The 53,894-nt window shown below is 35.1% G+C and overlaps 3 protein-coding genes across 6 annotated transcripts; 1 reads left to right on the top strand and 2 right to left on the bottom strand.

Annotated features, from left to right (window-relative positions):
• The first annotated feature begins 723 nt into the window (after positions 1 to 723).
• On the top strand, positions 724 to 7,823 carry LOC18448692 (Tetratricopeptide repeat (TPR)-like superfamily protein). The gene is made up of 2 exons (XM_006858753.4): positions 724 to 2,724; positions 7,407 to 7,823. Exon 1 carries the CDS (start codon positions 840 to 842, stop codon positions 2,718 to 2,720), a length of 1,881 nt encoding a protein of 626 aa, XP_006858815.1. The 5' UTR covers positions 724 to 839; the 3' UTR covers positions 2,721 to 2,724; positions 7,407 to 7,823.
• A 2,481-nt stretch (positions 7,824 to 10,304) lies between these two features.
• On the bottom strand, positions 10,305 to 26,735 carry LOC18448690 (stress response protein). Of its 3 annotated transcripts, none has more exons than XM_020676260.2 (5): positions 26,370 to 26,735; positions 23,883 to 23,959; positions 17,914 to 18,055; positions 17,762 to 17,808; positions 10,305 to 10,756 (listed from the first exon to the last, which is right to left on the bottom strand). In XM_020676260.2, exons 3-5 carry the CDS (start codon positions 18,008 to 18,010, stop codon positions 10,526 to 10,528), a joined length of 375 nt encoding a protein of 124 aa, XP_020531919.1. In that variant the 5' UTR covers positions 18,011 to 18,055; positions 23,883 to 23,959; positions 26,370 to 26,735; the 3' UTR covers positions 10,305 to 10,525. The 3 variants fall into 3 exon arrangements, with proteins under 3 accessions (XP_020531919.1, XP_011628720.1, XP_011628721.1); XM_011630418.3 differs by having other exon boundaries at positions 23,883 to 23,984; XM_011630419.3 differs by having other exon boundaries at positions 10,305 to 10,784; positions 23,883 to 23,984.
• Positions 26,736 to 37,769: 11,034 nt separating this feature from the next.
• On the bottom strand, positions 37,770 to 49,351 carry LOC18448689 (S-linalool synthase). Of its 2 annotated transcripts, XM_020676243.2 has the most exons (11): positions 48,931 to 49,351; positions 46,316 to 46,508; positions 46,065 to 46,238; positions 45,213 to 45,328; positions 44,012 to 44,238; positions 42,427 to 42,545; positions 41,120 to 41,218; positions 40,676 to 40,891; positions 39,153 to 39,282; positions 38,823 to 39,068; positions 37,770 to 38,682 (listed from the first exon to the last, which is right to left on the bottom strand). In XM_020676243.2, exons 1-11 carry the CDS (start codon positions 49,235 to 49,237, stop codon positions 38,326 to 38,328), a joined length of 2,184 nt encoding a protein of 727 aa, XP_020531902.1. In that variant the 5' UTR covers positions 49,238 to 49,351; the 3' UTR covers positions 37,770 to 38,325. The 2 variants fall into 2 exon arrangements, with proteins under 2 accessions (XP_020531902.1, XP_011628779.2); XM_011630477.3 differs by lacking the exon at positions 41,120 to 41,218.
• Between the last annotated feature and the right edge of the window lie 4,543 nt (positions 49,352 to 53,894).

Here is a 53,894-nt window from a genome sequence, read left to right on the forward strand (position 1 = left end):
ATTTTAAAACTAAAAATAATAATTCTAGTAAAAAAATATTTAAACCATTAGTTTTATTGTTTTTACATGGAACACCTGCTTGCATCCATCTTTAATAAGGATGCATTACACTTTTTGGACAGCATATGTGGAAATGCGGTCCAGTCCGCATGAAACAAATTTTTTTAAAAAATATATTTATTGTGGAGCCCGCATTTCTACAATATGCGGCCTGGCCGCATGCTATCGTCGTCCAATTTCTAACGCTTGAGCCTGGGCTCTAAACAATCAAATTAGAGCCTTCCTTCAAATAGTATCGAAAAATGTGGTTCCAATATTGGAAATCTTTGTGATAACCTTAAATATAGTTTTATATTTATTTATAAGATTTAAAGCTTTAAAAACAGTGTAGATCGACTAGACTTGTCTATGGAAACTTGAAAATCTTGAAAATTGACGGTCCAAAAATACATTATAAAATACACTATTTTCAAAATTTGTAATCTTTTTTTTTTCTCTTGTCCATGCATCTTGATATCGAGATGATAAATTTGAAGATATTTGAGCATCAAAATAACCTAGTGAAATTTTTGAAATAGGCTCAAATTTGTTTGTTTAGACTTTAGAGCTTCGGCTCTATATAAACTTTTCTTTAGTTATTTACTTATTTTGATAAGGCTGCCGCCTTATCAAATCAATTTCCCTCTCTAAAATCGTCAAAGCCGCGCACGTCTCTCTCTCTCTAAAATAAAATCGTCGAACCAGTGCAGGTGTCTCGCTCACTCTCTCTCTCTCTCTAAAATAAAATCGTCGAACCAGTGCAGGTGTCTCGCTCACTCTCTCTCTAAAATCATCGAGGTATGTGGAGATACAGCCTTCTCAGAGCTTCTTCCATTAGAAGCCAATGGCTCAACAGGGCAAACCCCAAAACCCTAGCATCTACCTCTGCATTATCGTCATGCCTTGAGGTATATACAAATCATAGAAAAAATCATGGAAATCCTAGTTTCATGTCAAGAGAATCTCATAGTGTTGCTGAAACCAGTAGTTATGATGGCGGAAACCCTAGTTTTTCTTCAAATGTATCAGATGGCAGTAGCTTTAATGGTGAAACCAGTAAAAATGGCAATGACGGCCATGGAAGCCCTAGATTTTTCTCGGAAGGATTCCATGGCATCAGCATTGAAAATAGTGATGATGAAAGTCCAAAAGTTGGTGGATTTTTTCCAGAAGAATCATGTGGTGATGAAAATCCCGGTAGGACTGATTCTTTCTCAGAAGAATCCCATGTTGATGATGCCTTGGCGGCTGATGATGAAAATCCTAACCCTGATTTTGAATCAAAAGTTGAAACCCGAGATAGTATAGATATCAATACGGAGGAGCTTCAGAGTGTGCTTTCAGTTCTTCAGAGTAGCTTAGAAGGGTCTTTGGAGTCAAAACTAGATGAGATGAATCTCACACTTAGTGACAAATTTGTTGCTATAGTAATAGGTGATCCTCATGTTTTGGGTGAGAATTTGATTGGGTTTTTCAAATGGGCTAACAAGCAGTCTGATTTCTCACCAAGTATCAGGGTTATGAATTCACTGGTTCAAAATATCAGTCAAAAGCGAAGGGAAAGAGATGCACATTCGTTATGGAATTTTATCAAGGAAATTGCAGAAAAGGACCAGAAACTGGTAAACACTGAAATTCTCAATGAACTCATCTGCTTCTTTAGAGCTCTGGGCAAAGCTAAGGCTGGCTTGGAAGTGTTCAAAAAGTTTCGGGATTTTGGATGCGGTTATAATGCAGATTCGTATTTTTCTACTATAGAATTGCTTTGTTGTAGACGCATGTTTGATGATGCTTGGTCTATTTGTGAAGAAATGCTTAATTCAGGCTACTTACCAAGTAGTGCAAAGCTTGGAAAGTTAATGGCTTGTTTTTGTAAAGGGGAGAGGGCTAAAGATGCCCACTTGATTTATTTGATGTCAAAGGAAAAGAAAGAGTTCCCTCCTATTTCTTCTGTGCACTTTCTGATAAGTTCTCTTAGCAAAGTCAATGAAACAGTGAATTTAGCTTCTGAAATATTAGAAGACTACCCCATAGAAGTGCGTAAAAAGGCCATTAAACCCTTTTCTTCAGTAGTTCGAGGGTTGTGTAGGATTGGCGACATGGAAAATGCAAAGATTTTGTTATTCAATATGATAGATGGGGGGCCACCGCCTGGAAATGCAGTGTTTAATTTCATTATAAACGGGTATTCAAAATCAGGAAAGCCAGATGAAGCCATAGAGCTACTGAATCTTATAGAAAACAGGGGGCTTAGGCCTGATGTTTACAGTTACAGTGTGATTATGAGCAGTCTAGTTAGGAGTGGGAGGTTGGACGATGCCTGTAATTTGCTCAATGAAGCTAAGAAAAGACACTCTGTTTTGACTCCTGTTACTTACCATATACTTATACGGGCATATTGTAATGATGGGGATTTTGAGAAGGCTATTTCTTTTCTCGATGAGATGAAAGAAAATGGGGTGCACCCAAATGTCGATGAGTATAATAAGTTGATTCAGTCCCTGTGTCTTAACGCTTTAGATTGGCGAACTGCACAGAAATTGTTAGAAGAGATGACTAAAGCAGGGTTGTATCCTAATGCGATCACACGTAGTTTGATCTCAGCAGTCAAAGAATTAGAAGAAGAGGAATTAGCATCAGGAGGTCACATTGAAGGGCAGGAGATTGCAGAAAGTGGCTGATGAGGTATTCTTTGGTTGATATTTGTAGTTTTTATTTTGAATTAAATGAGAAAAGTAATTGTCTTGATAGTTGCTTTAATAAAAGGAAAAAGTTTATATAAGGATGCTACCTTATAATGTACAACTACGGATGCCCCTCAAAAATCCATCGGAAAAGGTAGTTTTAATGTTGAAAAACCCTTTGTTTGATCATCTCGACATCAAGATGTATGACTATGAAAAATACAAAGATTTTAAGTCTCAGAAATAGTGCATTTTACAACATTTATCTACACCGTCCATTTTCAAGATTTTCATATGTTTATAGATCTACATGATTTTAACCATTTTTGAAATTTAAAATTTTACAATTAGATATAAAAATAGATTTTGAGATAATCCTAACAACATTTTGCATCACAATTATATACCATGATAAATTTGAAGGTGCACCTTACCTCTACAACTACGGATGCATCCGTATGCCAACTGCACCCTTGATAAAATGCATTTTTTTCCATTTGCTTTTATTATCCAGATCATACACTATCATTTCCCATATATTTGTACATGAAATTATTTCTCTTTGTGTCATATCCATAAATATATGGTATGTGTGTACATATGTATGTATGCATGAATGTTTTATATGTACGTACATATATTTAAGTGTGGATTTTTTGTATTTTTAAGTATTTGTATGTGTAATTGAGTCCTTCTGTATGCTCACAGAAACATATAAGGGACACCTATGCTGTTTTGCACGTACCCCTTTTTCCTGAATTTGTTGACCATAATGATGTGAAATTTCAAAATGTTCCTATATGTACGAAAATGGGCTAAAAATTCCTGCTGTATATTTGTATTCTTTCATCACATTCCTCTTTGCATGGCTGATTGCGTTCTAGAGGTGGGGTTATCTCGAGAGAAAGAGTTAGGAAGGGGACATAGGGCAGGATCAGAATAACAGGTGAAGTAGTAGGTTGCCGGTTGGGTCCATGAACCCTGAATTATGCACTAACCGCACTCTGCTTTGCATCACCTCTGCGATAATAGCACATGCTTAGGTATGCAATTCCTCCCACTGGTCATAGCTGATATTTGATCGAGAAGGGACAGAATGAGCTAAGGCACTAAGGTCAGATTCGAAGCCCAAGAGATGACATTTTGGAAATGCTGTTTGATTTACAAGAGGATCCCCCCCCAACTGCTGTCAACCAGTTTTGGGCCTTGTAACAGTGTGCAAGTCTCTGCGGTGGTGAAATCAGAAATATTAATTGGGCCAGCTTGATCTTGATGGTACCTGGCTCGGGGAGGTTACCGCTGGCCTGCCCGACTCATTTGCCTGGGTATGAATTGTAAAAGTTCTGTCCAGTTCCTCAAATAGTCATACATATAATACTCTTTGAGGATTTCTAGATTTCTCGCCTAAAAGTATTACCTTGTCCACAATCTGATCTACTGCATTATCAAATCAGGCCTTTTGGCTTTTGAAGATTTAGCTGCCATGGTTTATCCAATTACACCATATAGTTGCCCTCACTGCTGCCCTTCATACGAAGAGGTTCGCAACAGTATAGGGAGGGGAGAGAAAGGCACAGTGTTGGACCGATTTTGGCATGACACAAGCCCACCCAAAGCAATTGAGTATTGAGGACTGTATCTTTTTGGCATCAGTATAATGTAGGAAAAGTTGTCTATGTTTGCATTCTCTCCCTTGCACATGACACACCAGTTGGGTAGAGGGACCTTGATGCTGTAAATGATCACAAATCAGGACCTTGTTGGAGAGGACCACCCAATTAAAGGCCTGCTCCTTCTATGTTAATTAAGAAAGCCAAGCATGCTGGTTATCTGCCTGGCGTTCACATTAGAATGGCTTAGTGAGGCGTAGAAGGAAGCCATGGTAATGATACTTTCTGGTGGAGATGATTTAATCATCTTGTCCCTGCTTATACGGAGTTTATAGGTGGAGTTTATAGCCTCTGATAGTGAAGCCAAGTCTTGAATCTCTTCATCTGCAAGGTCTCTCCTAAATTTATGGGCCCAAACTAATCGTTCCCCTGATTTCATAGGATTGGTAAACTGGGGCTTCCTAGTCTAGGGTCACTGAGTATAGTCTTGGGTACCGTGACTCTAGAGTAGATCTCCCTAACCATAGGGCTTTCCAAATGCTGACTCTATCTCCATTTCACACTATGTACCTGATGTTTGATCAAAATCAGTGAGCGCGAAGTGAATGCCCTCCAGCTCTCGATGATCTGTCACCTCATATACTCTTAGGAACAATTCTGAATTTTCCGAGCTACGTATTGAGAATCACTGGCTACCAAAGATGATTTTCATGTGTGGCAAAGCACCATCAACACTTGCCCAATATGGCAGTATTACGATTGATCTTTTCTAGCCTTCTTATGCAGAGGCCCCCTTTTTTTTGGACATGCGCACTTGGTCCCTCTTGACTTGACCAAGTGGAACTTGTAGCTGTCACCTGTGCAGGACCACAAGAAGTCCTGCATTACCCTTTGTAGGCAGTTGGCCTCTGAAGTCAGCATTCGGAATAGCAGCATGTGGAATACAGGCATGCATGCCTAGGTTGCTTTAATTAAATTATTAAAGCGATCCTTCCATGGAGGGATATGAGTCTTGTTTTCCGGTCAGCAAGTCTTCTATTAAACATTCTTTACGTGGTGTACCAATGCACAAACGGAAGCTAAGGTACTTGCTGGGTAGGTTGTTGTTAACACTACCAAGCCTCCCGGGTAGCTCTGTCTCTCGGTCTTGTGTAACCCCTACCGGTTTGGTCTTTTCCATGTTGATTTTAGACCCATTGGACACTTCACACAATCTCAAGAAAAGCCACAATTTATCTACCTGCTGTGAGTCCATGACAACAAATACAAGCTTATGGTTGACATATTGCAGTTGGGACATTTTCTGGACCCTTCTACTTGCCTGAAACCCTTAGAGGAGTTATTGGTTGTAATACAAAGTGATGGATTCACTGAAAGTCGTCACCCATGATGGTAAAAAGTCAAGATGATAAAGGGTTTCCTTGACGGAGCTCTCTAGATGACGGGAAGTAGCTGAAAGCCTTGTTGTCTTGATCGAGAAGGTTCGTGTCTATGTGATCGTAGGTCTTCTCCTAATCCAATTTGAGAATCCGTCCAGCCTTTTCGGTTGATGTCTAGCACGTATTATCTCACTTGCTATAAATGCTCCATCTAGGTTCTATCTCTCACATAAAACCCCTTGGGAGGGAGATGACATATTTCAAAGCTCTCTCAGACGAGAAGCCAAGACCTTGGCCAATATTTGGTAAGTTCTGTTCAACAAGCTTATTGGCCTAAAGTCCTTCAACTGTTTAACCACCTCCACCTTAGGTTAGGTATAAGGTTGATGAAAGTGACGTCCAACCCCCAATCTCTTGTGGCCCCATGAAAAAGTCTGCGAATAAAGCAAACCTATCAGGGGCTAAAGAGTCCCAAATTTTTTTGGCAAGGGCCATCGAAAGCCCATTAGGGCTAGGCACATTATCCTGCACCAGCTCTGAGACTGCCTGACAGATTTCTTCTTATGAGAAAGTCATTCAAGTCATTCTGACTGCTGTCATGGCATCTGAAGAAACGGAACAATTGACATCCTCAGCCTCCTCAGGGTCATGGCTGAGAGGTGAGAATGAGCTTTTGAAATAGATTGTGATGGCCGTGGAGACCCTCTCGGGCTCTTATGCAGGTACTTATGCCTGACTATTATAACATTTATACAAATGTGTATATGCTATATTTTCCTACGTCAATAGATACATGCTACACATAGTCTTGCGAATGCATACATACACCTTGTGTGCATAAAGAGTGTATGGATTATTTGTATACCAGTGTATGTATTTTATTTATGTGTGGTTTACATAAGGTTGCCACTTTAAACAATCAATATAAGGCGCACCTCCAAATCTTATTATACGATATAATTTTGGTGTTAAATTTTTTTAGCATGGGCTAAGAATCCGTTTTCATAACTGATTATAAAATTTCAGACTCCAAAAATTGGTTAAAATCAAGTAGATCTATAAACACATGAAAATCATGAAATTGGAAGGTACAGATAATTTGTTGCAAGATGCACTATTTTTGGGAATCAATCTTTTTTTTTCTTTTTCCATATTCATACATCTTGATATCGAGATGATCAATTAGATGATTTCCCAACATCAAAACAACTTTTTTCAATGGATTTCTAAGGTGCATCTTAATTCTACATTTTAAGATTGCAACCTTGTATAATTTTTTCTTTTTTTATAGCAGGTGTATATGCACAGTTCATGGTGTATGCAGTGTTTATAGTGTTAATATCATCCGTTTATAGGCATGTGCAAAGTCAGATGTTTGATATTTGTGTAAGAATATACACAAAACCCACATGTGTCTGCATTTGTATATGCACGCTCATTCTGTATACTCATTCATTTATATATATATATATCTACAAATGTGTTTGCACGTGTTGTTTAAATGCTCTCTTAAAAGAGTTCTGAAAGAGGACATTTTACTAGCACGATTGCAAGGAACTCTTGTTTAAGATACAGAAGTCATTAATCTCGTAATTGTTGCACCTCATGTTTTTTCTTTGCATCTGTTACCATTCCACTGTGATATTAACTTAGGCTCATACCGGTTTTTTTTTTTCTATTCCCTGGCATTGTAGGCTGATCAAGGTTAGTATATGCTTATGGAACTGAATTGGTGAATGGTAGTCACTAATGTGCAAGAAGTTGGAAGTAGTTTTGGAAAAGTAGAAACAACCGTCACTAGAAACAGACTGAATGCTTTGTCACAGCTAAGCATCAATGCAGGGTTGTGGATTTTGAAGTACTGCTCATTGTAACAATCAACAAACGATTTTTGTTCTCTCCGCTAAAATTTTGTAGAGAAGCATTTTAATATTCATTATGTTGCAATGATGTGATCACAGTGCCGGTATAGAGTCCCAAGTTTGATGGTTCAGAAGCAATTCTTCGAACACCCTCTCTTGTTTGAGAATCTGCGTATGACTGTTGAGATTCTGTTGCTGCAATTGTTTGAATTATCTATATCTTAATTTTATTCTTGGATTTTGGTGTTTTGGTGGTACTGTTGCCTTTATCATTGTTTTTCAAGATTTGTTTTTACCCATTTTACTTCTTATTGGTGTATGTTTATATTTTCTTATGTTTACTTGTTATTAACTTGAAACGAGGCTGTTGCACATCTTTGCGTGCACATGTGGGGTGGCTTGTAAATTTGTAGTTCTCCATGAAATTCATTATATATATATGTCACTATTTTTCTCACTGAAGTATGACTCTTAATAGAACAGAATGATGAACCAAGATTCGTGTAGCCAATCCCAATTAATTGTGAAAAGGTTATGATGATAACGACTATTTGAATATCATAAAGAAATTCGAGTATTAAAACTAGCCTAGCCCATGCAAATGCTTGATATACTAAGGACTACATTGAGAGAGAGAGAGATAGAGAAAGAGAGAGAGAGAGAGAGCCTCAAGGTAATATTGGAAAAATAGGGTTTAGGTACATTGGGAACACAGCACCTGTTGTAAGTCCATTATCCCAGTATCCATCTTGGATCCAGTCTATCATCTAGACCATCAGGATCACGGATATTAAAGAAAATTGGATCTTGATCCTTAAAAATGGTTTATTTTGTACATATTTTTTGGACCATTCAATCTAGTACTTCAAATGGATCAGATGTTTGTTGTTTTTGGAGTTTTGAATTCATCGATCTTAGGCGATTTTTGGTACCATAAAGATCAAAAAAGAATTGTAGTCATTCAGGGTGTGTTTTATGTTCTAAATTCCCCCGGTGATTCATAAGTTAGCTGACTCACCCAATATTTTCCACATCATAATAGAACAATTCGAAAAGATTACGAATTAAGGATATTATTCAATTCATGCACACCATGAATTGCCTTTGAAATATATTTACTTGTTGATCATTTTTGAAGAACGAATGGATATGGAAAAGGCAATGGAAGAGGTTAAGGTCCTGTTTGGATGTCCTAGAAGACATATGAGAGTCTCATATTTACTGGGCCTTACGAGCAGTCTTGAAAATAGATGCTCTTATATTGCCAGGGTAACCTATAACAATACTGAAGATTTTGCGGTCGGGGGGAAGAAAGGCTTTTTCTTTTTTTTTATTTAATTATAATTGATAAAATTAGTGTTTTAAAACCTAACAATTTCTGACCTAGATTTTTAGTATGGATGGAAATCAATTTGGATCGAACCATTTTTGGGATGTATGGGTCTTAGACCGTAAAACCTCCTCTCGGAAATATATATATATATATATATAGATCCGTTCGATCTACACTATTTTTTAAACTTTAAATTTTATAACTAGAAATAAAAATATAATTTAAAGCTATCACAAAACTTTCTAATATTGAAATCATATTTCTTGACACTATTGGAAGGTAGGTTCTAATTTGATTGCTTAGATCACCCTTTGTTAAATCCCCACCTATAATACACTTTTTAATTTTTATTTTATACTTTCCAGATGACTATTTGAAACTAATATGCACTAAATCTGCATTGCCATCCAACGATTGGACACATCTTTTAAGTGAATAATTAGTCCAACCATCAGTGGTATTTTGCCAATAGCCGGATGCAATTTATATAGAGCTTAAGCTCTAAACAATCAAATTAGAGCCTACTTTCAAATAGTATCGAAAAATACAATTTTAATACTAGAAATCTTTTTGATAGCCTTAAAATATATTTTTATCTTAATTTATAAAATTCAAAGCTTCAAAAATAGTACAGATCGAAAAATCTTTAAAAATATTGAAAATTGACATTCCAAAAATACGTTTCAAAATACGCTATTTTCAAAACTTGAAATCCATTTTTTTATCATATCCATGCATCATGATATCAAGATGATCAATTTGAGGTTATTTGGGCATCAAAACAACCTCTTGCAGTGAAATTTTTGAAGTTTGAAGTAGGATCTAATTTGATGGTTTAGAGCCTCGGCTCTATATAAATTTTTCCCCCGCCAATATGCATGGTTATATTCCTAGAATTGTGCAATTGAATAGTAGCAACGCCACGACTATATAGGAATTTTCTTCTCATGGCTATAAATTGATTTTCAAACAGAGGTTAAAATCTATTTGCCTACCTAAGTACTTTTTTAAACCAACATGACCTTTGATCAAATAGCTTAGAGTGAGTCAGAAACAGTGTGCCACATTTTCTTATCTAAGCTATAATTTGTACCTATTTAATAAAGTTGAAGTTGTCAGTTCACTCCAAAGTCCAAACCATCTAACCACAATCGCATAATTTGTAGATAAACACAAAAAAAAAAAAAAATCACCCGAAGATTATTGCTCCGGCAAGCATACAGTCCCCCCCATTCGAGCCCGCTATTCGGTGAGAGAGAGAGAGAGCTCATATAATAAACACCCCTGAACTTTAGGAACAAAAAACCTAGACACGAAACACCAACCACTGGTGACCACAAAACCCATCCGAATGTACAATGCCTTGTTAAACAAAATGAAACACGAGAAATCCCATCTTTTTGGATCGGTAGACCATTTCCATTTCCTCGTGCACCCATCGCTCTTTAAGAAAATTCACAATCTTGGGATGAGGCTATTAACCAACCAAGTTAGAGAGGGAAATAACGCGCAGGTAGGCATACACTGTCTCATGAAGATCATATGAAAACCTCAAAGCCAAACCCAAATATGTCATGAAGAGCCATATCCATCTAGAAGAAAAAAAATACAGAGGTGCTCAGAGGACTCGTTCCTTGGCACTACCGAAAAATCTCGAGAGGGGCAAAGGACCATCCTCCTCCGCGCTCTCACTACTTGAATGCTTTCTTCTCGACTTGTGCTTCTTGTCCCTCCTCGATCTCTTGGACCTGTACTTCTCTCTCCTGACTTCTCTCTCATCCTCACTACTGCTTGAGGATTCTGAAGATGAATCAGAAGAACTAGACTCCAAAGACCTCCTCCTTGAATGCTGCAAAAGTAGCTGTGAGGCGAATATTCTGCAGAATATACCACAGAAAAGCACATGAAATATTCTTGTGGAAGAGAAACAATGTGGGAAGTCTTCTTTCATATGTTCTTACAAATTTGCAACCACTCCTGTTCCCATATCCTCTAATAGTTAAAATGATCAACTGCAACTATCACATTTGTCACATTATCTAATTTCACAGCATCATCCGTTTCTTTACTTACACTAACAACAGAAATTTCCCAAAAGATAATGTGACATGCAGGGTTCAGGCTAGGCTTGATGACTAGGGTGTTGATGATCGCAACAGTCCCAAGATCCAGTCTTACTGTTGGACTACTGAAACAATGATAATCTGATAAAGCTTTAACTTCACATGCGACAGGAAAAAGTTAAAATAAACATTCTTGCAACTTACATGTGCACAGATAAGTTAACCCATGTACACTAATTTCAACTGGGACAAACCTCGGGTGTTATTGCAATAAAATACGGAAAAGTATACAATGAAACCATTTATCTTTGGTACAAGGTGATCACAACTAATTTTGACTATTGGATGAAAAATTGGGTGGCGGCATTTATTCCATTGACTAAGCTCAAACTTCGAAAGAAATTTTCTCGAACTTTGTGACACTCAAGCTATCAGATTTCACATTGGATGGTTATAAGTAATTGTAACCTCCTCGTACCGAAGGTAAATGGTCTCATTGTACACATTCCCATAAAATATTTTACACTGATATGCATTCACACACACAAAAGCCCCAATAAATTAAGGAAAAAGTTTATATAAGGTTGCAACCTTACCTCTACAGCTACGGATGCACCTAAAAAATCCATCGAAAAAGTTTGTTTTAATGTTGAAAAACACTTTGATTGATCATCTCGACATCGAGATGTATGACCATGAAAAATAAAAATATTTTAAGTCTCAGAAATAGTGCATTTTACAACATATTATCTACACCGTCCATTTTCAAGATTTTCATATGTTTATAGATCTACTTGATTTTAACCATTTTTTAAATTTAAAATTTTATAATTAGATATAAAAATTGATTTTGAGATAATCCTAAGAACATTTTACATCAAAATTATATACCATGCTAAAATTTGAAGATGCACCTTACCTCTACACCTACGGATGCATCCGTATGCAAACTGCACCCATAAATTAAACATATACATGCGCAAAACTGTGAGCATGTATACCAATAAGAACCCATGTACATAAAAATGTATTTAAGCACCCAAGCTAACACACACAAAGCCACAAAAAATAACCATAAAAATGTATTTAAGCACCCAAGCTGACACACAAAGCCACAAAAAATAACCAACTCAAATGATCTGCAGTTTCTTCTTCTTTTTTTTTGGGTAATTCAGTGGGAAAGACAGGCCCCTACTCGTTTGTTTAAGTAGATTAGGAATTAGATTTTGAAGGGGCTGGTTTATTGGTAGAAATGGAAACCATAATGTGGTGACTAGGTGTGGGGATGCTACTACCACGACCCCAGCCCCATTCCTATGTGCAGGTTCTTCCTTAAACATGCATAAAGCGCACAGGCGAACAAACGAAAAAGCTTCTGCACATTTAATTAAGGAAACAATTTCTATAAGGCCCAGGCTTTATGAAAAGAAGTAAAGACTCACCTCAAGTCCTCATCCGAAGAGTACTTTGGACATTGAAAATCACCATGATGGCTCTAAAATCAATTTCCAACACCAACTATGAAATTTGATGCTCAAAAAATGGTACACAGATCTTGCGGATCATGAACGCTTATTTTTTAGGGCGAAATGGACAGTCTAGATAATGTGTTACAATATACACTATTTTTAGGGCTTAAAATCGTAATTTTTTTTCACAACCATAATGGTCAAGGCCGAGATGATCGATTTGAAGGTTTTCCAATGTCAGAACCACAATTTTCAATGAGCTTTGAGGTGAGACTTTACTTATTTTCATAGGGCTGCAGCCCTATCAAAAAGTTTCTTTAATTAATAGGGGTGACAACCCAACAGGCTAGAGTTGGCCTGAGCATGGACCAAGAGCCTAGACGCTAGGACCGAGCCTCACACAGGCTGAGGAAGGCCTGACACCATTCCTTTGCCAAACTGCAGATCCTGGATTTGGTGTAGCCTGGCCCAGGAGGTGCTTCAGACTGGGTGAGGCTTATTAATTCTAAAAAATTTCCCCTCGAAAAATTGGCAAGCTCGAATTTGTGTCTTTCTAGTCCCTTATTGTTATAAGGGTAAATTCAGACTCGATCTCATTTCTACAAACCAATTCAGTTTAAAAAGTATATTACTCATATGAGCCCCCTAGATTTTTTTGAGCAGTGAGTGCAGCATATAATAAACTAAACTAGCTTATAAATCTTTCCAGACCTTAACCATTTCTTGCCCTTTTTTTCTCTCTTTTCTGCTTCCGATATTTTTTTCCATGTCCTTCAGTAGAAAGAGTATAATCCTTGACTCCCTCTCCACTGAATGTTCTCAAAGGGATCATCCATCCCTTATCACAGCAATCTGATGTAGCAGAGCAACTGACCTGTGCCTTTGAAGAGTAGCATTGATTTAAGAGGTATTCTACATTGATCAGAATTCACAACTCCAGCCTAGAGGTTTCATTGATTCGCAAGTGAGGACTGAGAGAAAAATCAGAATAATGGGGAATCTAGGGTTACATACGATTTGAGGGAGACATTAGACAATTGGGGAACCTAGGAAGTTATGGTTGTCAGATTTGAGGAAGGAATCAGAAACTGGGGTGTGTGTGCCATGTTGAGGCACTCCAGCATTTGATCGTTAAGCATTAAGAAATAATAGTTGATCTTTGGGGTTTCAATGTTGGTTGAATAGTAAAACTACAAAACCAGAGTTCTGTTCTACCCAATTGTTCTGAGACCAAAAAAAATTAAAACGAACAAGAATATATGGAGAAAAACCAATTGATTTTTGTTTGTGAATTTGGCTCCCATGTGGCCTTTTTGATCCATGCATCCAAACTTCCAAAGATAATTGAGCCAATCCAGATGTGAGTATTTTCTTTATTTGAAGATGCTAAAAATGGAGAAAATAAGGAGTTCCATTAGTGATTTTGACTCATCAATCTAAATCGGTCTAAAGAAATCGTGTTTTACCAGAAGTTCTCCATGGTACAAATCTCAATCCATCCATCATCATCATCCAAACCTTATCCCAATGATTTGGGGTCAGCCACCTGAATCATGTTCCTTTATTCTTATCTATCAAGGGTCATACGCTCAATAAGACCAAAAGTCGCCATATCTTTTTTTTTTTTTTTTGATGCTGTTAACTGTAAAAGTTACCATATCTTTTATCACCACTTCTATCCATGTCCTTTTGAGCTTTCCCCTTGCCCTTTTAGAGCCTTCCACTTGAACCAAATCGCACTTCTAAACTATGCTGTATCAGGCCAGCCAACCAAAATCTACTTCCCTCATCTTATTGCCTCTTGAAGCCACACCTAAGTTCCGTTATATATTTTTATTCCGAATTCTATCCTTTATTGTTTTGCCGCTCATCCATCTCAACATCTGCATCTCTGCTATTCAAAAATATTATTTACAAGTGAAAAAGGTACTTTATGGTCAAAAGTGGGGCAAAGTGGCAGTAATGAAGTGATTAAAACTAGAAGTTTACCTCTTTATTTATTTTTTGGTAGTGCAGGGTACACCAGATTTGGACTTGAGATGCAAAGACTTATAGGTAGAAATGTGTGGACATTAAATATGTGTGTGTGTGTTGTAATAATGGCCTGTCAGGTGCAAAGAGCCAGTCCAGGGCTCAGCCCTAACAGCAGTTGAGCCCGAGTTCTCAGGCCTGAGCCTGGGATGCAACCTAATATAGGTGGCCAAACCCCATCTAAATCAGGCCATGTCACTCGGCCGATTGGCCCATTGCCACCCCTAATTTATCAAGGGTTGGGGCTTAATCGACATCAAACTTGCTGGAATGACATTCCCAGCTGAAACACCTCCTGAAACCTTATCCGTAGGACCTTCGTCACACACTGGGGCTTCCAACTTCCAAATAACCTTCATCCTCATGACCCCTAACACTCACCAAGGCTTCCAATTCATTATAGCCAAATACAAGTCAACAGGATCTCCTACTTTTTCAAACCCAAGGTTTTAGCCAAATTTTCATCGATTTTGCCCCATCCCCGGTAAACATCAACAATTCAACCAACTCTTAAACAAATATCACCCCCTAACAATAACTTACAAAGCAAAATGCATTAGTTTGAGATGTTAAAACCTCTCCACAATAAAATTGGACACCATACAATCCAAGAAACCCCAATAAAACATAAGAGGTAGGGCTTTTTCACAAACATCTTATAAGCCCTTAAATTCCTAAATGATGCTTGGGCTCTGCTACATAAGAGCTCCATCATGCATGATTTGCATCACTTCTTTTTGACAAGGATAAATTAGAAACAGCTAGTTGATAAAACACAAATCTTTAACCTAAGGAACAATGTCTTCATCAAATCTAGGATCGATTGTGCACTAGACCATTTTATCCACACGAGTCAGTGTCAAGGATTTCAAGTGTAAAATTCCTCCGTTCAACATAGACTCCAGAGAAAACTAGGACAAAAGATCCACAACATCTTCCCACAACAATACCCTGTTATCCTTGTAAAATAAACTGAAAAGACCAGTGGGGTTTGCCACGTTCACTTTTCTATCTTCAAGAGCTCTTCAAAGTCCATGTTGTTGTGGCCCATTGAAACTAGCCATAAAGCCTCTGAGTGAACCCTATGATAGTAACATGAACCTTCCCTACTTTTAGGAAAGAAGCCATGTCCACTTCAAAAGAATGGAAAAATCAACGCTGCAATAGAAGATTCACAATCATATAAAAGACCAGCATCTTCCAATCTCTTATAGCTGGCAGCCTCGTCATTATTTACTGCATTATGATATTCTCCTAATATGGGTGATCATCCACTCGAGGAACATGTCCCATGATCCCCCAGTGGGATTGCAGTCCAGCTGCGATCCCATGTTGGCGAAAGCACGAGCTTGTTTCAATAGGGGCAGGTCAACAAGTCAGACAACCATGTTCTTTATTAAAAATTTTAAAGGAAATACGAAATAAATGCATGTCGATTAAAAAAAATCAATAAGTGAATGTCAAACAGATAAAAACAACGAATTCATATCCATCCAAAAGAGGAAAGCAATAAATGCATATCAATAAGAAAAAAAAAAGAAATAATTTATTCAAATCCATGTACCATAAACTTTTCAAAGGGAAAAAAATTCTTAAATATGCATCAATCCAAATAGAAAATTTTAAATACAGTGCTACCAAATCGTGATTAATGTAGGGAATGGAAGGTCCAACTTAGGTCACAATTGGATATGGGAAAATGATTGGTTATCTTTTTGAAAAATGTTTATAAGAGAGAGAATGATCTCTCTCCCATCTCTCTGTCTTCTTCTATCTCTATGTTTCTATAATTATTTGCTTCGTCTACCGCATGCTTTATATTTCTATTCTTTAATTAAAACAAAGCTATGTGAAGAAAATGGCAGGACTTATATATGATTTGACCAGAACATATACAATGCAAGATCAAATAAATATCTAGTATATAATTGTGAGGGTGCATATATGATAAGATTCAAGTAAATAAACAAAAGTTATTACTCTCAAATTTTATTTGAGCAAGGCTAATTTGTAAGCATAATAAATATATTTTAATATACTAATTTTGCATCCAAGTATTATTTAGAATGCTATTAACATTTTATTCTCCATTTTTCAATATTTATGATACAGGCACTGCCAACCTAGGGACCTCCTAGCGAGCAACAATCCCCAGCTCTTGCTCCCACTTCCGCTCCTGCACCTGCCTACAACATCTACAGCTTATCTCAATGTAGCATTTTTTGATAATGTCGTTTCAATATATACCTCAGAAGTTAAACACAGCTTTCAGTTGTTTCACCCTACCTTCCTGGTACCTATGCGGTCAAAAACCTACACGTCATTCCTTATGTCCCATAAAATGGCAGAGAAAAATTGTCTCGCGAGTCATGATGGCTTGCCTGGTGAACTTTGATAATTATTTCCCCATTCAAGAGAAACAAAGAAGCGATCTAGTTGTGCCATAATAGAACTTCATTCAACTCTCGTCCAATGCCCACAAAGGAAAGTGAACAAGTGAATGTGATTAAACTAGACATGAGATATGGGTAGCCCATCGTTCTAAGTAATACAATAGAACCATTAGCGCCCCCCATCTGCCCTTTGTTTATTCCACGTGTTCCACATCATCAAATAGCCATCAATCAGCTACCAACCGTGCATAACAAAAACCTATCTTACTAGCCATCTCAAAGACCTTCCAAATTGGTTATCCAACTTCTTCTTCCTCCACAAGGACAACATGCCAAATCATACAAATATCTAAAAGGAATATATCAGCTTTTAGTCGATATGGCATGGGTGTCTAGGTGTTGCCTGGTTCACCAAGTTCACTTCTTGCACAATAGTATATTATTAGCTTTGTTCATGCTCATTTAGTCACTTCAAAATAACTTAGTAGAAGATCAACCAGTCAATGATCATAACGCACATAAACATAAAGCAGCTCTAGTGAAGTTGAATCAATTCAAGTTCTGAATGCTTCTCAGATTTGCGCATGCATCCTTCCATTCTGCATGTACAACCTCAACAACAGCACCCATGGAGTAAATGCATAAAATATAGAAAACCTCTAAAATCAAAACTAATTGTATGGGGTTAAGGCTCTTGGCTCAGATTCAGGGGTTTCGATAAAGGGCCACAGCATGGCATCCAACTTCTGAATCCCAGCTAGATAACCCAATTAATATTCTTGATAACCCAAATAATATTCTTATAGAAATGAGTGAAAAACAGCATTGCCAATAACAACAGCAGCAACACGAAAGCAAGCATTGGTGTACAACATCAAGTTTTAGCAATAGAAGAAACCTTTCTCTTCTTGCTGCCTTTTTTCCTTGAATCCCTCTCCCTTTTCTCTGCATCCACAAGATCATCTCAGCATGGACGCAACTAAAGGACAACAAAGCAATGTAACTAAAGCACAATAAACGCAGAATAGACTTTCACATCCCACTACCCACCCTTCTTGAGATTGGACTTCTTATGTGAGTGATTCCGCCCATGAGCTAGTTTGCTTGCCCTTTCAGCATCTAACTGTGCTCTGTACTCTTTCATCATTCTATCTTTATCAGCCTCTAGCTCACCTTTTTTCGCTTCATCTTCCTGGGAATCATGAAATGGTAAAGAATGCTTTGAAATGGTTCTAATAGTTAGAACTGCAAAGTATTTAAAAGAAACAATCATGCAAGATGTGTCAATTACTAAAAGAACACCATTTCTCCTCTAAACTAAGCAGAACATTTCTTAGATTCAAAAAGAGCTGTACATGTATTTGTTTCTAAGAGACGATGAACAGAAACAAGGAGCCATTATCCTAATGGAAATTTCTCAAATCTCAGTACTGGTCCAGGTTCACAACCATAAAATATAAATTATCGTTAAGCAAAGAGTTATAAAAGTATCCTGCAAGTCAAACATGAAAAAAGCAATTCTAATGATATTCTGTACAATTGCTCCTTTATTCCAGGCTTCCCCAAATTATACAAGAGAGCCATTTGAAAAGCTATATTCTCATAATCCAGACTATACTTTCAGAAAGATGTTCATTATAGACCACTAAAAACCAGGGAACAGTTCTTGCCAACTAACAGTCAAGAAAAAACACCTGGAAAGCAAGTACCAGTTTTCCATTCACAATAAAACAGCCCTTTAAAACCCCTTATTTTATCAGCAACCGAAACTTTATTGAAATGTTAACATTGTACATCAGAGTTTACCGAGTTGGGCGAGTCCAAAGGACTTGTCGCTTGGTCTCCACAGGTTTCCAATCCTGGAATGGCCTCCAACTTGGAGGATAGGCGCTATATGTACAGTGTTCGGGTAAATACTCAAGAGACTAGCCCGAGCACTGTACAACTCGGGCTGACTTGCCTGAGTTTTGCAGTACGCGGATGCCCAAGCACCACATATGAACTCAGTTAAAAAGGGGGGCAGATGTCAGCCCCCTTCTTATTCACCATTTTTGAGATTTGAGAGCCTAGAGAGACCAATTTGAGCTGCAATTTCATCCATAAACCCATTTTTGAATGATCTATCCAGTGGATACATTAAATTTGAGGAAAAGAAACAATGTGGGGTTGGACAGTTTTGCCTGATATTGAAAAGTTGTGATTTTTTCACAATGGTTGGTCAATCTGCAATAAAATTCGTTCCCTAAGCCTAGTTTTGGGAAAGCCTGACCTGGCCTTGGATGAGTTCACAAAAGATGTGCCTCCTTCCTATCTCCCCTTGAAAAACCCTATTATTTTCCTAGTATTTGTTCCCTTGAAATATCCCACAGAGTGGCCATGATGCACACCTACCACAATAACCTAGCCTTGTTGAAATTAAAATGGCTAATGATGGTAGCATAACCCAAGACAACCCAAAAAGGTCAAGAGTGAAAGACCACATGACCCCCACAAAGGATGCAACAGATAAATAGGTGGTACACCGACTTGGGCTTCTCCCAACGCATGACACATGTTAGGAATCTGCAACACCTATGTTAAAGATGGTCAATAGTAATGATACACTCTTGGCATGCTGATTGCTGACCAACAAAACGCCAACATCCTCGTCAGATCATGATCCTCCGAACCAGATAGCAGGGAGGATATCTATCAGATATCCCCAGAAGGGCCATATAGAAAGACCTTGAAGAGAAGCATCTGAGCTACCTCAAGATCAAAACGGCCTATCAACTCCCTGCTGTGGTATACACACGCTTGAGTCCTCATAAGAGTTGAAAATTCCTCAATCTCAAACGTGAGGTTCCTTCTTAAGTATGGGCACCAAAACACTTGACCTCCTACTCTCTAAAAGCACTTCGCAACACATGCATCTGGAGCATCTCCACATAAAGTGGCGAAGGATAATCCTAGGGGTCTCCCCATACCAACCTGAATGCCAAAAGCTGGCGAGCTCCATCTCCCACTCAGTATCTCACGAACTTGTTAGAATCATTTTGCACACCTTTTATCACCTCCGAAGTCATTCAGTCCTTGAAACCCATTTACCAAATACCCTGGAACATCATGCCATAATATAGGGAAATTAACAGAAATATACCTTAATTTTCGTCTAATTTGAAAAAAACCTTTAACTTTCATAAACGTCGTCCACACCTTGTTTCCTCGTTTTTGGCAGTTTTTTCACCAAAATAGCCATCACGGTAGTCGTATTACCATAATAACTACCGCATTACAGTACTTTAAGTATCGTAAGGACCAGGGTACGTATTACGGTACGCTACATACTGTAATGACCAAGCTAAGCATTACGGTACTTTAAAGACCGTAATGCTATTAGAAATTTGAGCATTACTATCTTTAAAGTATCGTAATGCTTAGCCTAATCATTACGGTACTTAAAGTATTGTAATTCTTAGCCTGGTAATTACGATACTTAAAGTGCTGTAATGTGGTAGTCATTATAGTAATACGACTACCGTGAAGGCTATTTTGGTAAAAAAATGCCAAAATTAAGAAAAAAAAGTGTGGACGAGATTTATGAAAGTTGAAGGTGTTTTTCCAATTAGGTAAAAATTAAGGTATATTTCTGATAATTCCCCAATAATATAATCCGCAGCCCAAAAATTGCAGCATCTAAAACAATTGAACGCCTCTAGTTCCTATCTTTTGTCAATTCATATTGATCTGAGAATTTTATTTGGAAATAATGAACACTTCATGCCATCCTTTTATGCAATAGATAAATGGAGGAAGAGCACTAAACATTTTCCTTGGAAATAATGAACCATGGCATGCCCATAAGTTTTCAAAACAACCAAGAGCATGCCCCAATGTATCAAGAGACACCATAATAGCAATATCATCTCTCTATTCATTTTATAAAACAATAATAGGAGAAAGAGAAGGAAATCAGCTACACCTCCTGTTGCTTTTGGTCCAATGCTGTAAGAAGGATGAGTTTCATGAGAAAAACAAGCACCCTAATGAGAGTCATTCCGAGCAAGTGGTGGATTAAGCAGCTGTTGTTATGTGTTATACTAGTACTTAATCAACAGCACAAATTCGGAAAGGATACTCATCAGTTAGAGTATAATTACTGAACCAAAAACCAATTGAAGGATACCATTTCAGCCAGTAAAATAGGCAATTGGATATCCTATCTACCTCTAATTGGACACGGGGTAGCTTCCCCACCCCCCACCCCTTGGGTTTTCCCACCAAGGATTTCATATAAATATAAGGGTTGCTCAAAATCTCATTCAGGTCCATTTTATTCTCTCTTTTTCTTTTGAAATGTTATTTAGGTTCTTTTTTCTTTCCTTTATTTGGTGGTGGTGGTGATAATCATGGGCAGGGGGAATAAGGAAGGACTGGTAAGGATTTCTGATCCAAGACGCATTAACCAAAGGTCAAAGGCGCCATAGAATTTTCATTGTTTACCCCAAATTAATAAAGGGGATCCTTGGAAAACCATTAATGGATTTAAAAAACCTTAATTTTATTTCTTGTAAACAAGTTACTACATTTTTCTTTTTTTCTTTCTGTTTTTCTTTTTTGAAACTTGTTAAAGGGGATTCTCATTTTTCTTTTGCTAAATTATTTTACTAGTTTTCAACTTCTAAGGTTTAAGTGGGTCTCATGAAATAAGTGAACTTGTTGGTAGACAGTCGTTCCAAACTTGGGGTTACTAGCCATGCATTTATGTTCTCGAGATTTGAGCTGCCACAGTCCCTATGCCTCTTTAAAAGTTCTGTTTCTAATTCAATGAGAAAGTAACACTATCAGAAAAAGGAAACAGATAATAGACACCTTTACCTTGTAGGTTACCTAATAGTATGGAGAATCCTCAGTATAGCTCCCACAAGAAGTCAGCAATTAGAAAACCATTCCAGTGTTTATAAGGTCAGTTGGATCTTGCTCCAAACCCATTACTGGTTCAATTAATCCCACTTAAAATAAGAGTTCATGGTTCATATTTCATAATGAATGCATGCACTATACCACCAACTTTTTAGCTGTGATTATATATCTGTACTACCAACAAGATATGTTAATATCTCTTTTGGCACGCAATATTGTGTTCTTGTGTTTACTAAGAGAAAGGGATTACTCTCTAACAACCTAGCTTATACATCTTACAAGTGGTATCCCAGGAGAGACCACAATACAAATGAGAGGATCATCACACAATACTGAAAGAGACCTACGAGCCACCATTCTGAAATAGAAGGAAAGAATATTACAGGGGACATTCCCCAGTGAGATTGTGCAATAAACAAATTCTATTTAAAATCAATCATCTTTCTGTGCTCCCCTTCTTATTCCGAACCTAAAATGAATATGGGAAAATTACATCCCAGGCAGTAGGGGGAACGCAAAGCAAGAAGAGTTGATTATATTTAAGAAGAAAACGTAGTATGAAACTCCCCTGCTTGAGTACTTGTATAAAGGAGATTTTCTCTCTTGAGAACAATTGGCTTCATGCAACTGAATGACATATTATTGCTATCAGATTTCTGTACATATATAAGCACCAGTTCTCAAAAGCCAAAGTCCCCAAGTACATCACGTGGTAACCATAAGAGCTCCCAGTATCCTATCTTATCAAGTAAATGTCCATCAAAGGGTGTCAACAAATTTTCTATTTTTGAGAAGTTGACTTGGTATGTATTTACTTTGAAGGGTTCAAATCACCAAGAACTACTAGTATATGCCATGCATGATATTGACTCCAGCAATAACAAGGAGGAGGTATCATTTTTAACATATAGTTGAAGATAAAGCTAAGGGTTGTTTGGTACGCATGAAAGTTAAACACAAAATATTTACAGGAAAAGTATTTATATATGCAAACAACTTACAGGAAAGAAATTACTCAAGCATACTTTTTTTCATGTTTGGTAAACACATTTGGAAACAGGCTGAGAGCGAGAACACAACAAACTTGAAATTTTGAGACAGTTTCTCTCTCTGAAATTTTTGAAATAGTTTTAACTCCCTAAAATTTTAAATTTGATATAGTTTCTCCATCCAAAAATTTTGAGATGGTTTCTCACTCTAAAACATAATTTTTGAGATATTTTGATATAGTTTCTCTCTTTAACTTTTTAAGTAGTTTCTCACTCTAAAATTTGATATAGTTTCTCTCTCTAAAATTTTAAGATACTTTCTCTCTAAAATTTTAAGATACTTTCTCTCTAAAACTTAAAATTTGAGATACTTTTTCTCTAAAAATTTTGAGATAGTTTCTCTCTCTCAAAATTTTCAGGTAGCTTCTCTCTCAAATATTTAATATAGTTTCTCTCACTGAAAATTTAAGATATTTTCTCTATCTAAAACATAAAAATTTGAGACAGGTTCTCTCTCTAAAAACATTGAGATAGTTTCTCTCTATAAAAATTTTCGTGTAGTTTCTTCTCTCCATGAATTTTGGTATAGTTTCTCTCTAAAATTTTAAGATACTTTCTCTCTCTAAAACTTAAAATTTGAAATAGTTTCTCTCTCTAATTCGTGGGGGTATTTTGGCAAAATTAATTGTATTTGATAAAGTGGACGGCTCCAGTGTGTGAAATAAGGCCGCAGAAGTATTTCTGCACCTCAAGAGGTGGGGTTCTATTTTCACATAAACTGCTCCAATTGTGGTAAAAAAAATTTCCATGGAAAAATTTTCATTTGTATTTGTCGCATACCAAACATGCGAACGTAATTTTCAGATGAAAAAATATTATTATTTTTTGAATAAAGGTTAACTCAGATGAAAAAATATTATCATGCAAACATTTTCATACCTACCAAAAGTGCCCTAGAAGTTCTTGAAATCAATATATCACAGACTTCATAAAAAACAAAATCAATATAACAGAGAATAATAATCTCGAGAAGATCAAACCAAGTAACAAATGTAAATAGGTGACAGGTCAATCAACAGGGAAACTGCATTCTTTTAACATTTTCCTACAATGATCCAGAAGCATTACCTTTTGCTTTCTCTTGAATTCTTCCCAAGTTATTGTATGAGAAGTTTTCAGACTTGCCAAACGAGCCGCATGCCACTCTGGTGAATGAAAAGAACCATCCATCTGTGACTGTCCTCGTCAGTAACTTTCCATGGACGGAAATCGTCAACTAACTAACAGAAATGACTAAAAGATGCTATCTATGACCTCTAGAGCTCACATCCAACTACATTAGCTACAGCTGGATGGACACAACATGAAAGCCAAAGAAATTATAAAGTATTAAAAAATTGGTATCAGAAAATCATATTAAGACTACGTGTATCCCATATAACCACAAAATCATCATCAATCAATGCAAACAACAGTCCAATCAAATTGTACATAGAGAAGATGTTGCACCACATTTGAAGACGAGGCATATTATCCTCTAATGCTTGTTAAGAGGCCAAAAAGGTTGTAGAGTGCAGCCTTACATGTAGTATATATTCCATGCAGGATCCAATAATTCTTCTTGCAATTGTTTGTAGGCCTCCTGACTGATCCTTTAACTAGAAGTCTCATGGTTATTTTGATTCTGTGTTTGGTTCCCAAAAGAGGATGCCTACGCCAAAGATGTGGCCATAGATAACTTTGGGATGTTAAGGAAATCCAGCAGGAATTTTCAGAAGCTATTGAAATACGGTTGTCTTTTGAACAGAGTTTGATATATTTAAACTATATGAAAAAAATGTAGTTTCAAGCATCTGAAGTTACTTGAAATGTGATCTATATATTGTCTCCATGACAACTGTTATGGAAATTGAAGCTTAATAATTATTATACTTGAAGTACCAACTCAAGTTTATGCATAACACTATTGTTATTGTCATTTGTTTTGAGTCAAATAGGTTGGAACAAAAACGGAAAAGTAATGGAAAAGAATGCAATAGAAGAACTAACCTCTTTACTTGTTTTTTGATATTTAAACCTTATCCATTACTTAAAGAAGAATTATTTTCGGCAAATGAAGAAAGAACTGTCTTTCCTGCAAAAGGAGAACACAGTTTTCTATAGTTGCTGATCAATCACCTTTCCAATTCCTTGTCGCAAATAAATATATTTTCTACATGTAGAAAATGATCTGGTCTTTTCCATTTAACATATTATTGTTAAAAAGAAAATGATATGGCCTCACCATCAGGAAAAGAAAAATATGTAGGCTCACTTGAAGTGTATTCTGTTTCTATTCATGCCTAAAATCTAGTTTTAATTTTCAGTTTTCTGTTTTTTTGGTTTCATTCAACTGGATCACCTTGTTTCCAGAAACAATACAAACTTAGTGAAATTTAAGACTTAATGAGTGTGTAATAATGATGAAGCCAGCTACGCTGATTTGACCTGTGCTTTAATACTTTTGTTTAAAAAGATTTAGAGTCTTGAAGTTTTACTAGGCTTCAGAGTCTTAAGAGTTTACGTAGGATTCTGTTGACATTTTTCCTACCTTTTTTCTGAATGTAACCTTGTTGTTTCCTTTTTTTTATAATATTTGAATAGCAGACCCTTCTAAGGTTTTCAAGTGAAACCGCTTTCAATGTCAAGGAGCCCAATTAGAAACAGTATAAAATCTTGCGATCCATAAGAAAGGCTTCTCTGTTTCCTCAGTAGAGACAATTGCCTACAAGCCTTTTGAAAGTCCTTCAAACGAGTCAAATACCAAAAGATATTGAACCCAAGGCTATATAATATGTTCCGAACTCACACTACCATTGGGTCCTGGATGAGCTGCTATTGCAATTATGCCTTAGGGATCCCTCTGGCTTTCATTCTTGTGAGGGCCCATGGGGTCCTAATTCCAAGCATTGGAGTGGGATGTCGAGCAACCAACTTTTTATTCATGTACCATGTCCTCAACTCATTGACAAAATCGAAGAAAAATAATAAGAAAATCACGATATGACCCATTAGTTTTTACATTAGTAGCATGAGATATTCAAATTAAGTTGGCATATTACTCAAATTGATCATTAGTCAGCAAAGATAAAAATATGCCAATTGTATTTTTTTATAGATAACATATTCTGGAATTGAAAGAAAGTAGAAATGGCGGCTTTTCTGACCTATTAATCATGTGGAAGAGAGAGAATCGAAATCACTTCCCCTACTCAATAAGTTCAATTTTTATGCATTTTTCAGAAGAAATTCCAAAAAAAAATTGTGATTTTTGAACTTCAAAGCTGACCACTAACACCGCATCACAACATACCTTCAAATTTGATTGCGACTTCAATATTAACCAAACTATTGAAAACCCCAATTCCCCCAAACCCTAGTTTAACTATGCATGAACAAATCCATCCTATCACAAATCTCTAAATAAATAAAAAACCCTAAAAATCAAATGCAGACAAACATTGAATCGGCTAGAGTAAATTTAAGAAACACGTTGGAAAAATCAAAACATTCAAAAGCAAAAGCAAAAGCAAAAACAAAAACAAAAAGAAGGAAATGGTATGAAAGGGTACAAACCATTCCATCTTCAACCTCCTCTGGAACACCAGAAGTTGAGCCCATCCTCGCCCTCTGCATGGCCTTGTATGCCTGATTTTTCCCCATTTTTTACAAATCAGAGAAACAACACTAAATTGAAGCAGAAAAATGGGGGCTTCGATAGCAGAGGAATTGTTCAGGGATTTTTTGACGAATTTAGAGGAAATATTCGGTGTTGCATAGAATCTTCTCACGCCAATCGGTGGTGAAGCGGGGCTCCAGATTCATCTGAAGCATCAATGGAGTCGTGCGCGTGCGCGTGCGCGTGCAAGTGCGAGTGCGAGTGCGGCAGTCAACGTGCAGAAGTTAGGGTTTCTGCAAATCCATGAAGAGAGAGAGATCGAGGAGCTCGTAAAAATTAATGCTCTAAACGAGCTCGTAAAAATAAGGGAAAATTATATAAATATCTATTTTATTTTATGTTATTATGAAAATATTTAATAATTTATATTATTACATTTATGTTCATTTTTTAACTTCATAAAAATTATTTTTTAAAAAAAGACTTACCTATTTTTTGATTTTTCAAAAACTTAGATAATAATTTTTCAAAAACCAAAATACACCTAGGTTTTTTAAAAACCAAATTTATTAAAAAGGCAAAGTTTATATAAGGTTGTTACCTTAAAATGTAGAATCATTAGATGCACCCCAAAAATCTATCCAAAATATTGTTTTAATGTTGAAAAAACCCTCTAACCGATCATCTCGACATCGACATACATGACTATTAAAAAACAAGTTTTTGACTCTTGAAAATAATACATTTTGTAACACATTATCGATACTATCCATTTTCAAGATTTTTATATATTTATAGATCTACTTGATTTTAACTATTTTTTAAATTTAAAATTTTCTAAGGTATAAAAATATATTTTAAAATAATACTAAATTTTTTTTACAACAAAATTATATGTTATAATAAAATTTTAAAGTTTCTTTAAGGTTGCAACCTCATAAAAACAGCGCCCTTTATAAAAATATGGCCAAAACATGAGAAGTATGTTTCTCTCAACTAAAACAAATAGAGCAATCCCCTAAATCTCAAAGCTTCTCTCTCCTTCTCCCATGAACACTAGTCCCCCAATATCAAAGCCTCTCTTTCTTCTCCTCTCATGGCCAATACAGAAAGAGTGGTTCTCATTGAATTTAGCATCTTTTTCAATTTTATGTTAGAACTATGAAAAATATATAATAATAAAATAAAATAAAGAAAAAACTCTGGCACATTGTTATAAGAAAGCCCTGTAATATTCTACCTTGCTATTGAACTTCCAGCTCTCTAACCAGCCCCACATATATCTTGTGGAATGCCTTAGTCAATGTGTAGCGTATATAAACTGCCAAGGATATTCCTACATCTTTCTTAAATTCTTTCTTTTATCTCTTTCTTATTTATATCATTTACAATTTTTCTCCCTACTATTTCTATTTCTCTTCCTCTTTATTAAAATCCCTCTTCCATTTATTTTCTTAAAATCTATCATCTCTTCCTTATTTATATCATCTACGTTTTCACTAAAAAATTCTCCCTCTCAAATGTCTCTCTCTTATTTATATAATCTATTTTTCTAAAATCTTTTTACATTTTATTTATCATAACTCTCTCCTTTCCTACATTTAACCATTTCTCTCCCCCCCTCTCTCTCTCTTCTCTATCTTGCACTAGTTGTAATTAATGCTTTTAAATGTGATCACTTCAAAAAACATATAATAAAAAAACTCATTATTTCTCTATCACTACCACGTTAACTCTTTTTTTAATGTGCTAGTGTTTTTTATTTTCTCTAACTTGCACTACTCGTAATTAATTGCAATTAATACTTATATGTGACAACTCCCATCTTAAATATCTTTCATAATATCCCCTTATTTCACTCATCTCTTTTTCCTTTAGGGGCTGTTTTGATACATGGAAATATATTGTCTGTAAAATATATTACATGCGTAATACATTACTGATTACTGTGTAATACATTACCTGCAAATAGATTGTCACTAGTGTTTTAAAAATGCCGAGTCAAACCAGACTCGCCCGGTTTGACTCGAGAATCGGCACAGGTCGTGCCGGTTCCGGCATTATACACGGAATCGCCTGATTTCAGAGAGAACCGGGCGATTCTATACAGTGAATCGCCGATTCACTGTACCGAATCAATGAGTCCCATGAAGAACACAGGCTGCACAGTGTTCTTCACGGGTTTCTTCAAATTTTGTCTTTTTTTTTATCATTTTTCTTCTTTTTTTGCCTCGAGATTATTCAGGCTTTATGCAGCTTTTTTCAGCCCTTCATGCATTAAATGGCGGAAAAATTTCATGTTTTTTTATCATGAAAGTTGCAGGTTTTAGGGTCCGCTTTTCCTTTTGTTTCATGTCAAATAGGGCATGAATCTGTGAAAATTTTGAGGCATATTGATCGTAAATGCGTTCATTAGAAATTTCTATTACGAATTTGTGATTATCTTTGATAAAAATAGATTAATTTGGATATTGAAGCCACGGGTTCACGAAACCAGGTAAGAACTCTGCGTTTTTTTTTTTTTTTTTCCACCATTTGATCAATTTCAGTTCATAGTTCGAAAATAATCAGTTAAATTTGTAGGGTTTTAAATCTTTATTGTATCTTTTATCATTTACCATATTCAATTTTATTTAATTTACTCAATTACAACCTGAGTTTTTAGAAGAACACAGTGATGTCTGTGAAAAAAAATTTCTGCTGTTTTTTTTTTTTTTTTTCCGACTTTCGATCAATTGTTCATGATATATTACAAATAATGTGTTAGATTTCTAGGGTTTTTAATCGTGATAGTCTTGTTTATAATCAGATGTATTCAATTTGATCTGATTTATTCAATTTGAGCTTCATTTTTTAGATTCAATGACTGTTGTCTATGAAGAACTGCGTTTTTTTTTTTTTTTGCTCAATTTAATTGATTTGATTTGATTTATTGATGATAATGTGTTCATAATTTAGGGTTTTGATTCCTTATAGTGTTGTTTATCAAAATATGTACTCAATTGGATATAATTTATTCGTTTGGAGGTGGATTTTTTAGTTGAAATGACTGATGTAAGGTGGCTCTATGAAGAACAGATTTTTTTTTTTGTAATCCATGATCGAATTTTTTGAAAATTTGTGATTTTCGGAAAAGATGTGGAAATCGTGACAAGGTTTTGATCATCATGAGGTATTAAACCATATTTTTAATTTTTATTATTTGAGTTTGCTGTACTTTTTTTTTTTTTTTTTTTTATCCATGATCGAATTTTTTGAAAAATGATGATTTTCCTAAAAGATGTGAAAATCGTGACCAGGTTTTGATTATCATGAGGTAGTAAACCATATTTTTAAATTTTATTGTTAAAGTTTTTATTGAAAAAATTGTAATTTGATAGATTATTTATGCAAAAAAATGTATGTTATAATATTTTTAATGCAAAACTATATTTTTTTAATTTGTTGTTAATGCATTTTTGAGTTGCAATGACTGATGTTAGGTGGCTCTGTGAAGAATTGTTTTTTTCTTAATACATGATCGATTTTTTTTTAAAAGTCGTGATTTTCCGAAAAAAATGTGAAAATAGTGACCAGGTTTTGATTATCATGAGGTATTAAACCATAAATTTTTTTTTTATTGTTAAAGCTTTTGTTGAAAAAATTGTATGTTGATAGATTATTAATGCAAAAAAATGCATGTTATTATATTTTTAATGCAAAACTGTATTTTTTTAATTTGTTGTTAATGCATTTTTGAGTTGGAATGACAGACGTTAGGTGGTTCTGTGAAGATTTGTTTGTTTTTTTTAGTACATGATCGATTTCTTTTGAAAAATCGTGATTTTCCAAAAAGATGTGAAAATAGTGACCAGGTTTTGATTATCATGAGGTATTAAACCATATTTTTAATTTTTATTGTTAAAGTTTTTGTTGAAAAATTGCATGTTGATAGAATATTTATACAAAAACATACATGTTATTATATTTCTAATGCAAAACTGTATTATATTTTTAATGTAGTTTTGCATTAAAAATGTATTTTCAATTTTTAAAATTTTGAATGGAAAAAATACATGTTGTTAAATTGTATTATCATGAGGAATTAAAGTGAATATTATTGTAAAAAAATCATGGCATGTATAACAATTATATTATCTTGCATTTTTTCAATTTATTATTAAATTTTTAATGCAAAAAATGTATGTTATTGATAATTGAGTTGTAGCCATGTTTGGAGCTTGCATTTTGTATTATATTATCCTGTATGTTTGTAATTGATATGTACGGAAATATTATTGTCAATAGAAGTATTTTGCAATAACAAATAACAACAAATATAACCACATGAACTACCCCAACATATTATCACTACACATGGTGATTATTTTTCTTGTTGAATTGTCAGGTTAATTTTTAACTTTTTACATATTAAAACAGTTGAATCATGTCAAGATCTGCAGAAGACCCTGTATGGCAACATGGGGTCAAACTTGATCCCAACAAAAAAGACAAAATTATTTGTAATTACTGCCACAGAGTGATAAGTAGTGGGGTACATAGGTTCAAGCAACACTTGGCAGGGGTTAAGGGAGATGTTTCTGCATGCAGTAGTGTCCCTAGTAATGTAAAAAAACAGATGACGGCATTTCTTAAGGCTAACAAAGATAAGAAAATTGCCAAACATAGGATGAATGAGGAGATAACTAGTTTATATATGCCATCAAGCATGAATGATCCAGAAGAGCAATATAATAATGACCTGGAGATGGCCACAAAAATGAGTTTACATGAACAATATCAGAGGGAACATGGGTTTAGAATGCCCGGTGGTTATGATATAGGCATGAATGGTGGATCTAGCTCAGACATGCATGGTGGGTCTAGCTTGGACATGTATGGCGGGCCCAGCTTAGACATACATGGCGAGTCCAGGTCGAGCATGTATGGCGGGCCCAGCTCAAATATGTATGGAGGGGTTGGTGACAGTATGTGCCAACAAGAATCAAATGTTGAAAAAATAGTTCCTAGCTTATCTAGGAGTGCTAGTATTGCAGATCCTGGTCATATAGACTCATTTCTCTCAAAGCCTAAGTCACAATAGATGACCCTAAAAGGCATAGTTAAAGGTACAAGAAACATGTTGGGGAGATATGTTGGTAAATAGTTATAGAATAAAGGGATTCCCTTTGATGCAGCCAATAGCCCATATTTTCCACCTATGGTCAGTGCAATCTAGAGAGACGGGCCCTGGGTAAAACCCCTATCAGCATATGAGCTTAGTGAGCCAATATTAGATGAAGAGGTGGAGGAAGTTACAAAGTGGATTGAAGAATATAAATAGAGTTGGCCAAAGACAGGCATTACTCTCATGAGTGATAGTTGGTTGAATAAAGTTAGCAAAAATGAGTTTTTAAACTTCTAGGCCTATTCCCCAAAAGGTACAGCTTTTTTGTCTAGCAAAGACGTATCAGGGACGAAGAAGGATGCAAACTTCTACGTACGACTATATGATCAGATAGTGGATGAGGTGAGAGATAAGCATGTAGTCTAGTTTATTACGGACAATGCACGTGCATGTGTTTCTGCGGGCAGCAAGTTGATGGATAAGAGGAAGCATCTAGTATGAACCCCGTGTACTTCACATAGCATCGATCTTATGTTAGAGGAGATCGATGAGATCAAAATTGTGAAGGAGACTCTAAAGGAAGTAATGTTGGTGTCGAGATTTATATACAACCACTCTAAAATTTTATTTATGTTTAGAGAACACTCCAAGAAAAAAGAGATAATCAAGTTTGTCAACTTTGCGACCTATTACTTAGCTGTGGACTCCATTCGGGAATCTAAATGTGCATTAAAGATATTGTTTACATGTGAAGAGTGATTAAATGACCGCCTTTCGAAGTCCAGTACCGGTATAAAAGTGGACAACATAGTCTCAAATAGGAGGTTCTGGTCTCGATGTTCCAATGTCATAGAGGCTACTACCCCTTTGGTCACGGTGTTAATAATGGTGGATGCTGACAAGAAAGCTACCATGGGCATCTTTTATGAAGGTATCGAGAGGGCAAAATCAGCTATTGGGGAGAAGTGTAGTTTTACTAGCAAAGTAATCGAGATTATAAAAAGGAGGTGGAACACCAAATTTGGACGTCCAATTCATTATGCTGGTACATATATATTTATATCATTAGAATGTTTGATTTTAAATCATTTTTTTATGAAATTATAAATGACATTTTTCTGTCTACATATTTTCTAGGTTACTACTTCAACCCAAAATTTTTCTATTTGACCCCTGAACATCCCTTCAAGATTATGGAAGGGGTCAGATACTTTATTGCAAGGTTGGAGAGAAGCCGTCGAAACCAAGTAGCAGCAATACAATAGGTATTATTTAATGTTTGGGTAAGAACTTCATTGAGTTGTTATACTTGTGAGGAATAATGCACTAAAACGAAATATATTTGTTTTAGCTTGCTATGTATAAGGATGCTATAGGATCCTTCGGAACTAGACTTGTCAAGAATTCTCGAACTAAGATGGATCCAGGTTATCCCCTAGCTAATATTTTGTTTATTCATATATTTAATCTTATGAATTGTTCTTGGCCTTACAATGCTTTTTGCATTTTAATCCAGCTGAATGGTGGGAGATATATGGTACTGATGCACCTCACCTAAAGAGGATAGCAATCAAGGTGCTCTCCCAAACATGTTCTGTTACTGGCTGTGAGCGCAACTTGAGTATGTTCCAATAGTTGCACACTATTAGGAGGAATCGACTCGCTTTGGAGAAGTTTCATAAACTAGTCTACGTTCATTATAACTTAAACTCCGAGAGGGATAAATAAGAAGGAAGCATGAAAACTATGGGCCGATAGACTTAGACACAATATTTGTCACAGACACAGCAGACCAATAGGTAGTAGAAGAGGCGGAGCCAGTGTTGCACAAGAGAGCATTCCTTGAGGCTATCGATGAGGAAGATCTTGAAGAAGGTGATGAGCAGCATGAAAGATGAAGCAGCCAGCCAATGTATCTACAATTCGTCGGAGATGTCGGTGATATTGCACCTAATGAGGGAGAGTGGGAAGGGGGTCTAAGAGAAAATGAGAGAGATGATGATTTTGATGCCACCCTATCCCAGCCATATTATTCACATATCGAGTCACAATAGCAACAGGGTAGGGATAAACACGACAGTGTAGGTGAGCATGAAGGATAGACAAGCTTTGGGGATTTTGGATTGGGAAACACAACAGAACACTAACACTCAGGGATTTGGGTATAGTTAGACGCCTGCTAATATCGATGATTCATTTTTAGATAGAATCAATGAATTGTCAAACGAATTCAATCAATGGCACCAGCGTGACCAAGAAGAAGAACTACGTCCTCTGTCATTTTATTTTTAGATCGTATGTTATTAATTGTATGCTTTATTGTAGTCCATGTATGTTAATATACTTATTCCATGATAATTCTATATTTATCCTTTTGTGTGATGTAAATTAAATGGTAAATAATAGTTCATGCAGGGAAATAACATATCAATATTCGCATATTCATGCAAAGAAATGAAAATTCTTAATGGAGTACCCACATTTCTTATTGAATTCCTAAAAAACAATATTTATAATGAATTTTAATAAATTTTTGGATTTTTTTGAAGCTTTAATTTGACCGATTCAGCCGATTCCCGATCTAATTCGCCGATTCGCCAATCCAGATCAATTTTTGAGGTGCTCGATCAAGGTCACCGATCCGCTTTTTAAACCATTGATTGCCACTATTTGAGTAGTATTTAAATGCAACCTGAGAAATACATTGCTATTGTTTGGCTATGTATGGAAGAAATATGAGAAATGCATTACCATCCAAATATGAAAAATATGGTTATGTTTGCCTAACATGATTAGATTTTGGTTTCAACATGATAAGTCATTGGAATAATATGATTAGAATAACATGATTTTATTGTGATAAGCCTTATTTTTATTTATTTTTTATAGATCTTTCTATATATAATTTCAAATAAGTAATAAATTTATGATACCAAAATCAAAATATTTATGGTACAAGTTTAAAAATGGGACCAAGTTTGATTAGTAAACTAAAAGGTTTGGTAATTGCATGGGAAAATTTTGAAGCATTGGAGGAGACTAAAGATGCATCTTATTTTAATTGCGCTTTTACTGATAGGATTATATTGTGTGGAAATTTTTTATTATGATTGTGTTATGTAATTTTTCATCGATTATCAATTATTATTTTTATTATTTTTGTTTTTATACGAGAGCTGATGGCGGGCTACACCCTAAATTGGGAATAGAGGGATGTAAACAATTTTTTATTATGATTGAAACAGAAAATTGTGTATCATCAAGTTCTACAACTGTTCAAATCAATTTTGATTTTACCTTACTTTCACTTACCAATTTTTGTTTTTATATAAAAGGGGCTACAACCAAATTGAGGATAGATGGATGTAAATTTTTTTTTATTATGATTGTGGTAGAAAATTATCCTGGTCAAATCAATTTAGATTCCCCTTTTCATATCCCTTACTTTCACTTTCTGCTGACCTTAATAATTATACAATATAATGTATATTTAAGAGAGTAAAAACGTTTTTTTAAGCGGGGATAAGGAGATTTCTAAAGATTACTTCAAACATTAGCCGTTAACTTCATAATAGATTTTTCACCTCTGATTGTGTTCAATGGATTTCGTGATTTTTGAAAAAGGTAATATCGGATATTGTCTTTCTATTTCATTACTATTAAAATGTACCCCAAACAGTATAAATATCATATTTCCTTGTAATCTATTGTCACGTAATAGATTTCCACGTATCCAATCGGCACTTAATCTCTCTCTCAATCTCTCCCTACTAAAAAAAAAGATATTTCATCATCTCTCATCATAAACCCTTATCTTTTTCAAAAAAAACCTCTTTCATCATCTATCATCATAAACCATCAAACCCCAAACCAAAAGCCTATCATGCCCCACCTTATCTTATGAGAAAACAATTTATTTATCTCTCTCTTAAGTTCATTTCTTTATTGATATCTCACAAGGATTTTTTAGCTCAAAAATATTTTTCAGAAAAGAGAGTGGTATGATGTTTGTCTCTATGTTTATGTAATATATTTTTCAAATTGTAATATGATTTTTTGACATATAGAAAATAAGTGGTTTGATCGCCTTTGATTTTTTCAAATTGTAGTTCTGATGTATGTTGATTGCTGTTTTTTTTTTTTTTTTTTCAACGCCACTCATGAAATTTAAATTTCCAAAACTAGTGAAATCAAGTAGTTTTATAAACATTTGAAAATTTTGAAAATGGACATTTAAAGAAATACCATACAAGATTTACTATTTTCGGAACTTGAAATAAATTTTTTAATATCCATATATTTCGAGGTTGACATGATCATTTGGAGATTTTTGTAGTGTTAAGACAATCATTTGAAGATTATGGTATATTGGCAAAATATAACTGTTTTAAAAGTAAAAATATTATATAACTTATTAATAAAATGATAAAATAAAAAGAGATTTCCTTTTTTATTTTTCTTTAAAACTTTCTATATTTTTATATTTTATAAATTTAATTTTCCCAATTACCAAATTCCAAACGTAAATTGAAAAATAGCAAAATATTTGTTGTGAAGACGTTTTTTTCCCTTTACGTTTAAATTTTATTGTCCACCAAACATATTTCTTATATATTTTCTTAATTTTTTTGGATTTACCTTTGATAAATGGATTCTACATATTTTAGGATGTCTATTAATATCTAATAGGAAATATATTAATTACCATAAATATAATTCATATCAATAAAAAATATAATATGTAATTAGAGTTATTTGATAAGTGACGTTCATACCAAAGTAGAAAATAAATTATTTATTAAAGTCTTATATTTGATAAGAGTAATATTTAACACCAAATGTATTATATACTATTATTACCATTAATAGAAATAATAATATTTTTTATGTTTATATAATATGTAATAGAAACTACAATTTCTTTCTCTCTTTTTCTTCTTTTTTTTTATATTTTTTATTTCTAAATTTTCCTAAATAATATTTACTTATAAAGATCAAAATGTAAAAAAAAAAGAAAATTCCTTCACCGTTTTTCTCTAATCATTTTTTTATTTTTCTTTTGCTTGCATTTTCTATTTATGCCTTTTTCCAATTCAAAATCCAAACCTAAATTTAAAAAATTTCTACTATATCTAGAAATGGATCCATTATTCAAAAAAAAAAAGTGTAAGTTTTTCGTTATGCAAAAAATTTCGGTGGACAGCATGGATTTCCGACCCGAAAACTAGGGGAAAAAAAAGCGAGCAAAAAAGGGGATCGGAATTCTAAGTTTCAACCAGAGGCCATCATGGAAAACAATAAAAAATACAAAGAATTGACATGTAAAAAAAAATCCGAGAGTATTTTTTATCTAGTGACGTTTAGTGCCTCCTCGAGCCTCATTCTAACAATATGTTTTCTTTCCTAAAATGGATGACCAATCAGGAACACCATTCTCTAGGGGTTCTATAGTTTTTTTCTTCTTTTTTTTTTTTTCAATTTTCTTCCTAGAAGCTAAGATGATGTTTGGACCAACAAAACAACTGCTCCAATGCCCTAAAATAGAGTAGGGAATACTGTTCTTGTGTGGTCTTTCAAGGATCAAATGTTTTCCCTTATATCTTTCCATGTTATAAATAAGTAGAGCATTTTTCAATCTTGGCATAGGGCGATCCTGAAAAACTTGAAAAACTAGGGTTTGGGTCACAAAATATGGCCTAAAGGCCTAAGGATCAAATGTTTTCCCTTATATCCTTCCAACATTTTTCAGTCTTGGCAATGGCCCAAGGAACCTGGCCTACTCTGATCCCGAAAAACTAGGGTTTACGCCACAAAATATGGCCTAAAGGCTTGGATGCTACGGCCTGAGGAGAGAGGTAGGTCGGGATTAGGCGAAGGCCATGATAGGGCTGGGCCGATCCCCATGTTTTTTTTTTTCTCTCTTTTTTTATTCAAGTCTAGGGCCAGGCCTCCGGCCTAGTGTAGGACGGGATGACCCTATAAGGTTATGCGTAGGGATCGAGTCAAGGTTGGCCCGGCCTAGGCCCGGTCCGTTGTTACCACTCGACCCTTTGCCATGCAGGCATTTACTCTTCTTTTAAGACCATGTTCGCCTCAAGGAGGTTTTGGTGGTCCATAACTCACACACATCTTGACGATCCGGAATGGGCCTAGTCTCTTTTTACCTATATATACAGCACAACCATCTATAACTTACATCTTAATCTCAAATTGAAAACAAAATAAAGACAGATAAATATCATATCAAGGATTTCTCAATTAATTTCTTGTACTTTTTTCCCATTATTTAATATATTCTACAAGTAAAATGGAGTGCCAATCCCATCAAGCTAGTGATTAGAAAATTGGAAAGTGTCCTGAGCCAACGCTCCAATCTTCTTGGTCTGAATCAGGTGAATCTCGAGTCTGATTGGGAGACATAACAAAGAAATTAAAAAAAATAAAAGATGGAGAATCAAGATGGTTCCAAGGTTTCTCGAACTGGAATCCCCCACCTCCCAATACCGATCCAACTTGGATGATTCCTAGTCAAATGGGTGATATTTCATCTAAGGCTCAATTACAAATTTGTTTTGAGCTTGCTTCATAAAAACTCTCATGGCCTAAAGAGATCAATTACATAAAGACCCTAGTTTGCAGCTACACTCTCCTACGACCTCCATTTTTTCAAAAACCAAGTGGCTCTTATGGCTAAGTTCCTAAGGGTCGAGGGACTCTTGTTACATATACCAAATACAGAGGGATTTTAGCTTTGAATGGCAAGTCTCTAGCAATTGGGAGCACAAAATCACCTATGAGCGATCATTCTATTTGCACGAACCACAAATCGGCTCACACATGGGTTGTATTTGAGTGGCTGATGCACATCCTGAAGTAATATCCTTGTATATGGCTTTGTTGATGTCGCCTAGAAGTTGCGTCGGAGAATCAAAGACATTGGTTCCATTGTAGAACATTTGGAATATTTTGAGAATTCTAAGATGAATCTTTCTACATGGGCTTGGCAAACTATTTTCTTCCTCAATCAAAAGTTTCTCCAATAGCCTTCTTTCCTTCTGATCCAAAATCTTCTTCAAGTTGTCAATTACATCTTGGGTTGTTTGTCTTCGATTTTGTCTCAAAAGCAAGGAAACAAAGTTGGGTTTGCACTCCTTGATTTCCCTCTGAAATTGAAATTATGTAACAAAGAAACATCAGTTCCATTACTTGTATACACCTCGAAGTTTTTTAGTAATCCAAGCGGCGATCTTTTACTTTTCCAGTTGAATGAAAATTTCAAGTAAAAAACTTAGAAATTGAGTACCTCATAGCTTTGCATGTCGTTCAAGAGGCGCGTAGAAAGCGTGACTAGTTCTAGAATCTTCTTATGATGATCATGGTGGATTATTTCATTTGATATTTCCAGACCAACCAAATAAACACCAGGGAGAACGATCTGTTCTAGCCCAATTGATTCCATTGCAACTTCTCTATATTCCTCTACGGAGGGGATATAACTATTCCTGATCCACTCAGCTTCTTTAAGCCATGCTTTAATGGCTTTATACCACTGCATTGCATCACGCGATTATTGGTAATTCAAATCAGAAAAAAGGAAATTTTATCACCGTTACGACGGATAGAAGGAGCTTACTATTTGTCTAAGATGGTCCGTTATGTCTCGCGCCTGCTGATGAAAGGCTTGCTTGGCAATGGTGTTTATATGGTCATCTAGTGCACAAAAGAGAACCTTGGCATGTGCCGTTAGGCCTCCTCCATTCCATCTACAAGTCAATAGAGGACTAAGCTTAGTAATCCATGCTTCCTTCCCTTTTCTTAAGGATTAAAACTGTACATTTGTTTGATAAAACAGTACCCAAGAACCATTTTCTTTATTTTTTCTTTTCCTTTTTGTTTCTTATGGATTTTGGACTGAAAAAAGATGTAATCAATATTTCTCAAGCATACATAGAGTGCATATAACATTTGTTATAATTTATATACTTGAGGTTGCCTTGAGAAGGGTACATCCCCAAAATTTTGGGTTCTAAAAACATTCCTAGATAACGTTTTACCTGAGGAAGAGAATGGAGGGAGCATATAATCATTTGGCAATATCTAGATGGTCTCTTATCTAGCCTAGATTGTCCCAGGCTTTAAAATAACTAAATGAACCACCAATTGTGACAAAAATATATGCAAGAAGATCACTATTTTTGGTATAAATAGGTCACAATCGCGCTTAGCTATTAGATGGGAAATTGAACGGTCGAAATACTTTAGGTTGAGCTTAAATTTCAAGTGAACTTTTCTCAAACTTAGTGACATATCCCTAGTCCCCTAATTTCACATCAGTTGATTGGAAGTGATTGTGACATTCTTGTATTCAAGATAAACAAATTTATAGTAAACAATCCCTCTTTGACAAAAAATAATTTTTTTTAAAACAGTTAAAATTTGGATATAGAATAATGTTATATATGCTCCATTTTCCCTCTTGCATTGCATGTCGACAAGTATTTGTGTATGTGCTGGGTGAGTTTATCGAATTATGGTACATATTGGCACTTATATAAATGTGTCAGCATCTATTTTTTTGCAACTAAGGGCACATGGTAGAGTGCATTCAGATAACTACAATTAGTTATTTAATGGAGGCCCTATATAATTTAAAAAATGGCTTAATAGAAGAAAATAATTTTACGCAAACAAATGCTAGAGTCTTTATACAACATTATTTTAAATTTAAATTTTTTTGCATTTTCTGAAATGTAAATTGTACTAGGAAAATATTGATATCTACTAACGCAATTACCAAACTATTGACAATATTAAGCAAAATATTATTCGTATCATAGATACGGTTTTAAAAGCATTATTTTGAAAAAAAAAAAAAAAACTAAAAATAGAAAGAAATGTTCTAGGTCTTTTTATCTTTTTTAGCATAAAATACATTATATTTTCAAGTTTGACATTTGTTATATTTTAATTATCTTCTCTTACATTTAAATGTGTGCGTATGTGTGCACGTATCATGGCCAGGTTTTTAGGTCAGTATACTGGACACTCAACATATGTACTAGACGAGGCACCTGTGTCCATGTCCATGTAACACATATACAGATAAAGCCTTCAGTCTATATATTCTATAAGAACAAAGTTATGAATGCATGGCACCTTTCAATTGCATCTGTGAAACTCTGTAATTCATCCATTGATCCATGAATGTCAAAGAAATCATCAATCACTGTGACAAGGATTCCACTCTTGGCTGAGGACATTCGTGCCAAGGACATGTTCGGCTCACAGATTGCAGCAGCTGAGGCAAAGAAGCAATATGTTGTTTTTTGTCGAGCAAACCCTAGGTCTTGGATGCCACTTTTCCTTACCCACCTATTCAAAGAAATTAACATGAGCACCTTATCAAAACCAGTCTGATATATTATGTATTTTAAATTATTATTTATATTTTTTTAAGGTTTTAAGATCGGATCAAATCAGTTCGATTGAGAATCCAACCGATTTTGACTAGACCAAACCTTTCATCAATTCGATGGCTAGTCGGACCCACTCAAAGGTAAACTTGGACCTCAAAGAGGAAAAGAGAAGATGTAGAATTACTTCTCAAGCTTTTCAATTTCGTCCCTGTACATGGACTGTCTCATACTGTAGTTTCTTTTAGCCAATTCTTCTAGAATATTGTGGGCTCGAGAAGGCAACCTATAAATGAAAATAGTGAGCACATTCTCTTTGTTTCTCCTCTCTTTTATGGTGAGTACGCTTGTTTTTTTGAAAGATATCTTCTGAAAAGTTGAATGTTTTTAAATCTTTTGGAAAGTTTGAATATTTTTAAATCTTTTGAAAAGTTGAATATTTTGTTCTGAAAAGTTTAAATAAGTTTTGGGTATTGTGTTTGATAACATATACATATTAACCATATAAATATAAATTAATAGCAAATATAACATAGTATAATATGTAATATAATATATTTTATATCATTTATTAATATATATTTGTATTATATATAACATATAATATAATATATTTATATATTATATATATAATATGAGTAGTGATCCTATGACCTTCCCACACTTATGTGTGTAGGACCATAAAGGATCACCATTAAATTTGACACAGATCTCTAGAAAAGTGTAGGATTTGACTTTTTTAGAGATCTGTATCAAATTTAATGATGATCATTTGAGATTCTACACACATGGGTTAAGAGGGTCTCATAGGGTAATTACTCATATAATATTTATATTATTATTTATTATATTATATAATATTTATTTAATATAATAAATATATAAATATAATATATAACCAATATATACTATATAATATAAATTATACTAATAAAATAAATATTATATAATATTATAAATTATAATATTATATTATATAATATTATGTCATAGCAATATTATATTATATTATACCATAATATTAATACTAATGGCATGTATTTATACAACAAAAAAGTTATGAAAGATTATGTTCCTACCCCCTAAAAATTTAATCTTTCATTTTTTAATAAAAGAATGGGAACTTTTATTGAAAGATTAGTTTTTGAACTTTTCATAGAAAGTGTGAAACAAACCCATAACTTTTTCATAATTTTAAAGAATACTTTTATAAAGACAAACACGCCATAATAGTAAATACAATTTCTCTCCCTCGCTTTTTTGTTTTTGTTTTTTTCTTGTGATATCTCATGGAACGTTGGTTCTCGTGAAATTGTTTTTCAAAAAATATTTTCATATAAAAAAAATCTTCATGTAGTTAAGCATGTAGTTAAGTGTGGAATATTCTTGTGATTGTGATTTACTCAACACAATTTCTCTCTCTTTTCTTTGATTGTGAGAGGAGACCTTAGTTAGCGAAGACAACCAAGAATATAAATTCCAATGAAATGTTACCTAAAATAGGAACCATTTCCCATCCACAACATGACTCCTTCTTCAAATCGTTCGATGTGCCGCCGGTGCACCAAATGGTCAAGTCGGGCAAGCCATGGAACTCTCAGCTCATATTTGATCTATGTTGCCATGCAACCATGCAGATTAGCTTAACCAGTACTTTAAAACAAAAGCAAAAGAGTTTATGTAAAGCGGCAATCTTATACTATAGAAGTAAGATGCCCCTCAAAAAATCATGTAGAAAAGAGTGTTATAAAGTTGTAAAATCTTTAAATTGACTATCTTGATTTCGAGAAGTATGGATATTAAAAAAAATAAAGTTTGAGTCTTAAAAATAATGCATTTTCTAACAAGTTATCTGGACCATTTATTTTCAAATGATTATAGATCTACTCGATCTTCATAGTTTTTGAAATTTTAACTTTCAGAATTAGGTTTGAATATGGATTTTCAAGCCATTTAAAGTTTCCAATGCCAAAAATACATTTTCCGGCAAAATTTAGATGCCCATCTTACTTGCATAGTACAAGGTGGGTACCTTATACAAACCTCGCCCATTAAAAATTTATCATGATGAAAAAAGAAAAAAAAATGTCATAACTTGAAGTTGCTCGGGTTGGACTGGATATGGAGCAAGGCTAAGTCAGATTGAATATGGAGCATGGCAATTCTGGTCCAGAAACCATAGACTCATTGAATCGAGTCGCCTGAGTTGAACCAGGAGACTCGGGCTTGGAATTTTTGAGCCTCAATCCACCTAACCCAAATAATACGTATAAATGGCACTACTAATCTGTGCATTCCTATAGAAAAGACGTCTTGGAGGCTACACTTTAAGGAAAATGCTTATATAAGGCCATCAACCTTATACTACAAAAGTACGGTCCACCTTAAAAACTGTTATGAGGCTGTAAAGCCCTCCTGTTATCATATCAACCTCGAGATATATGAATTTAACAAAATAAATAAATAAATAAAAAGATTTCAAGTCTTAAAAATACTGCATATTGTAATACGATATCTAGATCGTCCATTTTCTATAATTTTAAATATTTATATATCTACTCGATTTACACCATTTTTTGGAACTTTGAATGTCATAATTAGGAGCATAAATATATTTTTCAGGCTATCATAGGGCTTCTTGTGCGAGAACTGTATCTTTCGGCAGGGTTTGGAGGTACGCATTACTCTAATTATTTATGGTCAACGCCTTATATAAACCCCCCCCATTTATTTAATCTATGTGAAACTAATAGTGTGTTTTAAGAGAAGGAATCATTTCTTGACCCACTAGGGTCCAAGCCCCTGTCGGGAAGCTCAGACTTGGCCTAGTATATTAGAGACTAAGCTATCTAAAAAATTAACAATAAAATATTGATAACCAGCAGAGTTCGGTCGGTTTCAATGGTTTTAGTTTCACACTTGGCAATCTGCCGAGTCAGAACTCACTGGAGCATGAATAAGACTAGTTGAGTTTTGATTAGCTGATCTGAAAAGAATTAGTTTAGTCAACCCCAAATAGTTTGGACAAAGCTCAAATGATGATGATGGTGATCTAGAGAAAATTAATGACTCTCCTAACCTCATCTTGAAGATTGTTGACAGTACTGAAATTTTCCCATATATTATTGGACATTGCCTTCTCTAACAGCATTTTGGAGAAGGACCTAGCCTTTTCAAGTTCAATTTCTCTATCAAACATAAGATGAGATGCCTTGTAAACACTTAGCATGGAGCTCAAGTATTCCTCATAATTCTCTTCCACATGTGATCTAATTTCCATGTTGTCCAAATACCAGCAAAACCTACCTGCACATAGATGAGAATTCCATTAATTGCAAGGGGTGATATGCATGGATCAAGATGTTTTCTTTTCTTTCTTTTTTTATTTTTTTATTTTTTATTTATTAAGGATCATAATGCTGTTTAATTGTTGTAAAAAGATTATATGTTGTCACAGGAACATATTGTCCATGCACTCCCACGGGTAAAATCCTATCTAGGAGTATTTTTAGGAACTCGATATTTGAGAATGTAGCATTGCTACCCACCTCAAAAAAAGAACAGAAAAAGTTATATTATGAACTCTTTATATGCTTGGAAAAATAATGTGTTGAGAATCCAATCTTTAGATGGCTAGGTCTAAGTGTTCTAGGAAGTCAAAATCCATTTTCTTTTTCCTTCTTTGCTTATTTCAAAATTCTCATTCGAATATTTTAAAATGTATCTCAAAAATTTCGGATTGAAAGAAATCTTGTTAAGCAACTCTTTTGACAGAAAGAGTAAATGTATAATGTATCCCTGCAAAGCAGTTTTTGAAAATCAATCCCTGAGTTGAACTGTAACAGGCTAGGAGCCATTCCCATTTTTTTCCTAACTTGGGACTTGGCCTAATGCACCTAGAAAGCATATTAGGAAATTTTTTTATTATAAACTATTATTTTTATAATGATTTGAAGTTCCTAGACCTTGTCCAAACATTTTAACTTTCGAAATTACCTTTTGATATTTTTTTGCTTATTTTTCTAAATTTGGTTGAGTCTATGACTGGGATGGTTCGACTCTGAACCCGTGGGTGACCAGTTTGACCCCATTGATCCAAATTTTTAAACAACATAAAGGAGTACCCTACATGAGCTCTACTTGTTTATTAAAGCACATACTACATAATAAATAAGCAACACAAATCACAAGGTCCTAAACTGAAGTTGGAGGAGAAAATTAAGTTAAACATTTACACAAACACACACACACAACAAAGAAGAAGAAGAAGAAATGCCTACTTGGAGACACATTGTAACCATGCATGCGTAGAAGTCTGAAGGCTAAGGAGTCCATGCAAATTTGTTTCTTCTCAAACTGCTCCCATGTTGTCCCTTGACCTTTCTCCATCCACATCCTGCAATTAAGTAGAAAAACTTACAAAAACCCTCTTTTTGTAACACTTTTCATAAACCCAATTACCCTTCTTAATTGGTATCTTTTCCTTGATTCACAAACTAGTGTTTAAAACGTCTGTCTAGGCTGTGACTCTCCAAGGGCCCATGCCCGAGCCCGAGCCCAAAGCCCATTCTCCTTGGACCGACTGGGACTCAGATGATTCCATGGGTTTTTAGGCCTTTTGCTCTGAATTTGGGCCAACTCAGGTGAGTCTCCAGTCAGCCCGATGATTTTTAAAAGGAAAAAAATATCAGAAAAGGGGTTTAAAGCCTCTTCCAATATTCTAAACAGATCAAAAGGTTAAAAATTACAGTTAAAGGTATGTTTTTGAATTTCTATATTAATTAGGTACATCCTCAAAAAATTGTTGAGAAGTTTCAAATGTCTAGTGTTGGGAAGCCAGAAAATTGGGGGTAATCGATAATTTTACCCTCAATTGTCATTTAATTAAGACATATTTGGGGGTAAAATTACCAAAGTAACCCTAGTTGTTCTAGCATCCAACACTGAATATAGTTGACTTAGGAATTTTTTGACATTTTTTGAGGATATATCTTATTGCTAAAGAAACTTAAAAAGCATTCTCTCAAGTGTAATATGCAATATTTGGATCCCTTTAGGGATATTATAACCTCTTTTTTAATATTTTTCCTCTTCTAAACATTGCTATGAAGGTTTGAGTACACATTACTTACTTGTAGATACCACCTAACATTTCTTGTATTTCCTTAGTAAAGTATTCTCCCAACCCTAAATTCTCCAACAGATCAACCATTAACAGCTTTGTGAACTCTCTATCCATGAGATGCAATGGCAGGGCTTCAAGGTGATGCAATAGTGGTGCTTGAAGAGCTTGAGCATTTCCTTCCCTAGAAAGAGTTATTGTGATCATGAGTTACATTGAAAGAATCATGGTGGAATTAAGAGTGAAAGAGATTAAGAGTACCTTTGAAGAATATTATCCCTCTCTTTAAAGACAGATTTAACTAGGTCTGGAACACCTTTGGGAAAGATCTCTAACCCTTTGCTATTTGCTAGCTCAATCATGGCTGGAAGAATGATGGTAAACCTTTGAGCACCTGAGAGTTGAGATTGTTCAAGTAGGAGCTTGTTTATGTTCCCATGAATGAACTCCAGCCCTGAAAGTTCATGGTTTTAATAGCATCAATCAATCAAATTTAAAAGTTGGAATAGGGGTCCGACTCGGTCCCGTGAGAGTTGAGAAACCGAGTCAGATCATGTTATTCCGATTGGTATCGCCTGATTCAAGGTGTAAGATAACAAATACACCAAAAAGATAGAAAATAGGGAGAATAGGGGTGAGTTTGGGTCCCTAGAACCAGAATAGCTCACCTCCTGATCCAATCCGAATTAGGCGATTCCTAGCTAGGTTGAAGATTCTTAAATCATTAGCACCAATATTAGTTTAGGCCAGTTAAGGGAGATTGAGCTCTCGAAATTTGTAACAATTTAAAGGGAATATAAAAGGTATTAGAAGTGGCTAATAAAATTATTAATGAAGAAAAACATTCATGGAAATCAAGCCACATTTTGTCAAATATTCCTAGTTTGGTTGATCTGGGTTGAGTTTTAAGCTTAAAAAAAATTATTAGATGGTTTGTTTGGAATCAAAATACTAAGATCATGCTTGTTCATCTTGAAAATCATTTGAAAACAAAGGGAAAATTGGTTTTGTGCCCAAAAGATTCTAAAAATTAGTGTGCTCATTGCTCCGAATCTATTCCGACTTTAAGACTGATTCCGACTTTAAGACTGATTCTGGAACATTCATTTGATGGACAATCAAACTAAGATTTAAAAGTCTCAAAATTATATTTTAATACAATTAATTACAATGTGTATCAAAGATGAAACCAAAAGTTTTTTTGGAAAATATAATTAAAAAGGTTAACAACTCTAAAAATATCACTGAAGGGGTCAAAAAATTACAAAGGACATACTTTTAAAATAATATGGTACGTCCTAAAAAAATGGTAAAAAATTTGCAAGTTGCCCATGCTCAACGTTGGAAAGTCAGAATAATTAGGTATTTAGGGATATTTAATTTTATCCCTAATTATCATTGGGTTAAGGCCTATTTAGAGATATAATTATCATAGTGCCTCTACTTGTCCAGTCTTTCCAACACTAGGGGCAATTTCGAATTTTTTAATATTTTTGTTGAGGATGTACCTGATTGATATAAAAATTTAATGTATAGTCTTAAATGTAATTTGTAATCTTTTGACCACTTTAGTGATATTGCCCCATTGGATCACAACCAAGACAATGTATGAGTTAGTTCACTGATGTTACCACCACCACTACTGGTCGAAAAATATGTAAAGCTCTAGCATTGATATGCATGCAAAAAGTGTTGAAACGCACTGGGCGAGTATTCGGCCCATGTGCGATTCAAGTACTTAGCCCAAGTCCGAGCAATTCAACCTGAATAGTGCCGAATACTATATTGCTAAAAAAAAGGGTAAAAAATTATAAGAAAATACAAAAACATCCAAACATGCAAAAAGTGTTGAAACGCACAGGGCGAGTATTCGGCCCATGTGCGATTCAAGTACTTAGCCCAAGTCCGAGCAATTCAACCTGAATAGTGCCGAATACTATATTGCTAAAAAAAAGGGTAAAAAATTATAAAAAAATACAAAAACATCCAAACAATAGGAAATTCATATCTAAAGTAAAATTAAGAAAACAAATCAAAATGAGGATAAAAAATAGTAAAAAATCAACTTGTGATAAGAGATATTTTTGAAATAATCTAAAAATATAGAAAAATATAAAAATAAATATTTATGGCCAAAACACTTTCCAATATTTTTCAAAATTATAAAAATATGTAAAAAAACATATAACAAATAATTAAAAAAAAAATTATGAATTTTCTTTTAAAAAAAAATTATGAGTTTTTTTTTAAAAAAAATTCCCGAGTGGGACACCGAACATGGTGCTAAGAGACGTACTACGCACTAACTTTGAAAAGTGGGGTAGCTTGAAGTAGAATGTAGGTTGGATGTATACTAATGTGAGTAACGTGGAGCCGGGGTAACCAAAAAGAGAAAGACTGTCCACATATCAAATGCAATGTTTGAAGAAAAATATGAAGTTTTTATGAGGCCTAGGCTTTATGAAAATAAAGTGAAGTCTCACTTGGAATCTTTGTTCGGAAAGCACTTCAGTGACTATGAACTTTGAAGCTAAAAAAATAATACGTCTTATTGATCCATGAACACTTATTTTTGGACGGTCTAGATAATGTATTACAATAGATGTTATTTTTAGGGTTTAATCTTTTTTTTTGTATAGCCATAATGATCAAAGTCTAGACGATCGATATGAAAGTTTGCTGAAGCCAAAATTGTAATTTTCACATTAAAGAACTCCCCCATATGATTAGGTGTGAGGTTTTTTCACACTGATCGATCCCAATGCACTTTTTCATTCCAATTGACAGTCAATTAGTGAGAAATCTTTCATGTGAAAATATATACATAAAAAAAAATTTCTTATAGAACCAAACATGAGGAAAGCATTGATGCATACCTTTCTCTATGCATTCATGCCCAACATTCCAACTCTTGAGGGCAATTATGCATGCAAATGTAGAAGGAAGGGACTCAATGGTGGGTGAGTTGTACTCATATCCCTCTCCCCAAAAGCCCCCTACCCTTTGATTCTCAATAATCCATTGTAAACACTTAGGAAACATGGAGCCTTTGGAACTCTTTTCACTGGGGAGCATGGCAAGACATGCAGTATCATAAGCAGATGAAAAAACACAAGAATAAACATCCATATCAACCATCATTCCTTTCATCTCTCTAACCAAACCTTCAATACACTCCTCCATTACTCTAAAGACAATCTCTCTCTCTCTAGAACTTAACCTCCAAAGACAATCTCTTTCTAAAACTTAAGACTCCAGAGACGATCTCTCTCTCTCTCTTTTTTGACACTAGGAATGATGCATAAGATTGCGTATTTATAGGGGTTCGGTGCATGAAAACAGAGAAAACGGGTGGGACCCGTCTTCCCCACTGAAATACCCAAAATATTTCGAAAATCACGTGTATACAAAACAAATTTCGCAAAATACAAAATGACTCGAATTGATTCAAAAATTACCCATCGATTTTAAAAAAAATTCAAAATACCGATACCATCCCCCGGACCGATTTTTGTTTTTAGTTTTATTCGTTGTATCCTATGTTTTATGACATTTGGTGACCAATATGAGGTTCTCATTTTCGAACGGGTAAGATTATAGTCTTATACCACGTTACAGGCAATCTGATGTTTCCATCATCGTACGGCCCAGATTGTCATGTTTCACCATATTACAAGCGGCTCAAAGTCTCCATCCTCAGACAATATATAATATGATTGAACACCACAATGTGGGTAGTCTGAGGATGGGGACTTTTAACTACCGACTCGATTGAGCTTAAGTAAATAGTTGAAGATCTCCATCCTCAAACCGCTTATAATATGAGCAGTCAGAGAATGGGGACCTTGGACCAATCGTCAACCGTCTTAAAACGTAGGACACAAAGAAGAAAACTTGAAGAAAAAAAAAAAAGTTGGTCTAAAGATGGTATCCTTGAACGACATGGCATTTTGGAAAAAAACTGAAAGTCCATTATAATTTTGCTAGTGAATTCGATTTGCCTGCTTTTCTCGTTTGTACAAAGTTGGGTCAAAAGTGAATGGGTATTAATATTAACAGATAGATGCAGAAAGAAAGTTGGGTACGTGATATTCGAGTGCTCATGCCCAGCAGTGACCTGAAAACGCGGACCACGACAAAACGTGCGTGTGACTCACATACCACCGTGTGAACATGGAGAATGGGTTTTAGGAAGGAGCATGACATGCAACGTACCATACATATAACGTCCACCACAAGAAAAAACATGGACCACTCAAACCATATATTTGTGAAAAAGTTCCTTACTCCCATGGGATCGTACTGTCCATTGGCTTTCAAACTAGGAATGCTTTTAGGACCTCAAATTTTAGGGGTCTAACCTCCTTAGCCTAGCGATCAATCTCCAAAAAAAGGCCAAATGAAAAGGCAAAAAAAAAAAACACTTTCAAACTTTCCAAGTGCTGCAAATAAATAACTTCAATAGAAACTGCCCGAAGTTTGCATGGTTGATCAAAAAGTATTTAAAAACTCAAAAAAAATTATTTTATTTCAAAAAACAACTATTTGATCCTTAGATCTCAAAATTTTGACTTTTATATGTATATATAAATCTTCCAATTATTTATTTGGCTCAAGTAAGTGGAAAGTATATTCCAGCGGGATCACCAACATATTTTCCGCATCACAACCCATTTGACACGTGGAGCCATGAATTCCACTAAGATATTTGGGACCATCTCGAACCATCCTTAAGATTAAGCGGAAGAGTAGGGCTGGCAGTTGGAACAATTTTCATTTACCCTTATTCCTTGTTGGTCCACTTTGCCTTTGTGGTATCCAGGGACCACCTTCTTTTAACCCAATTATTTTCTGTCTTCATGTCCGTTTTCGTCACTCGAACTTTTCCACAATTTGGTGGGTCCCAAGTGAGTTGGCATCCTTCTCTCTTCCTAGCCTTGTGCTTCACGTACACATCCCCATCTCAACGTGTTTCATGGGTGGCATTAAAAAGTAAGACACCACATGTAGAAATGAGTGACCTCTATTTTTTAAATGGATTTTTTAACTTAATTTTTAAGAACACGTAATCTCTAATACGGAGATAACGGATATGAATAAATAAATAAATTTATAAAATTATAAATAATAATTCTATTAAGAAAACAATTAGGCCGTTAGTTTCAATTGGTTTTAGATAGATCACTTATTTACATCTGTCTTTAAGATGGATGCTTTATACATCAAGGACCGCCAAATGTTGAGGTGCGGTCCCTGTCGCATGAAAGAATTTCCTTTAAAAGTAATAGGGAGAGAGAGAGAGAGAGTAGAATGGAATGTTAGTATTTTTGGTTTGAAAAATTCTTAAAGGTCAGTTTGGATGTATTTAAAATTGTAATATTTTTGGATTGTAATCCGAAAATCTTGTAAAATATATTTGTTCCATTTTGACAACAACAAAAAATTGTAATATTTTTAAATTGAAATAAAAAATTCTACAATATCAAGACAAAAATTACAATAAATTTTTTTTTTTTTTGTCAAACTTGAATTTTTTTAGATGAAAGCGCGGCCTTATCTCACCCGTTCAAAACGCGAGCCTTTTGCCCGCCCTTTCTCTCTCCTCCCCCTCCCTGCTAAGCTCTCTAGAGACGTAGATCACAGAGTCTTTGCCACCGTAAAATCGCTTGGGTTCCTCCATTGAAAGACCCAGGGCTCTGAAACCCTTCATAGGCATCAGATCTCAACATCTTGTGAGGCCGATGAGGAATCAACTGCTCCTGCAACACCTCACCTTCTCTCGGATCTTCTTCCGCTGTGTAGTTGAATCTAGAGTTCCTTGAGCCTTTGGCCTCAGGTGTTCGGTATCGATATGAGATTGAAGGTATAGTGCGGGTTTTGGGAGTAAGATTATGGTGATTGGTGGGATTGTCCATCAGAGCCAAGGTTTGCTCTGGTTTGATTTAGAGCCGGAGTGAGAAACAACTGCTGAGTCTATAACGGCCCATAGCTCTACATCGTTTAGGGCATTGTTATCTAGAAACAGAGTCATGGCCACCATTGTTACTCCCACAAGTTGAGAGAGAGACGTGGTTTCAATAGGTTATATCATGGTGTCCCTGTTAGAGAGAGAGTAGTCTGAATGGGTTAGAGAGAGAGATAGTTTCCATGGGTTAGAGAGAGAGTGAGCTTGAGAGGGGGAGAGAGCGAGGCTCAATATGAGCTTGACTGGTTATAATTTTATCATTGTTGTTTGTTCCAGTGGTCTCAAAGCTCCATGAAATTGCAAATAAGACGGTCTCTTCTAGCTATCGGAATGAGTGTTGCCATGCTTTCAGTAGCTTGAGAAGGGAATTCCTCGAAGAAAGCATTCTCAGATTAGGATTTCAGAAGATGGCAACCAAAGATGGGGTAGAGGGTTTTTTGAAAAATCGGTGAAATTAGACATCCAAACAGGTTACCAACATAATAAAATAAGACGAAATTGTTTTTCAATTGGGGTGAAAAAAACTTGCATTTTTTTTGCTGTTAATATTTGTTTATTTGACATCCAAACTAGCCCGAAGTGCATTTCAAAACTAACACTTTGTACTTTCCTAAAATGCCTTTATAGAGAAAAGAAGATGTGGGTTTGAGTCATTGAAGAAGCGAGAGATTTTTGAGCTGTATTTAAGAGCATGCATTCCGATATAATATATTCTAAATACAAAAGAGAGAGAATGTACATGTGCAGAGCATGCGATGCGTGCAACGCACATGCGCGTGTGCGAGGACGAGGGAGGTTTGTGACACCTCTTGGTACGAGGGCGAGGGAGGTTTGTAACACTTCTTCGTGCTCTATACCAAGGGCGCTCCTACCCATATGAGTTGGAGTTTTTTGGAGCTCATTTTAGATCCCCTCAACATGCAATTCTTTGCAATTCCAGCAAGCACACCAGTAGGCTAACTCTCTCTCTCTCTCTTCGATTTTATCTCTTTCTTTCTCTAATACAATAAGACTCTGGTGTCTATTGTGTGGATTCCAAGCTCGGGTGCATAGAGCTTAAGAACATTGTATAAGACCTCTCTGTTTTCCTGTATCCCGATAACGAATTACCCTTCTTATATATATCAAGTACTCAATAAGTGGGGGCAAATATCGTCTTCTAGCGCTCCCGTGTGCTCAAAAACAAGAAGAGTTCGAGATCTAATTTTGCAAATCGTACTATTTTTTTGTCCCCCATTTCACCCGATAATTTCCGACATGAGAAACATAGGGTTCTAATTTGAATAGTGATGCATTAAGAAGAAAACAGAGAACTCAAAGTAGAGAAAAACAAGGGTTTCGTATATGAGAAAATAGAGAGGTACTAAGAAGAAAATATTGAACAAGTGGTCTACGAACTCTATTTGACAGCGACCAAACTGAGCTAGACCGTAATCAAATTGAGCAAGATTTTTGTTGCGTAAGCAAGTTTTTGACTGTGTAACTCAGATTTTCAAAAAGAATTTCCTAATCTGATTGTATCATGGGGTGTTCTTGTCGATACCATTTGCATCTTGATTTTCAGCATAATTGGGGGCGTTAAACACTTCGAAGACTGGGAGCTTCTCTTGTGCCTCCAGATCTTTGGTCATTTTATCACCTTTTGTTGTTAGATATAACTTCTGAAACCTGATCTAATTTCTATGGGAATTTAATTGAGACTGAGAGTATTTTTGTTGCTGGACATAACCTCAGAAGCTTGATGTAATTCTTAAGGGAGTTTAACTGAGACTAGGAGTGTTTTGGAGATCTTTGTTCTGATACCGACTCCGGATAAGGAGACGCACTATTAAATATTTCGAGAATAGGGTGTCAGTGAAAACAGTAAAACTATAG

Source organism: Amborella trichopoda, chromosome 6 (assembly GCF_054954075.1).
Source record: "Amborella trichopoda isolate Santa Cruz 75 chromosome 6, AtrichopodaSantaCruz75HAP2 v2.0, whole genome shotgun sequence".
Classification (NCBI taxonomy): Eukaryota; Viridiplantae; Streptophyta; class Magnoliopsida; order Amborellales; family Amborellaceae; genus Amborella; species Amborella trichopoda.

What these genes read in the sequence shown, in the direction of transcription:
- LOC18448692 (XM_006858753.4), top strand. Translation starts at nt 840, where the DNA reads ATGTGGAGATACAGCCTTCTCAGAGCTTCTTCCATTAGAAGCCAATGG.
- LOC18448690 (XM_011630418.3), bottom strand. Translation starts at nt 26,456, where the DNA reads ATGGGGAAAAATCAGGCATACAAGGCCATGCAGAGGGCGAGGATGGGC. An exon ending in AATTCAAGAGAAAGCAAAAG is followed by an intron (nt 18,056 to 23,882) that starts GTAATGCTTCTG and finishes CATGATTCCCAG; the next exon opens with GAAGATGAAGCGAAAAAAGG. An exon ending in GAAGTCCAATCTCAAGAAGG is followed by an intron (nt 17,809 to 17,913) that starts GTGGGTAGTGGG and finishes TTGTGGATGCAG; the next exon opens with AGAAAAGGGAGAGGGATTCA.
- LOC18448689 (XM_020676243.2), bottom strand. Translation starts at nt 49,237, where the DNA reads ATGGAGGAGTGTATTGAAGGTTTGGTTAGAGAGATGAAAGGAATGATG. An exon ending in ATGTTAGGTGGTATCTACAA is followed by an intron (nt 45,329 to 46,064) that starts GTAAGTAATGTG and finishes ACTTAATTGCAG; the next exon opens with GATGTGGATGGAGAAAGGTC. An exon ending in TCAACAATCTTCAAGATGAG is followed by an intron (nt 42,546 to 44,011) that starts GTTAGGAGAGTC and finishes ATGGCAACATAG; the next exon opens with ATCAAATATGAGCTGAGAGT.